Raw genomic sequence first — 71,080 nt, forward strand, 5'->3', positions numbered from 1 at the left:
CTTGTAAAGGGAGGAGGGGCAGCCTCTGATGAGGTCCAGGAGGCCTTTCCTGCCTTAAGATGACCTGGTCCTTACCTGCCCCTTCTCACCTGTAGGAGGAGAACAACCCCAGATACTTAGTATGTTGAACAACTTTATAGGTTGAACAACCCTATACTTATGGTGTAGGGTTGGGGCTCAGTGGTGATATCAGCATTGCCATCTGTTCCAGAATTAAGGATGCCGATCAGAAGGCTCTGTACATAAGAGGCGACCAGATCCTGGTGGGAGACCCTGATGCGGACAACTGTTGTGCAGGTGAGCCCTGAGCCTCCGCCGCCGGGACCTGCCACATGCTCTCCCCTTCCCTCCTGCATCTGGGGACAGTGAGAAGAGACAGGGAACACCTGAGACCCCCTCCTAGTAAGAGAGCATGACCCTAAAGGCATCCTAGTTCATCCTGCTGTGCCCTGGCCCAGTTCCTGCCTAAACGCAGCTCATCCAGAGCTTGTGATATGGGTCCCCTCATGCCCTGGTGCTCTTCTCTCTTCCTTCCCAGAGAAGATCTGCATACTTCCCAACAGAGACCTGGACCGCACCCAACTTCCCATCTTCCTGGGGATCCAGGGAGGCAGGCGCTGCCTGGCCTGTGTGGAGACAGGAGAGGGGCCTGCCCTGAAGCTGGAGGTGAGACGTGTTCTGTTCTAGGGGACCCTGTAGAGCTGCCTGTCCTCCAGGGCACTCTGGCATCTCTGCTCCCACCTGTGGGTGCCCTGCCAGGTCCACACGTCCCTCTCCTGCAGGTTTCCGCCATCTCCCTCTGCACCCAGGGCCAAGACCCTTGTCCCCCACAGCCCTCAGGAGGCCGTTCCTGGTAAAGACCCTCCCTGCCCAGTCCCTCACTGGCTAAGCCCTGCGGCCTCCAGGGCTGACAGCCTCCTCCGCAGCCTCACCCTGCAGCCGGCCGCTTGCCCCCACAGGATGTGAGCATCGAGGACCTGTACAAGGGCGGCGAGCAGGCCACACGCTTCACCTTCTTCCAGAGAAGCGTGGGCTCCGCCTTCAGGCTCGAGGCTGCAGCCTGGCCCGGCTGGTTTCTCTGTGGCCCGGCTGAGCCCCAGCAGCCGGTTCGACTCGCCGAGGACACTGAACCCTCCGTCCGCACTGAGTTCTACTTTGAACAGAGTCGGTAGGGAGGCAGCAGGCAGAGTTCCAGCCTGGTGCCCCCAAAGCAGGCTCATGTGCTCGGTGCCAGTGGTAGGCAGAGCGATGTCCACATCCTGACCCCCAGCACCTGGGGATATGTCACCTTACAAGGCAAAGGGGACATTGAGTAAGTTAAAGGTCTTGAGATGGGGAGACCATCTTGGCTTATGGGGTAGAGGGGGAATGAACAATGTCTCATGGGGTCCTCATAAGAGGGAGGCAGGAGGGCAAGAGTCAGAGAGAGGTGGGAAGATGCTGTGCTGCTAACTTTAAAGGTGGAAAGGGGCTGTGGCATGAGTGCAGGTGGTCCAGAAGCTGGATGAGGCAAGGGAATGATTCTCCCCTAAAACCTCCAGGAGGAAACAGCGCTGTGACTACTTGGTTTTAATCCTATGATGCCGTTTCAGGCACCTGCCATCCAGAGCTGTCAAATATTAAATGTGTGTTGTTTTCAGCACTACACTTATGGGGTTTGTTACAGCAGCCACAGGGAACTGATATAGGGCCTCAGGCCCCGCGTGCTGTGTCCAATGCCAGGGAACCTTGAGGTCCCCAGAAGGCCGGCCACAGCTGCTCCTCTAGTCCATCTGCTCCAGAGCTTCCAGAACAGCCAAGACACTCCAGGAAGAACCCAGCTGTCCTCCTCTGTTCACGGGCAACGCCTTGGACAGCTAACCGTTTCAGCTTTAGTTCAAGTCTTACAACTTTTATATGAGATACTTCACAATGTGTCAGTCATTCAACTGATGATCTGTGCCTTTATCGTCTGCTGGTTCTGATGAGTCAGAAGCAAGGAGGGGCAGCGAGGGACGGGCAGGGGGTTTCTACAGGACGGGGTGAGTTTAAGGTTCCAGTGGAACCAATACGTTGAGGTGACTGTTAGAGCTGGAAAACAGGCTGGAGACTTTGTAGCCAAACTGACACTTATCCTCAGGGCTCAGTCTCTCTCCATTCACAGAGGATGTGTGGTAGGGCGTCAGCCAGAGCCCATGGCGCCGGGCTCTGAGGGGGTGGGCTGCTGGCTGGCACCATTCCTCTCGTAAAATCGCTCCACATCAGTGCGACAGGTGCCATGGGCCAAGGAGTTTCAGAGCACTATGATTTCACCTGGAGTGACCCACAGGGGAAGCTCCTGACCTCTTCGACAGGCGAGAAGCCTGTACCGAGAGGCATGAAATAATGTGCTGCACGTGGTGGAGCATCTGACGCCAATGGCAGTCCTCAGTATATTCCCCGTTTATTCCAGGGGCTGGGATAGAATGGGGAACAGAGCCAAGCTCCTTTGGAGCTGAGAATTGAGTGTGAGAAACACTAAACAAGCAAACAAACAAACAAGAAAACAAACACGGACAGTTGACCTGATAGAGGATGGTAACAGCGCGGTGGACAGGGAGGTGACTCTGACATTTTGAGGAGGTGACACATGAGCTGAGACTGAGGGACAGGAGGAGTGGGGCGAGGAGTGGCCCTGGGGAGGAGTAGCCAATACAGAGGCCCTGGGACACCGGAGGCGTGGTGTTCATTTAGCAGCAGAAGGCCTGGTGGGTGAAGCATGGAGAGCGATGCAGAAGGTCAGGAGGTGAGCAGACCACAGGGCTGATCAGAGGGCCTCGAAGGCAGAGTAAGAGCTTTGGTCCATTTTTAGATGCGAAGGGAAGCCAGAGAACAGTCATGCTGGGCTTCATAGCTCTGACCAGTCTAGCTTCTCCCCTTGCCTCTCCATGGCCTGGTGTTTATGTGTTGGGACTGCCCTGTGGCTCTTTAGGGCTTATTCTGTTTAAGTTTGGTTCACCAGGGCCCAGAGCAGCGGCTGGTACACTGGGAGGTGCTGAGCAAATACAAAATCTCCAACAACTTGGTGGGTGATCACTTGGTTCCTGTCAGGTCAGCCTGAGGAACTGGAGCAGCAGGGGGACGGCGCCACCGCAGCCGGAGCTGGAGCTGGAGCGAGCGGCGGGGCGGGCAGGCTTCGGGAGGGCAGGGCCTTTAACTTGGGCCTCTAAGAAAAAGGACTTTTCCAGACAGCAAGTGTGGGGAGGGACCCTGCCGGCAAAGAGGACGACTCAGGGAGGTGATGACGGAGCGCCCACCCCATGTGCGGTGTCACCCGTGGGCTGGGGCCCATGGCTTGTGGCTGAGGAGCTGCTGAAAACTTAGGTGAGAAGACAGGTGGGGGCCGACTGTGAGAGCATTGGAGGGAAGTTAGACTTCATCTAGGAGGCCTGGAGGAGTCATCCCAGGATTTCAAGTCAGACCTGGGCCTTAAGCCTGGGCCCTGGAGGTCCACACCAAACCCACCTGTGGCTGCCAGCGCTTCAGCTTGGCTCGGTTCCCTGCTCTCTCCTCCACACCCACAGGCCTTCTGCTGGGCATTGCCTTGGGTCAGTGTGGCACTCTGGCTTGACCCATCTCTGGCCACAGTCCCTCATCTCCTTCATTCCTGGTAACTCACCTGACCCATCCTGAGCATAGCCCACACGTGGCAGGGGACATAGGTCTGCCTGGTGGCTGTGAGCACAGCTCAGAAGAGAAGGGTCAGCCAAGTGAACTGGATCAAGTTCTCTACTCACGTAAAATACCATTTGCGCACCTAACGTCTGCTGGTTCTGTGTTCATGCTCTTGATAGTGAGAGGCTCTGTGAGACCAAGAAGACACAGTGCCACGGGAGCCTGCCAGGCTCTGGGGAAAGTGATGTGTGCTCTAGTCCTAGGGATTCTGGTCCTGGGGATTTCAGAGAGAGACCTGAAGTGCCTTCTGACAGGTGCAGATCAGAGATGCCACCTCCCGAGCTGTCCCTTAGACGCCTTCTCCTCCCTGGAGACCACACCAGAGGCTTCATCCCACCACCAGCCCCTCAGCACTATCCTCACATACATTCTGAGAGAGGCTCACTGTGTGTCTTACCCACAATTCACATCTCCGAGTGAACCAGAGAGTCAGAGCCAGAGACAGTAAGCTGGTGCTCAGAGCGCATGGTGACTGCTCCTGCGGGTCTGGGGGGCGTGGGCAGGGCAGGAGGTCCAGGCAGAGGAGATGGCCCAAAATGGGCCTGAAGGAGGTGCTGTGTGTGGCTGTGTGTGTGTGTTAGTGCATGCATGTTTGTGCACACATATGTGTATAGGGTGTGTGTGTATATATGCATAAACTTAACTGTGTGTATGTGTACTATGTGTATGCATGAGTGTCTGGGTGTGTGTATGTGCTGTGTGTGCGCATGAGTATCTGGGTGTGCGTATATGTGTTCATGAACTTGTGTCCACCTGTGTGCACATGGACTGTGTGTGTGTGCTTGAGTGTCTGGGTGTGCGTGCATGTTGTGTGTATGCATGAGTGTCTGGTGTGTGTGTGTGTGTATTGTGGGTTCCACACATGGGCAGTGGTTGATACATAAAAACCCATGTTTTTATTCCAGAAAGCTCTGGAGCAATGTCATACAAAGGGTGATGTGTTCAGGGTCTCCTGTAACTCGGGTGTCACTCCAACCAGAATGCAGTTACATTCCCTTTGAGCACATTTGTATCTTGTGATGCCCTACAAACAACTGCTCAAAACGTTGGCCACTAAGCCCCACTGTCTTCACAGCTCAGGGCAGTGCTAGGCAGGTCCAAACTCAGATTTAGGGAGGAAAAGTGAAAGTGAGAAAGAAAACTTAATGGGACACAACTTTTCCTGGGTACCGTTCTGTGAAAACATACAACCATTTCCGAAATGAACATGACAGAAATGAGCAAAATGACACCAACAGAGAAGTTTGTCCTGGTCAGAAGCACTGGTATTTGAGTTCACTTTCTGTTGGAGTTTACATTTGTGTAACTACTGGTAAATAAAGGGTTTGCTAGTATTTTACCAAAACAGAGTCTATTTACCCCCAAACAAATTCCAGTCTCTGCCCCTAAAAGACTATTCTGAAGCCAGGAACCTGCAGCTCAGCTTTCTGTCTGCAGGTGGCGACGAAGATCAACTTCTGTGGCAAGAGGGGGAGCAATTTAGATGAAGTCTGTGTCATGGAGTCAGCTCAGTACTCCACATTTCCACCTCACTTACAGTAGATGCATCTATTTCAGACGATGTGCAGATCTGAATCACATGACTACTCCTTCCTTCCCACAGCAGCAGATTCCTAGCAATCCCTCACAGGAGAAGCAGACCTCCGAGCCTGGGAGGAAAGAGAAATGTAAGCACACTCTCTTACGTTTGTGCCTGTATGTGGAGAAGCAAACATGCCTGACCCCCCCCTCCTTGACTGAGTCTGCAGTAAGTCCTCTGCTGTGAGTCCTCCCACCTTTGTCCCCTCTCACACGTTTGGGACACCAGTCCAGGGCCTGTGATAGCAGGTGAAGGCAAGGAGGCTACATCCTGGAGTCTTAGCCAGGCTCTGCCCTGGAACCCTCCCATGACGTTTTCTGGAGCTCCAGAGAGCAGTACTGGTTACATGACCCGTGTGCTTGGAGGACCGCAGACTCAGATTCTCCTAATCAAGTACTTCCCACACTGATGCCAGGGAACAGAGTTCCAGGGAATGCTCATGGTTTATGGAGAAAATGGGTCATTGTGGTGGTTAATTTTATGCAGCAACTTGATGGCTAAGTGATGCCCAGATGGCTGGCAGACACTGTCTCTGGGTGTGTCTGTCAGGACGTCTCCGGAAGAGCATACATTTGAATCAGTGACTGAGGGAAGCAGACATCTTCCCAGTGTGGGTGGGCACCATCCAGTCCACCGAGGGCCCCAACAAAACAAAAAGCCAGAGAAAGAGTGAGTTTGGTCTCTTCTTGAGCTGGGATGTCCATCTTTTTCCATCCTCATACTTCAAAGTCTCTGGTTCCAGGGCATTCAGACTCAGACTCTACCACTGCTTTCCCGGCCCCTCAGCCTTCAGGCAGCAGACCATGTAACTTCTGGCTTCCATAACCTCGTATCAGTGAGCACCCTCTTACACTCTATCTACCCATCATCTATCTATCCATATCTATCTATCTATCTATCTATCTATCTATCTATCTATCTATCTAGCATGTGCACGCGCGCGCGCGCGCGCACACACACACACACACACCTATTTCTGTTTCTTGGGGAACCCTCATACCTGTTTACTTTGCTTCAGCCACACCAGGCTCCTAACTGTTCCCCAGAGATTGCAGGCATGGTGCTACCCAGGGCCTTTACATCAGCCTTCTGTCTGGAAGTCTCACTTCCTCCATGAGGCCACTCCGATCACTTGACATTATCCCACACCCCCTTCTCCGCATGTCTGCGCCCCTGGGTGCCCGATGGCACGATCACATGCTAACACACTCTGAACCCAGTGTGGGCTGAACTCCACCTCTCCCAGGTCAGCTGACGGCAATGAGAGCCCAGTCAATGTATGTGACGTTGGGATGCGGGTTTCCATGACACAAAGGGAATCACTAAAATAGGAAGCTGACAATCAAAACATAACTCTCCTACAAAAAGCATGTGCTGCAAATGTGACCAACGTGTCAGCCCTGCTGGGCCTGTTAGTCACCGAAGATCATGGAACATCTCCCTCATTCACAGGCTGCTCGTCAGCAATACCTCCCGACACTCTGAGGTGGCGCAGCGGTCACTGCATGGAAATCCAGGGGTGCCAATTCTGGGAGGTCCCTGGAGCAGACTCCAGTGGGCAGGAGGGCTTCTCCGGGGCTGGCTGGTGGGCAGCGGGGACATGGCGTGGGTGACGTGACCTCTGTCCTGTTCTCGAGGTTGGGTGTCTCTTTATGGTGTTGTCCTTGTTGCGGTGGCACTTCCCGGGCTGGCCAGTCACTCAACCAAAGGGATGGGAGCTCCTGCTCTAAAGGGACCCTTAGGAGAGATCATGGGGTGGCAAAGCAGAGAAGGCGCTGGCCTTTCATCAGCGTCTCGTTCATGGCACTGACCTGCGCGCTATGAAGGGCAGACCGGCTGCTCACACGTGAGCACAGCGCTTCCAGGATCCACGTGTGAACGTGCAGGTCCCACTGCCTGGTTCTGGGGCTGCTCATGTCTTGATTCAGACCTGAATGTTTATTATGGCAATATGTAACAGACAGCGGGCAACAAAGGGTCCTGTGCTAAAAAAGCCAGTATGTCTAATGACGTTCTAGCCGATGAAAATAAAATTAGAAAAGGAAGCTTTTTGTGATTCCCTTCCAGGGGCCACAGGTGGCTGGAGCAAAGCAAAGAAGGAAAGGGGCTGAGGGAGAGACATGGCTCTGAGGAATATGAGGGCATGTTAGAGGCCTGGTCCTTAGCAGGAGGGCAATGTGGGGACCCCTGGGTGATTTCAAGCAGGGCAGTGACAGGTCCAACAAGCCTCCTACCAGCGGCGCCAGGTGCTGCCCAGAGAAGGTGTGTCAGCACGGCCGCTGGTAGCTCCCTGTCCTCCCCACTCCCCCTCCCCACTCCCGTCTGCTTGCCTCCAACGCAGATGAGAACCGAGTGTCTACCGGCCATTGTGGGGGAGCTGGGAGAGGTGAGTGGATGCGAGGCACAGTACGAAGGTAGGGTTTGGCAGATCTGGGTGATTATACGCAGAATGGGGTTGATGACCAGTGTTGTAGTTTTCAGCATTGAGCTTGTGGGGTGGATGAAATGGGGAGACTGAGTCGTTTGAAAGAGCAGATGGCCCAGGATGGAGAGGTATTTGAGAGTCGGGCAGAGGATGCCGGGCCTTCAGTGGAGGCTTAAAGGCTAGGGCTTCAAGTGAGTCAGTGAGCCAACACCACAGTGCCAGTCTGGCCAAGTTCAGAGTGTCCATGGAATCCAGGAGCTGAGAGGCCCTGGAACGCTTCCAGGAGCGCGGCTGGGCCAGATGAAGGGTGTTCAGGAGTGATTGGAAGGTGAGGACATGGAACAGTGAGCAGAGATAATTTTCCAATAAATTTGGTTGTGACGTGGGGGGAGAGACATGTGTGTAGCTAGAGGGAGACACAAGGCTAGGGAAGAAATTTTCAACACATAATAGGTTTAAACATGTGTAAGGTTGGGATAAAGGGGGGGATGCACTAGGGGTTCGAGGTTAAGTGTATGGACTGTGGAAAAAAGTTATCTGAGCTTAAATTTCCACTCTGCCATTTCTTATCTGAGTAAATAGAATGAAATAGACACACTCTAGTTACCTTTAGAATTCTAGCTGGTTTGCTCAGTGGATAGAGCGTCTGCCTGTGGACTGAAGGGTCTTGGGTTTGATTCCAGTCAAGGGCACATGCCTAGGTTGTGGGCTTGATACCCATTGTGGGGAGTGCAGGAGGCAACCAATCAATGGTTCCCTCTCATCATCATTGATGTTTCTCTCTCTTCCTCTCTGAAATCAATATATATTAAAGGCCCGGTGCATGAAATTTGTGCACGGTGTGTGTGTGTGTGTGTGTGTGTGTGTGTGTGTGTGTGCACGCGTGTGTGTGTCCCTCAGCCCAGCCTGCACCCTCTCCAATCTGAGAGCCCACTCACAATCCTGGACTGCTGGCTCCAACCACTCACCTGCCTGCTGGCCTGATTGCCCCTAACCGCTTCTGCCTGCCAGCCTGCCTGATTGCCCCTAACTGCTTCTGCCTGCCAGCCTGGTCACCCCCTATCGACTCCCTGCCAGCATGACCAATGCTTAACTGCTCCCCTGCTGGCCTGGTTGCCCCCAACTGCCCTCCCCTGCAGGCATGGTTCCCCCCAACTGCCCTCCCCTGCTGGCCTGGTTGCCCTTAACTGCCCTCCTCTGCCAGCCTGATCACCCACAACTGCCCTCCCCTGCTGGCCATCTTGTGGTGGCCATCTTGTGTCCACATGGGGGTGGCCATCTTTGACCACATGGGAGTGGCCATCTTGTGTGTTGGAGTAATGATCAGTTTGCATATTACATATCTTATCTAATAAAGGTAATATGCAAATTGACCATCACTCCAACACACAAGATGGCCGCCCCCATGTGGGCTCAAGATGGCCACCACAAGGTGGCCAGCAGGGGAGGGCAGTTAGGGGTGACCAGGATGGCAGGGGAGGGCAGTTGGGGGCAATCGGGCCAGCAGGGGAGCAGTTTGGCATTGATCAGGCTGGCAGGGGAGTGGTTAGGGGGTGATCAGGCTGGCAGGCAGAAGCGGTTAGGGGCAATCAGGCAGGCACGCAGGCGAGCGGTTGGGAGCCAGCAGTCCTGGATTGTGAGAGAGATGTCCCAGATTGGAGAGGGTGCAGGCTGGGCTGAGGGACAGACACACACACACACACACACACACACACACACACACACCTAGTGCAGGAATTTTGTGCACCGGGCCTCATATATATATATTCAGCCAGGGTGGCTGAGTGGCTGATGTTTCTCTCTCTCTCCCCCTTCCTCTTTGAAATCAATAATAATAATAATAATCCTACCTAATAAAAGAGTAATATACAAATTGGCCCTAACTCGGCTACACCCACAAGCCATGCCCACAAGCCACACCCACAAGCCAATCAGGAGCAGATATGCAAATAAACCCAACCAAGATGGCTACAGCTACAGAGAGCAAGATTTCCCAGGCAACGGAGGAAGCCAAGCTTTCTTCCTGCCCTTGCAGGCCTAAGCCTCCACTCAAGGCTACAAAGTTTCAATTATAGAAGGTAAACAAATCCAAACAGAAATGGCGGCAGCCACGGAGCTGGAGAGAGCAGGCCAGGGTTGCCCCCCACAATGGAGGAAGCCAAGCTTTCCACCTGCCCTGACTGGCCTAGGCCTCCACTCCAGGCTACAAAGTTTCAATTATAGAAGGTGAATTAACCCCAACAGAAATGGCTGCCGGCCACTGAGCAAGCAGGAGGCTTAGCTCCGCTCCAGGCTACAAAGTTTCAATTGTAGAAGGTAAATAAATTCCAGTTACCAGGGCCTCCACTTGGGTCACCAGGGGGTGTGGCTGGCCTGAAAACCACCACAGGCCCCTTGCTCAGGCCGCCCCATGCCCCAAGGGAACCCCATCCTAATCCGGGACACCCCTCAGGGCAAACCAGCTGGCCCCCACCCCTGCACCAGGCCTCTATCCTATCTAATAAAAGAGTAATATGCAGATTGACCATCACTCCAACACACAATATGGCTGCTCCCATGTGGTCAAAGATCCTGCCCCCATGTGGACACAAGATGGCCACCACAAGATCGCCAGCAGGGGAGGGCAGTTGGAGGCGATCAACCCTGCAGGGGAGGGCAGTTAGGGATGACCTGGCAGGCAGAGGAGGGAAGTTGGGGGCAAACAGACTGGCAGCAGAGCAGTTAGGCATCAATCAGGCTGGCAGTGGAGTGGTTAGGGGGTGATCAGGCTGGCAGGCAGAAGCAGTTAGGGGCAATCAGGAAGGCAGGCAGGCAAGCAGTTGGGAGCCAGCAGTCCTGGATTGTCGGACATCCCTTGAGGGGTCCCAGATTGGAGAGGGTACAGGCTGGACTGAAGGTCACCCCCCCTGTGCATGAATTTCATGCACCAGGCCTCTAGTAGTAGTAATAATAATAATAATAATAATAATAATAATAATAATAAAGAATTCTAGATGTAGCAGAGTCTTAAGTTTTTACCTTTTCATAATGCACCTGGGAAAAAAGAGCCAATGACCTTCTTTAGAATTAGTGCCAGTACCATTTAAGGATATGAAAATGCTGTCTCAGTATTATTTTCAAGGAAACTGTTTCATTCATCTATTATTGTGAAATAAACCATCCTGAAACCTTTTGGTTTTAAAAAGAAGACTATATTCTGTTTGTGAATCTGCAGTTGACCAGGGCTCGGTGGGGTCACCTTGTTTCTTAGCTACCCATGTCTCACAGATTTGCAGGTGACACTGCCTCTGCACTGGGACCTCACGGGGACTATTGGTCCCAATACCATCTCTCGTCCTCTCCAGGAAGCTAGGGCTTCCCCACAGCACAGGGCTGGGTTCCCAGAGTGCGCGTCTGCAGGGAGAGAGCCAGTAGGATTTTGAGGACCTGACTTGGGAAGTGATTCAGCATTGCCTTCTCCTGACTCTGTTCATTAGAAGTACGTCATTAATGTCAATCATCTTTAAAGGGGAAAAATCAGACTCCACCTCACAGTGAGAAAGCCTCAGAAAATGTGTGGGCTTGTTTTAAAACCACAATAGCAATATAGTGCCAATGTAGACAAAAAAAATTACAATGACAGACTTTCTCAGGCTGTTCTCCCGAAGCCGTCAGTGTTCTATGACTTTCTTGTTGAAGCAATACTTGCAAGGGCATATTTATTTTATCTAAGAGCAGAAAAGCTGGTGATAGAAATGAATAATCCATACAGATTTTCATAACAGAAAGGGGGAAAATAGTCTTGTGGTCATTCTGAATTTATTGCTCCTCAAAACAACTGTGTGAACGAGTGTCCGATCCAGTTTGTGAGGCAGGCCTGTATCTCGCCCACTGGAGCGGAGAGGGGAGGGAACGGTTCCTGCATCACTGAGGCTATCTGTCATTATAGATAGAAGACTAGCACTACAGGCAGTGACATTCCTATGATAAGCAAATGGCTGGCCTTTACACATAATGTTGCCCGCAGGAATGGGAAAAGGATGAAATCAAATTTTATCTCATGGGAGTGGATAAGGCACATAGAGTGTGTTTCTCCCACCAAGTGTAAACTTTCGCCAGTGGAGTGGGTGGGCTGACGGCTATCAGCACATCACAGCGTTATGGGGAGGACAGAGAAAGCCGAAGCTGGCAGAGCCCTGAGTGGGGCCCGGCCCAAAGGATGCTCACTAAGAACTGAGAATGGCCCATGATGTGCGAACCTCGAGGAGGCTGAACAAGATGGGACCTTGGATAAGAGTATGCTACTGCTTCTGCTGGGTGAGAGGGAAGAAGGAAAAGGTTTAGGAGGTTTCAGTGCACGTTGATGGGGACTTGAGGATGTGTCCTTCTACTAATTATATTATTTTTCTATAAGTGAGGAGAGAGGAGGGGGGGCAGGAGACTGAACAAAGTTGAGAACATTTGAAATATTTTCTATGAAGATGGGACAGCCAGCAAATCAAAGATACATGGAAGGGCCCAGCCGGTGTTGCTCAGTGGGTGAGCATCAACCTATGAACCAAGAGGTCATGGTTGGATTCCTGGTCAGGGCACATGCCCTGGTTTCAGACGCCATACCCAATGTGGAGTGTGCAGGAGGCATTGATGTTTCTATTTCTCTCTCCCTCTCCTTTCCTCCCTGAAATCAATAAAAATATATTTTTAAAAAAGATACATGAAAGGGTTGCTAAGCAATAGAAAGGCTGGTAGGACATTGGGAGAGTGGAGGGGCCAGGCAGTGGAATATTGACAAAAGGATGGACAAGTGAGGGGATGGAAGGAAGTGAGACAACAGGAGATGGTAGAGCAAAGTTGACAAAGTCAAAGGACTGGGTCCCTGGTGGTGAAGGACACAGCCACAATGGGGAAATGCAGAAAGAGTGAGTAACAGAGGGAGGGAAGAGAGAAGGAATCCAGGCCATAAAGATGGGCTGTTATGATCAGAGGGTAGGATTTTGAACTTCTAAAAATTTTTTTCTTTCAATTCTCACCCAAGGATTTATTTATTATTGAATTTTTTTTTGAGAGAGAGATACATCCATGTGAGAGAGAAACATGGGTCAGTTGCCTCCTGCACATGCTCCAACCTCCTGACCAGGGATAGAACCTGCAACCTGGGTATGTTCCCTGACCTGGAATCAAACCCACCACTTTTTGGTGTATGGGATGCTCCAATCAACTGAGCCACATGGACCAGGGCTAGGATTTTGAACTTTTTAGAGCAAAAGAAGTTCTGAGTGGTAACCAAGCACAGGATGTGGCTGTGGAGTGGACAGAAAAAGAGGATAGGAGTAGAAGTCACTGGAAGTGAGAAAGACAAGTGACTGAGAGGTCCTTCGGGGATTTGGACAAAGCAGAAGCTGTGGTTCCGGGTATCAAATATTAATTCATGGAGGGGGCGACAGGAAGCTGGGAGATGAAAGCTTCAAAGAGAGGTGTAAACTTCAAAGGGTTGGACTTCTGTTTGTTTTAACGGGCTGCTCATTTTTATGGAGGTCACAGTCTGATGCCAGTGGGCAGGTGACCCACTGTTGGTCCCAGCTTCCTGTCCTGAAATGTCTGGGCGGGAGGTCTTTGCCCCTGAGGAAGCTGTAGGGAAAACATGTCCCCAGAGGAGACCCAGGAGTCAGCCAGGGCAAGAACCCAAGAATCAGGGAAATATTTCGAAAAGAGAATGGAAAGATAGATTCATTCATTTATGAAATAACCATTGTGCACTGCTGCGTGTATGATATTGTTTTAGGCTTTGGGTATATTTGTAAATAAGAGTAAAGAAATTGATATTCTAGTGCAAGAGACAGAGCATAAACAACCAGGTAGCCCTAACAGGTTTGGCTCAGTGGATAGAGCGTCAGCCTATGGACTGAAAGGTCCCAGGTTCGATTCCAGTCAAGGGCATGTACCTTGGTCGTGGGCACATCCCCAACAGGAGGTGTGCAGGAGGCAGCTGATTAATGTTTCTCTCTCATCAATGTTTCTAACTCTCTATCCCTCTCCCTTATTCTCTGTAAAAAATCAATAAAATATATTTAAACAAACAAACAAAACAACCAGGTCAATACACACACAAGGTAATTTCTGATAGTGATACAGACTGGGAAGGAAAATAAATGGGGCTATCAGATGGAGAACGATGGGTGTGAGAAGGAAGTGAGGATTCGTTTGTCACAAATGATGTCCCAATAAGAATGGGGGCACAGTGGGACTTTTGTCCATGGTAAACCTAGATCAACTTCGTTGGATGAACATTTGCTGGAACAGACAGTTCTGCTTAAAGCAGACGGAAGATAGCATGTTGAGGTTGCGAACCATTGCTGTGGGACAAGTGATTTTGCAAAATAATGGCCAGGGTTTTTACAACAGCTCTTGCCCATCATGGTCTCCAGGGGAGCTGCCCATGTATGACCCTGTTTGACCTCAAGGGCAGTGACAGACGTTGGTCACCTCAGCCACCACTGTCCTGCACTGGAAAGCAGAGGAGATGCTGCTGCCTTGAGTGGGCAGCTTGCATGCAGTGCAGGAAGCAGTGGTTCTCGAAGTTGAGCAAAGGGAAGTAGCTAGCACTTCAGACATGACACTCTTTGAGGCTTAGAGGAAACCTTTTTAGGGCAAAAAAAAAAAAAAAAAGGAAGTTTTATTTACCAGAGGTTGGTAAGCATAGGAAATTTACTTTCTTAGTAGAACTCGAGCTAAGGTTAGTGGGAGACCAGCAACAATATTGGGGACAGAGCTATAACTGTCTGGTAATGAAAACTGGGGACTTTGGAGGGGTCCTCACTCTGGGTGACCCTGAGAACAGCAGCTTGGGCTCCTGTGATGCTGCCTGGCGCCGTGATGGCCAGGGCATTGGAGACACCACTAGGGTGGGACCCATGGCCCCAGCCCAATCCTCCTGCATCTTGCATCCTGCAGTCCCATTCCCTCATTCTCTCCTCATCTGGGCTACTCCCAGAGATCATGAGGAAGATACAGTTTTTTGGCTGCAGTGAAATCCCTTTCCTTTTAAAATGACTAAACTAATTCATTACTGATTGATTTACTCCAACTTTCTGAGCTCTTACCTTTATTCATGCTACTGTTGTACAAAATAAACTCAATGATTAAAATGTGACAGTACATAGTCCAGCGGGGAGAACTGATGGTTTTTATAAAGGACACTAGAAGCCCAGTGCACAAAATTCATGCCCTTGTGGAGGAGGTCTCAGCCCGTCCTGCGCTCTCTCACAGTCTAGAAGCCCTTGGGAGATGTCCAACTGACAGCGTAGGCCCGTCTTCCACCACCGCTGCATTCACCAGCTGTGAGCCTGTCTCAGAGCTTCTGGCTGAGTGGCGCTCCCCTTGTGGGAGTGCACTGACCACCAGGGGGCAGCTCCTGTGTTGCATATCTACCCCCTGGTCAGTGAGTGTCATAGTGACTAGTCATTCTGCAGCTTGGTCAATTTGCATATTAGCCTTCTATTATATAGGACTAGAGGCCCGGTGCACGAAATTCGTGCATGGAGGGGGGTTGTCCCTCAGCCCAGCCTGTACCCTCTCCAATATGGGACCGCTTGAGGGATGTCCGACTGCCCATTTAGGCCCGATCCCGGTGGGCAGTCAGACATCCCTCTCACAATCCAGGACTGCTGGCTCCCAACTGCTTGCCTGCCTGCCTTCCTGATTGCCCCTAACCACTTCTGCCTGCCAGCCTGATCACCCCCTAACCACTCTGCTGCCACCCTGTTTGCCCCCAACTTCCCTCCTCTGCCGGCCTGGTCACCCCTAACTGCCCTCTCCTGCAGGGTTGATCACCTCCAACTGCCCTCCCTTGCAGGCTTGGTCCCTCTCAACTGCCCTCCCTTGCAGGCAGGGTGCCTCCCAACTGCCCTCTCCTGCTGGCCATCTTGTGGTGGCCATCTTGTGTCCACATGGGGGCAGGATCTTTGACCACATGGGGGCAGCCATATTGTGTGTTGCAGTGATGATCAATCTGCATATTACTCTTTTATTAGATAGGATAGAGGCCTGGTACAGGGGTGGGGGCCAGCTGGTTTGCCCTGAAGGGCATCCCGGATCATGTGGGGGTTCCCTCTGGGTGTGGTGCGGCCTGAGCGAGGGGCCTGTGGTGGTTTGCCCCCTGACAACCCAAGTGGAGGCCCTGGTATCTGGAATTTAAACTTCTACAATTGAAACTTTGTAGCCTGGAGTGGAGCCAAGCCTGGGGCTCCCTCTGAGGCTGGCAGCCATTTGTGTTGGGGTTATAATTGAAACTTTGTTGCCTTAAGCAGGTGGGCCTGGCCAGGATGTGTGGAAAGCTTTGATTCCCCTGTTGCCGGCGGCAACCCTGGCCTGCTCTCTCAAGCTCCATTCTGCCGCCATTTGTTTGAATTTGTGTACCTTCTATAATTGAAACTTTGTAGCTTGAGTGGAGGCTTAGGCCTGGAAAGGGCTGGCGGAAAGCTTGGCTTCCTCTGTTACCTAGGAAACCTTGCTCTCTGTGGCTGTAGCCATCTTGGTTTGGGTTAATTTGCATACTCACTCTGATTGGATGGTGGGCATGGCTTGTGGGTGTGTCAGAGGTATGGTCAATTTGCATATTCGTCTATTATTAGATAGGATTACAAAAAAGCACAAACTAAAATGCCACCTGTGCTCTCTCTCCCTCAGGCCTCACCCGTCAGTCACGTACAGAGCTTTCATCTTCTGCACTGTGTTCTCTTCTAGATTCCAGGTGTGTAGGTTCAGCAGCCACCTGGACTGGGTGCCCCATCTGCACCTCAAATAACACGTGACTTGAATTGAATGAACTGTCTTCCTCCACTGCCCTCAGAACAACCTCGTCCTTCTCCTGTGTCTTCTTTCTGAATAAATGCTGCCATCCCTCATTTATCTAAGCCATAAACAAGAATACCCTTGATCTCCACCTTCAGTCCTCCCTAAGTCCTGTTGAATTTACCTCCTAAATACTTGTAGGGCCTTCTGTCCATCCTGATGGTCATCTCCATAGTTCAGACCTTTTCTTCTCATCTGTGGGTTACGTAGGCAACCCGCAACTGGCCTCCTTACCGCATTTGCCTTGTTCAAAACCTTGGTGCACTGCTATCAGGGTGGTCCTCTGCCTTTTCTTCTTCCATGGTTCCCACGTGCTTTTGGCAGGCAAGATCCCTCATATTCTGGACCCCGTGGCTTCCTGTACCCACAACATGTCACAGCCACTGCCAGTCTCCTCTGGGTGCTCCAGGACGCTGTGCTCTCACCCAAGCTCAGTGATGGCATGTGCTGCTCCTGGCGAGAAAACATTCTTCGGGGCTCAGCTCAGGACTCAGCCCCTCTGGGAAACAACATGTATCTGATTTTCATAGGAAAGTCACCCAGGTAAATGGCCAGGGGTTAGGAGATGTGCTCAAGCTTACTCAGCTAACAACAGACAGAAGCGAGGTTCACATCTCGTCCAATCTGATTTTAGACGGTGATTTTTTTTTTTTATCATTTCATGATGTCATTGTCCCACTGTAGTTCTGAGGAAGGAAGTCAAGGCAGTTCCTGACAGTCAATCAGTCCTGATTCTTCTCAGTAACACAGATGAGGTCCCCCTGACACAGTTAATGTCAGGGTTAAGGGGTCACTTTGAGAGTTAGAGGTGAGTAAAGCTCAGAGCAATGGCCGTAGGAGAGGAGACTAATGTTTGGCAATCCAGAGGAGATGCTTCTCAGATGGAAAGTTTCTTCATGTTATGAGGTCACAGGTTCCCAGACCAGTGGGTGTCAGAGTGATGATCGCAGTGACTCACCCACCATCTGCTGTTCCAGAAGAGGGAGGGAGTGAGAGGTTGGGCAGTGATTAGGGGACCTGACTTCTACCCCTGCAATGGTCTATTCCTGGACCTCCTCAACGTGGGCACAGGAGGAAGTGTGTGAAGGGGTTTCCCCAATGTCTGAGGGCTCCAAGGGGACAGGAAAAACAACTGCTAATTTCCAGACTCAAAGTTGGACACTTGTTGTCAGGGAGCTGGGGTGTTCTGTGCTTCATACGCCTCCCCCAACCCACTTGGTGTGGCACTGAGCTGGGAGCAAAGAACCTGGTCTTGGTCCCCTCCCCTGCCCCATAGCCTGCGTGCATAGCTAACATTTATTGGGCACTTAGCATATGCTAATAGCTTTCTGAAACAGGTTTCATTTGACCCTTCTTGAATTAATAAAGAAACAGAAGTTCAAGAAAGCTCAATAACTTGTCCAAGGTCACAAAGAGAGTCAGTGGTGTGGCCCAAATTTTAAAAAACAGGCTTATCCAACTTGAGATCTCAGAAAGAGAGGGAGGTCTCTGAGGTATCCGGTTCTATTTGATTCATTTTTCTATGGATTAAACAAGGCTCTGATTTCAAGAAACTTGAGGTAGCAATGAGGAAACAGATGAAGTCTCAAATGTGTCCTAGCGCATTCAGCCATGTAGAAAGAAGGGGAAGAGCATGGAAGCCCTGCGGAAACGCTAACACTGATGGGGAATGCATGGACCTAACTCTCAGAGGAGGTGGCCTCAGAGTTCAGGGTGAATGAGTTTTTGGCCTCTCAAGATCTTCTGAGTAAGGAGAAATGTGCAAAGGCATGAAGATAGCGGGCATGTTTGGGAAGAGTGAGTAGATTAGTGACCATCATGATGAGTCAAGAACTCATGACATCAGGGGACACTATTGGCATGATGATGACTGAAGATCCCATTAAAAGGAAATCCTTAACTCTTCCAGATGAGCCCTCCTCAGAACCAAGAAGGTGAACATTTGGGCATTCTGCTCTGTGATCATTATGTTGCTCATTCAGTATATGTCAGGGTAGCATTTTTGGTGGGATTTGTTTGCTCAGAACTGTAAAGTCTATGCATGTAGCCACAGGCTTCTTGGTTTGTTACTCATACAATGTGGTTGTCAATGATGAGGCACAAGCATCTGCTCAAAGTTTTTTAAGTGGAGGAAAGTTTGCATCCTCATTCCATCTCCTCTGAGAACCGTGCACCTCAGCAACCTCTCTCTCCTTCTGAGGGCCAGTGGATGACATGGCACAGTGCGTAATAAGCACTTCTCAAGTTGGCTACCCAGTCTTCAAAATTAAACATTTCAAATAGCTGCATAGTATTCTAATACAACATTATTAATTAATATTCCTTTTCTTGAATGCTGAGGTTTCTCTTGGTATTTTGTTGTTTTCATCTTTGCTGAAACAATGGTGTGGCTTTTATACGTTGTGTTACTTTTTGTTAAAAGGTTCCCTAAAGTGGGATGAATGGGTCAAAGATTCATTATATTTTTATGGGTTTGGATACAGGTCACATAATCACCTTCTGAAAAGCTGGAACTGTAGCCTGTGGCTGGCATCAACTTTCACTGCAGCCTCACCAATGTTGGGAAATGTGCTTTTCCTAATTTTTGCTAATTTATTAGGTGTAAATGCCTATTCTAACTGTGATTTCCTTGTTAATTACAGAAGTTAAGCATTTTCTATATTTGTTTTCCATTTGATTTAAACTTTTTGCAAATTTCCCTTTGCTCACTTACCTAATAGAATTTTAATATTTTTCTTTTCAAATTGTATGAGTTCAAAATCACATGTGGGGAAAATAGGCCAAAGGCTCTCATAGAAGCTATATAAAGATGGACCAGGAGCCAGAATAGCAAAGGGGTAGTAAAGAAATATACAAAGTAATAGCTTAGAGTTTATCTTCATTTTTGAAGTAGCTCCAGAGTAGTGATTCTTAACCTTTTATGAGTCTACACATCCTTTTGAGATATGGCTCCTTATCCCCAAAATGAACCTAACCTATAGAATTTAAGTGAGTTCATGGACCACCTGAGGCCTGTCCACAGATCCCTCTCAGTCAAGGTCCTTTGTTCTATAAAAACTGCTTTAACTAAAATGTTCATTTAATTATGCTTATTTAAAAATATTTTTATTGATTTTAGAGAGGAAGGGAGAGGGAGAGAGAGATAGAAACATCAACAATGAGAGAGAATCATTGATGGGCTGCCTCCTGCATGCTGCTGACTGGGGATTGAACCCACAATCCAGGCATGTGCCCTGACGGAATGAAACCATGACCTACTGGTTCATGAGTTGATGCTCAACTTCTGAGCAACACCAGCCAGGTTAATTATGCTTATTTTTTACCAGTCTGAACAAAGGGCTAAGTTGTTATGTTTTGTTTGAAGGTTAATGTTATAAATAATTCAATGTAGTCTTCATATCTTTATATATGTGTGTGTGTGTGTGTTTGTTGTTGTTGTTGTTGTTGTTGTTGTTTTTTAATTTTAGAGAGGAAGGGATAGAAAGAGACAAATAGAAACATCAGTGATGAGAGAGAATCATTGATTGGCTGCCTTCTGCAGTCCCCACACTGGAGGTTGAACCCAAAACCCAGGCATGTACCCTTCACTGAATTGAACCTGGAACCTTTTAGTCTACAGGCTGATGCTCTATCCACTGAACAAAACTGGCCAGGGCTAGTCTTTATTTCTTTTTCTTTTTCTTTCTTTATTTTTTTTTCCTGAGAGTTTTGAGGTTATTGCTGGGTAGACTTCAATTTCCCAGATAAAAACTTGGCCTCACGATTCAGACCTTCAACTCCAGATGTGACAAAATCTCAATGATGTGGAATCCAGGTCCCTCCAACTCTGATGGGGCAAGGGCTCAGTGATATGGGAAACTCTGAGTTTGAAACAAAAATAACATATTGAGGCTCCAAAGACCTAAGATTTACCAGATTCAAAATTTTAAATTACTATGTTTGAAAACTTAAAGTGAAAAAAAAAAAAAGAATCAAAAAGTAAGCAAGAGAAAAGTATAACAAATGATCTGGCAGTTTTGAGGAAGTATTTAAATTGAGCTTTTAGAAATAATAAATATGGCTTTTGAAATAAAAAACTCAGTGGTTGGGTTTCAACAGCAGAAGGAATGCATTGTTAAAAATGGAATTATTGCCCTGCAAGAGTCCAAAAACATTACTCAGCATGCAGAACAAAGAAACAGGGCAAGTCAGTGTGGGACAGACGTGTTCAGACACTGTGAGGACAGAGTGAGAAGGTCTAGCTTAATCTAGTCACAGCCTCCTAAGGTGGAAGCAGAGAGCAAAGAGAAAACAAAGTTCGAAGAGTTAACATCTTAGAATATTCCAGAACTGGTAAATAAATGAATCCATAGATCCATAGTTCATCCCCAGAAAGATAAAGATAAGCTTGTATGCAGATGGACTGCAATGAATCTGTAAATGAAGTTGAAGAGATTATTTTAGAAGTGCCTGATGGCTGACGTCACAATAGAAATGGAAGCCACCTTCTAAGTGCTGAGAGAATTAACCATTGTTACAGAATTGTGTACCTACCAAAACTAATCTGTTAAGAGAAGGGACATAATAAAGATGTTTCCAGATAAATAATAAATAACTTTACTATCAACAAGCCCTCCTTAAAAGAATGTCTAAAGGGTTTTATAAAAATAAGAGAATTTTCCTAGAATGAAAGTATATTCCTTTTTTATTAGCTTCTATAACACATTGTCACAAACTTAGTGGCTCAGAACAAGACAAAATTATCATCTTCCCTTTTCGCAGATCAGACTCTGACACAAGGCTCACAGGCTGGAATGGGGTGTCAACGGGGCTGCCGGAGGCTCTGGGGAGAAGCGCTTCCTGGCTTTTCTACCATTTGTCAGTTTCTTCCGTCATCGCTGGGCCTCCCTCCTCCTTCAGAGTTAGCAGCTGGGGTAGGTCCTCCTCCCAGAACATCACTCTGACTCCTCTCCTGTCCTCCTTCACTTTGAAGGGCCCTGTGATTCCACTGGGCCCATCTGGATGACGCAGAACAACACCCTTGTTTAAAGTCATCTCATTAGCAAAGTCATTCCATCTGTAACCTTAATTCTCCCTTTCCCATGTAACCTGACACATTCACAGGTCTGGGGATTAGGATGTAGATAGCTTTGGGGGTCATTCTTCGGCCTATCATACAAGATTGGGATGAAAGCAAGAATGGTGAGCCAAGAAACCAGTAAACACGTAGGAAAATCTAAACAAACCTTGTAAAAAAAAATCTAAATGTGGAATTAGAAAAAGGACAGACCTAAAATGCCATCAACAATGCCTTATAGGTTGAGCTGGAGATGACTGAGGTTAAAAATGCAAATAGAGCCATGAATTTTGGAGGAAAGAAGGTTAACTATTTATTACCTTTAGTAATATGAAAAGTAAAATATTCCTGGTAAAATTTCAATAGTAACCACTAAAAAAGCAGAAACAGATTATGTAACTTCTAAACCAGTAGGGGAAATAAAAAAATAATAACATCGGCCCCCCCCCCCCCCCCGCCGCCCAATAAGGCAAGAAAGGAGAAATAGAAACATTGAAAAGGGTTTAAAAAATGTGAGTAGTAAAGCAAGTCCAAATATAGTAAAGATTATAACAGGTGAACATGAACTAAGCTTCCTAGTTGGGGGACAGAGTATCAGGTTGGATTTTAAAATCCAGCTCAATGCTGTTAACAAGAGACATGCCCAAAATATTAAACAGGAAAGTTGAAAGTGTAAGAATGAAAGAACACAGTCAGGCACTAATTAGCAGGGTGCGTGGCCAGTCCATTCATTCAGAGCAGAATTTCTTTGAGAACAGGAAGGAGATGGCCACCCTATAGTGACCAAGTATTTAATTCACCACAAGTAGATGACACTGAACTTGTATGACTGAAAACAAAACAACACGTCCCAAAATTTCAACATATATAGACTTTGTAAGAGCCATAGCCACCAGGGGACACATGCTTACTATGTTCATGTGACTCTACTAAAAGCTTTGCAGGTTCATCAAAGTGCTAGCATTATTCCCTCTTTACAGATGGGAAGTCTTCCCCACAGAGGACGGGGTTGGACCTGGGCCATGGTTTCTTCTGGGCTCTGCTCCCTCCTCACTGGGCCCACACTTCCCTTGAAGAAATTAGCATCGTCCATAGGGCCACAGTCACCATTGAACAGGTTTAGACAGATCTGGGTGGACCTTCCCTAGTTGCAAATGAATAAAGTGGCCCCAGGGTACATCTACCCAGGTCAGTCATAGCTCGCACATGGGCAGACACAGCCCTCTCCAGGCCTGACGGTGGTCCTTCTCAGAATCTCTTTAAGGAGCCACTGCCATGCTGGGTCCGTAGGAAAGCCTCCTCTCTGTGCCCTTGCCCTCGCCCAGCGTTTTCTTCCTGAGCGGGGGGCTCGAGTCCTGACCTCAGCAGCCTGCTACTACTCACCCACATCAGGCTCCTGCATATTAACCCCAGAACAGGCCTCAGACCAATCCCCAAATTAAAGAACAGGTCTTCCTGTAAGAGCTGGAGGTTCTCCCTCTATCCCACAGCTTGAACTTCTATAGAAACAGTTCACATGCTGGCCAGCCCATGAAGCTCCCAACATCCCCTCAACTGCAACACTGAAGTTAGTGTCTCGTCTGGCAGGTGGCAGCCAGGGGTGTAGGAGAAGGCCAAGGTCCTGCCCCTTCCTGGCTCTGCGCTCTTAGTAAGTCACCTCCCACTTTCAAACTTCTGATTTGCTGGTCGACAAGTGCCTTTGGCTATTGAAGAGATGCAAACATTAGACACATAAAGCACGTGGCAGGGTGCCAAGCACAGGTAGGCATTAATAAATGCTGCCTCCTTCCCACGTTGCTCAGGAGGTCCGCATGCTCTTGGATGGACTAGCCCTTATTTCCGTAGTGGCTTCAGAGCCATACCAAAGCCATGTTGGACATGGAATCTGGAAACGGATTCTTAACCTAAGTTCTGTCCACAGATTTCCCTGTCACTTGCCTCTATTTCTCCATTTGCCAAATGGAAGCATTTGCAATTGGCCTCTGCCACTTGGCGTTTCCAAAAGGCTTAGGCCCAGGGTCATCCTCAGAGGCTTGCGGTGGGCTTATGCTGCCACGTCTTAGGTCATGTGTTGCCCTTCTTGTGGAATAAGAATTCCATCTTATACGTGTATTGGGTTAGCAGTTCACCAAGCACTCCCACCTCATGGCCCTGTGTTTATTGGTCTTGGCAATGATGCTGCAAGGGAGATAAAAGGCAGGTCAGGTGTTCTGATCCCCATTTCAGAGCTTGGGAGTTTGACTGTCAGAAAGGAATAAGGGATTGTCTGGGACACCGTCATTGGGTAACTGGAAAAGCTAGGTGTCCTGACTGCTAGTGCTTCCTTCTGAAGGAGGCATCATGATGGTGACAAGGGCTCTGAGTCAAACAGTCCCGTGCCTCAGTTTCCCCAACTGTAAAATAGAGATAATAAAAATACATCTGACGACTATTGTGAGAGTCATGGAGAGTGTGTGTGTGACAGCATGACGGCTGCTGTGGTCGTTGTTACTATGGATGCTGAGTGTGTTGCCCGGACCTCCTCCCTGCCCATGGGAACAGGCCACTGCTGAGAGGTCACAGCTCGTCTCCAAGGGAAGCCTGCATTCAATGACCAGTCAGTGTGGGGATGGAAAGGCCTGACTCCCTCACCAGGGACACCCTCCCTCCAGATGGGCGGAGGCCTATGTCTGGGCTGCATCACAGCTCAACCTCACTTTCTGCTCTGTCCTTCCTTCTTCACATCCCAAACTAGCTTCTGAGTATATGCCTCGTATGCTAATATCCACGGCATGGTAGGCTTGTGCACATATTGAAAGCATCCTCTGCCAGTCAGACATGAACCACAAAGTGGGTGACTTTGCATGGAACCATCACACAGAGTCCTGTCCCACGGAAAGCATCTATGTTCTTGCAACAGACCAAGATGGGAAGGCCCTCCCCCATCTAAGTCCATGACCTGGCACCGTGCTGGGACCCAGCAGCTGGGGCAGCCTCCTGGCCTGGGCAAGCCCGACCCTGGGCTGTTCTGTTCCTGACACAGCCTCCTATCCCCAGTGATGCAACCCTGCCACCCAGCACAGAGTGTTCCTGTCACCCAGCACAGAGAGGCTTGCAGTTAGCCGTCTGCCCAGGAGTCTGAAGCACCGCAAGACCCTGTGGTGGGAACGCTTCTACTTTCCCCTTGAAAGCCCCTGGCCTCAGAAAAGGAAGCATTCCCAGGTGACCGACATTTGGGGCAAGGCTTCCCACGCTCAAACCCCTGTGACACGAAACAACCAACAGAGACACCTGATGGCTCCAGCTGCTCCTTGGGGGATAAGACGCCATAATTATGACCAGCTCCCCAGGGAAGCGTACAATGTAAGAAGGAAAACGCAAACTAAAGAGTTACTAAACTTGTTTCCACACCTTTCCTGTGGGAAGTCCTGGTGCCCCTATTCTGCCCCAAGTCCAGGGTCTTTGAAGGGGTAACCGGATAAGGGTGTACAGGCCTGGCCCCTCACCCTGTGGGCTCCTCGAGTTGCCTTCCACCCTGACCACTGCACTTGGTGCTGAGCACTCAGGCCTGCCTGCACCCCAGCCATGCTCCCTCTCACTTCCTCTTGCCAGGCTGTCCCATCTCCCTCTGAGACCCCACCCCAAGCCCTGTGGGTTGGGTGTTCCTACTCTGTGCTCCCTGTATCTACGTCCATAGCACCCTGTGATGCAGTTTCTGGAGGTGTGGACACTGAGCCCCAGAGGACAAGGACACGCCCACCATGCTCACCTCTGTCCCCTCAGGGTCTCAGGTCGCACCTGGCAGGTGCGTGGGGACCAGCGCACATTCAGTTTTGTTGTGATTGCTGGCTATCCATGCAGCTGACAGCTCTGCCATTGGCTGCTGCGAAAGCAAGAGGCACCACAACTTTTCCTTCAGCCTCAGCTACCAGGACACTGGGAGAGTCGATTGCTCTGACCTAGCTCTGTCTTCTGTTCTGCACTGTCTGAGGATGGGGGGATGGGGAGGGGTGAGATGGTCTCCAGCACAAGGCAGGTGCTGGCAGACCGATGGGGTCCTGTGGGGAGCTGGGAGTGGCCTGTGCTCTCAGATGGGGGAGCTACTGTGCCCGCCTGGAACCCATCCTCTGCATTTTCATTTTCATTTGCCAGACTTCTCAGTCCCCCTTGCATCACTTGTTGGGTTTTACAGGATTATCTCATGCCTGGCTCTGGTTGCAGGAAACAGACTTGCTTGAGCTTCTACTGTAAAGGAGAGTCTATGAAACAGGACATGGTGACAGGAAACACAGCCGGATCTCAGGAGAGACTATAACTGGGAACAGGAAGCTCATGGGCCACAAAGCAGTCATGATGGTCTGCCCACCACCCCCTCTGTCTGTATCTGGGCTTCATTCTGAACCAGTCTGTGTGACCCTGAGGACATCTGTGAAACTGGGGTCAGGCAGTGCCCACCTCGTGGGGTGGCTTAGGATGGAGATGGCCAACGTAAGGTGCTTGGAAGACAGGAGACAATAAGTGTGAACCTCTGGGCACCAGAACCACCTCCTGGAGTGGCCCTCCAATGTGATAACAGATACAGACACCATGGTGTCTCGCTGGCAGGTGCCCTGGCTTCCCCAATGCCCAACTTTCCAGGTTTAAAAAATCTGGTTCCTGATTGGAACAGGCGTTTCTCTACAGAAGCTGCCTCAGAAGTCCCCCGCCTGGCTCAGAGTCCTTCGTGCTGCTGTGAGCCCAGCTGAAGAGCAGGAAGTAAAGGTGTGGGAAGTCCCTGCGGTCAGTCGGAGCACCCATGATGGGGTTTCACCCGCCCCCTGCACCTCCCAGCCAGACCTCAGGCCTGTGGGCTGAGTGAAGGGACTCTGAGCGCGAGTCCAGGCCCCAGAGACAGGGTTAGGGGACCGAGAAGGGCTCAGCAGACCCCTCCGGAAATGTTTAAGGATAAGGAGTGAGCGTGCCCATCCTTCCCCACGGGAGAAACAGGCTTGATGGCCGCCTTCGGAGGCAGCATTAGGCGTGCCTGCCTCTCCCTTCGCTTCCCTAAGCCCTAAGGCAGTGCCCACGCAAGGCCCTCTTTCTATGCACTCCGGATATGAAGCACTTTACAGTCTGTCCGTCATTCCTTGTTAGCCTGCCTCTAATCTAAGGTGGGGCGGGGAGTGCCGGCCGTTTTACAGCTATTGGACTGAGGCCTAGAGAGCAGAGGGGATGTGTCAAGAGTGCAGACCTGGGGACAGCAGCCAGGACTTTCATTCTCTCAAAAGAGCCCTTGCCTCTGTTTTCCCAGGTGTCAACCCAGATGGCTTTAAGGGTTCTGAGTTGTCTTCCCTTGATGGCAGGGTCCAGGGGCATGAAACCAGAGAGCAGGTTCTGGATGGCCATGAGGAGAAGATTCAGAACACAGGGTCTTCCAGCGGAGGCGGGGAGAGTATCTGGCCTTGAGGTCAACGTCACACAGGCACCGGGAATGTGGAGCCTGAGGTAACTGGAAAAGGCATGGACGCCCTTTGCTCCCTAAGCCATACCCCAACCATGTGATCCTCACACCACGAAGAACCGCACACACCCAGGAGCCTTCGCGATTGCTGTTCCCTCCACCTGGAACATGTTCCTTTTCTTCACCTCACTTCAGGTCTCAGCTCAACATCACCTTCTCTGAGAGGCCTCCCTGACCATTTTCCCTACAACTCGCACCCACCTGGATGTCCCTCAGAAACATCATGTTTTGATTTCCCTCGTAGCACTTAGCGTCATATAAAGTTGGTTTATTTATTTCTTTCCTGTCTGCCTTCCTCCATTAGAATATCAGTGAACTTGCCCAGCTAGCATGGATCAGTGGTTGAGCATCCACCTATGAACCAGGAGGTCATGGTTTGATTCCTGATCAGGACACATACTTGGGTTACGGACTCGATCCCCAGTAGGGGGTGTGCAGGAGGCAGCCGATTTGTTTCTATTTCTCCCTCCCTCTCCTTCTTCTCTCAAATCAATAAAAATATATTAAAATGTAAAAATTAAAAAAAAAAGAATATCAGAGACCTTGTCTGGTTGGAGGAGTGGCTGGCACACGGTCCATATTGTCTTCATGTATGGACCCATGCATGAACTGGTGGCAGTCGGGTGGGGTGGGCACACAGGTCCAGCCCCACTGGTCCAGCTCAGTTCCTCACGTGACCTCCAGTCTTACGCAGATAAGAACCAGTTTGGCTTCTGTTAGCCTGAGTCACTGTTCTGGCAGTAGGGCCTGGCCAGCCTGCGTGGGTGTGTGGAAGGCAGCTGCGCTCTCCTGCCTCTCCCCAGGTCTCAGGAAGAAGCAGCAGCTCACAGGAGTCAGTGGTGCACAGGTACCGCCTCGCGTCCTTTCTACACAGAAGCCCGGGCTGGAGTCAGCGGCTGGAAGACCTCAGAAGACCTCGTATTCTCTCAGGTCCAACCATGGCTTCAGGTAAGCTCCTTCCACTCTTGTATTTCTGGAAAATGTCCACCACTGGTGTTTGCCAAATGCTTTCAGGTTCTGAGAAGCAAGCTTCCAGGGAAATGGCAGGGGCGTGGAGCTCCAGGTCTGCCTGGGCAACCTGGCCACCGCGGAGGCCACAGCGCCACAGGGAGACCACGCGGTTGTGGTGCCACCAGCAGGTGAACAAGAAGCTGGCCTGATGGGAGGAACACCTTGGCACTCCTAGAGTCTATTGCTCATTTCCCCCTGTTGATAGAGATATAGGAATTGGGGAGGTATTTCTTTAAAATGAGAGGAAAGACAGTATAAGCTTAGAGGAACACTGAGAGAAGAGGGAATTGGCCACAAGATCTGAGGGGTAACAGGGAGGGTGTCAGCTGTCATGAGTTAATTCCAGCAGATGCTTGTCCCATGAGAATGCGGGCCCAGGTAGACAGAACTTCTTATTTTTCAAGAGTCAGAGATCATGATTTTGGTATGTGTAGTATTTTGATTAAACAAAGTGATCAAATAAAATAGTCTATGGGCTACCAGTTTGCAAGCTCTGGTTAAGATCTGTGTGGGAAAAGAAGTGCTGACTTCAAACTGAAGTATGGGTGATAGAAACAAAACCACTTACAATTTGTTTTATATTATAATAAATATTGATTAAATGATGGTTTCATTAAAGGCAAGTATTATAGGTTCCTGTATTTCATTTTATTTCTGTTTTTTTCTATGTCATGTTAGTCTTTTAAGCTATTTATTCTGTTAATAATAACTCATAAGCTAGAAGAACAATAATAAAACAGCTAAAATCCTAATATATAAAAACCCTGGGCTGTAATGACCCATAAGGACCGAGGCTTGACCAACTGGAAGTCAGTCCTGCAGTCAGTCCTGACTGCTTCTGCTGCAGGTGCAGTGCCCCAGCACTGATTGCTGAGCAGGCTGCACATCAGAGCCAGAGAGAGGCCTGAAGAGAGAAGCAGGGACTGATCCATTACCTCTGTGGCAGCTTTTGATTAAGCACTTCTCTCTCTCTTTCTCTTCCAGTCTGGCCAGCAGCAGGGCCTCCATTTCTCTCCAGGCCTCCACTGGGGCTGCTGATCAGCCCCATCTTTCTGATCAGGCTCTGTTGATAGGCCCAGAGATGCTGACTGGCATAGAAACTGCCCAATCAGAACCAAATCTGGGTGAAGTGTGAGAAACCAATGGCTGCCTAGGAGGCGGAGCTTTTGATGCTGACTGGCATAGAAAATGACAAATCAGAACCAAATTGGCTGGCTGAGGAGGGCAGTTGGGGGCAAGATCAGGCTGGCAGGGGAGGGCAGTTGGGGGCAACCAGGCCGGCAGGGGAGGGCCATTGGGGGCAACCAGGTCAGCAGGGGAGGGAAGTTGAGGGCAAGATCAGGCCAGCAGGGGAGGGCAGTTGGGGACGAGATCAGGCTGGCAGGCAGAGGGGTTAGGGGCAATCAGGCAGGCATGCAGGTGAGCAGTTAGGGGCCAGTGGTTCCAGATTGTGAGAGGGATGTCCGACTGCCAGACATCCCCCACGGGGTCCCTGATTGGAGAGGGTGCAGGCTGGGCTGAGGGAACCCCTCCTTCATCACAAATTTCATGTACTGGGCCGCTAGTATATATAAAGGTCTGTGTGGGGCACAGAAAATATCTTAGGATTGGTGTCTGAGGACACAGTTTCCAATTCTAAGTTGGCCTCTAATGGGTAAACTATTTTTCCTTCTGGGTCTCACTTGCCTCAATATCAAGAGGAGGTTGGCCAACCCCCAGGGTTTCATGAACCCAATGCAGGTATACCTCAGTTTATGGTGCTTCATTTTGTTTCACTTTGCAGATACTGCATTTTTGACAAATTGATCGTTTGTGGCAATTCTTCGTCCAGCCGGTCTGTCAGTGCCATTTTTCCAACAGCTTTGTTCGCCTTATGTATCCACGTCATGTTTGGCATTGTAATATTTCAGACTCTTTATTTTCATATGTGTTATGGTGATCTGTGACTGGCGATGTTTGATGTCACCATGGTCATTGCTTTTGGCACCACATATAAGACATCAAAATTGATAAATGTTGTGAGTGTTCCCACTGCTCCACCGACTGGCAGTTTCCCTGTCTCTCTCCCTCTCCTCGGGCCTTTCTAGTCCCTGAGACACATCAATATTGTAATCAGGCCAATTAATAACCTTACAATTGTCTACAAATTCAAGTGGAAGGAAGCATCGCACACCTCCCCCTGGTGACGATGCTGTGAAGATTATTGAAATGATACTAAAGGATTTAGAATATCACATATGCTCATTGGTAAATCAGCAGCAGGGTTTGAAGCACTAACTCCAATTCTGAAAGAAGCTCTACGTGGGTCACATGCTATCAGACAGCTCTGCATGCTACCGAAAAGCTTTTGTGAAAGGTGGAGTTGGTTGATGTGGTGAACCTCATTGTCTTATTTTAAGAAACTGGATAGCCACCCACCTTCAGTAAACACCACTGATCTGTCAGTGGCCATCAGCATCGAAGCAAGACTCTCCACCAGCAAAAAAACTTTGACTTGCTGAAGACTCAGATGGTGGTTAGCGTTTTTAGCAGTAAAGTATTTTTAATTGAGGTATGTACATTGTTTTTTAGACATAATGTTATTGTACCCTCAATAGACTAGAGTAGATACATAACGTTCATATGCACACAAAAAAGAGGAAAGTTTGTGTGCCTCACTTATTTGTGGCGTGTGCTTTATCGCCGTGGTCTGGGACCAAACCTGCAAGATCTCTGAGATGTGTCTGTTGTAGCAAAAGTGTCCATTGGGCTCACTGCAAACCAGGTGCTCTGCTGAGCTCTTCACATGGTTTATCTTATTTAATCCTCATAACAACCATGTGGGAAGGACTATCATTGTTCACATTCCATAAGAGGAAACTGGGGCATAGAGAAGTTAAAAGCAATTTGCTCAAGACCAGGCATTGCTGTAAGGGAAGGAGTCTGGCCTGACTGCAGACAGTCTGTCTCCCCACTGTGCTATGCTGCAGGGGCCTGAGACCGAAGGAGACCATGGAAGGAGAAGTGCTTGGTGAGCCACAAGGGACTATTCCAAGGGAAGCAAACCCCCACCTTCCTCCAGGGAGTGGAGCAGTCTCTAGAGTGATGTGTTACTATATTAGGCCATGGGCCTGTGCATTTTTCCAATGTGTAAAGAAGGATGCTGAGACCCTCCAGACTGTGAAAAAATTACTATACTGTGAAAACATCACTGCACCTAAAAATGATTCCTTACAAAATACTTTAAGACACATGGATGCTAACTAAATGCATTTGCACTTGAATTGAATTGAATTCAGGAGACAGTGCATGTAAGCCCAGTGAGGACTCCATTTCCTGGGAGGAGGAATCCCTTCTCCATCTCAGGCCAGGGGCTTGGGTGGCACCTTTGTGGCCATGCAGAGGACAGGGCTCTGAGGAGAGAGGGCATGGACAGTTGCTTGGTTTGACTAAAGATGCGGGAGAGCACGGACAAGGAGCAGATTGTAGATGGGCCACCCAGTGCACAACTTGGGCAAGTCACCTACCTTACTGGGCCTCCGGGCCTCCCTGTACCACTGACTCAGGATAAGTCCTTTTTAGGACCCAAGTTTGAAAACAATTTTAAGCTGCTAGATATTGACTATATAGTGATTACATAGTTGGAGGCAATTAAATATGAATTGATTAATTTAAAATTAATTGTTCACTACTGTATCTACTATGGTCTCTTTTCTTGAGTGGAAAACTCAAATTTGGGGGGCACTCTTGTGTGCTTTATCTATATATCTATTTATCTAATAAAATGGACCACATCTCTGCTGCTCAAAACAAGTTGAACAGCCCTAGACGGTGTGGCTTAGTTGGTTGGAATGTTGTTCAGTGCCCCAAAGAGTTGCAGGTTCAATTTCTGATCAGGGCACATACCCAGGCTGGGGGTTTGATCCCTAGTCAGGTGCATAAGGGAGGCAACTAATCTATGTTTCTCTCTCACATCAATGTTTCTCTCTCTCTTTTTCTCCCTTCCCCTCTCTATAAAAAATAAATAAAAACATATCATCTGGTGAGGATTAAAACAAAAACAAAACAAAACAAAAAACTCACTCTGAACAGGCGAGATACAATGCTTGTGAATTGTACCTGCAATTTGGGGCATCAGCCACCAGATGGCGATAGCACTTTTTAAGGGCTCATGTAGTATGGTGACCATATCAGTTTTCCAAGGACTGAGGAGTTCCCAAGATGTGGGACTTTCAGTACCAATAGTGGGGAAGTCCTGGAAAGACCAGGGCAAGTGGCCACCCTAGTCTGTAAGCAGGGAAAGAGCTTTCTCCTTAGCACATGTAAGGTTTTAGAACCATCCTTTCCTTATACCAACACAAAACAAAACAAAACATTAACATTTCAAAGCAATTATGGAGTAAGCTGTTGGTCTGTAAAATATGAGTTGAAACTGAAATGAACACCGTAAGAACAAATGTAATTCTTGCTTCTGTGAACTGTGAAATGAAGCAGAGAAGAAAAGCCAGCTGCCGCACTGGCAGGGCAGCAGTGTGGGGAGGAGTATAGGAACTGGTTCAAATCCTGCCTCAGCCAGAATCTGGGCAAGTGATTTAATCGTTCTGAGCATTGATTTCTTATTCTACAGAGTGAGTATATGTATTTGCCACTCTCAAAGGTGTATGTAAACGTGCCAGCCCCGCACAGCTTGTTATTGTCATGTTTTGAGGACCACGTGAGATCTGTTTGAGAAAGGAGAACACAGAGCCTAAGCATAGCAGGCAGAGACGGCTCTCCCAGCTCCAAGAGCCCATCCCTCTCTTTCTGCCTGGGAGAAGCTGCCTTATAAAGCTTATCATCAGAGCCAAGACGGCAAGAGCAAACATGTCCCTCTGGAAACCCGAGATAACTAGAATTAAAAAAGAGTGGTGTTCAGTGCAGATCCACATCAAACCCAGAAGCTGCTGGACCAAACCCATCTTGGAAGAAGCTGAGCAAGGACTCACTGTCGGTTGACCACTTAGACCTGGAAGGAGAGAGGGTTCAATAGCAGCGATTGTAACAGTCGGCTTTACACACACACACACACACACACACACACACACACACACACACACTCCCGATTGCCCTTCACCGGCTGGACAGCAGATATGGTCACCCTGATGCTGCAGCTTGGTGGGCAGAGATGCCCAGGAGAATCTGACCAGCTACTGTAGGGAGCTTCTAATAAACTGCTGATTTGGTGAAAATGGACTTGGCTACACGGCAGGACTGGGGAGTTGACTGATGCAGGAATACCTCTCCCACCTGGCAACTGTCAAAATGTTCTCTGTATCTATTAAGTCTGTTTCTGCTTGTTCGTTTATTTTTATTTTTCAGATTCAATTGTTGATAGATATGCATTTATTGCCATTTTATTGTTCATCTTTTTAAATCTTTTTTTCTTCTTCTTCTTAAAAAAGACACTTTAATATTTCATGTAATATTGGTTTGGTGACGATGAACTAACTACTTTAGTTATTTCCTGTCTGGGAAGCTCTTTATCTGTCCTTAGATTCTAAATGATAGCTTTGCTGTGTGGAGTAATCTTGGTTGTAGATCTATGCTTTTCATCATTTTGAATAATTTCTTGCCAATCCCTCTGGTCTGCAAAATTTCTCTGATAGTTTTATGAGAGCTCTTTTGTAGATCAGTGGTTGCCAACATTTTGGACTTCACTGAACACCAATGGTCCCCGGACCAACGGTTGGGGACCTCTGTCGTAGATAACTGTTTTTCTCTTGCAGCTTTTAAGATTTTCTCTTTGGCATCAGCCCTCACACTGAAGGGTCTCAGGTTAGATTCCCAGTTAAGGGCACATACCTAGGTTGCAGGTTTGATCCCTGACCCTTGTTGGGGTGTGTGCAGGAAGCAACCAATTGATGTGTCTCTCTCACATTGATTTTTTTTTCTCTCCCTTTCTCTCTCTCTCTCTCTCCCCATCCTTCCCTCTCTTCTACTCTCTCTGAAAATCAATGAAAAAATATCCTTGGGTGAAGATTAACAACAACAACAAAAAAATTCTCTTTTTGTCTTTAACTTTTTGCACTTTAATTATGATGTGTCTTGGTGTGGACCTCTTTGGGTTTGTCTTTTTTAGGACTTTCTGTGCTTCCTGGACTTGTGTGTCTTTTTCCTTCATCAGGTTAGGGGTGTTTTCTGTCATTATTTTTTTCAAATAGGCTTTCAATTTCTTGCTCTCTCTTTTTTCCTTCTGGTACCCCCATAATGCAAATGTTGGTACACTTGAAGTTGTCCTAGATGCTCTTTACACTATCTTCATTTTTTTAGTATTCTTTTCTCTTTTTGCTGTTCTGATTGGGTATTTTTTGCTTTTTTATATTTCAAGTAGTTGATTTGATCTTGACTTCATATACTCTACTGTTGATTCCCTGTAAATTAGTCCTCATTTCAGTTAGTGTATCCTTAATTTCTGACTGGATCTCTTTTATAGTCTCTATGCCCTTTTCATACGATTAAAATTCTCACTAAGTTTCTTAAAGTTCTCACTAAGTTCCTTGAGCATCCTTATAGCCATTGTTTTGAACTCTGTATCTGGTGGCTTGTTTGCCTCCATTTCATTTAGTTCTTTTTCTAGAGATTTCTCCTGTTCTTTCATTTGGGAACTGTTTCTTTGTCTCTGCATTTTGTCTACTTCCCTATGCTTGTTTCTATGCATTAGGTAGAGCCGCTGTGTCTCCCAGATTTGGTAGAGTGGCCTTGTAAGGTAGATTCCCTGTAAGGCCCAGTGGCATAGCCTTCCCAGTCACCTGAGCTGGGTGCTCCAGGTGTGTCCCTGTGTGAGCGGTGTGCACTGTCCTGTAATAGTTGAGCCTTGATTACTGTTTGAGACACTTGGAGGGATTGATCCCCAGGCCAACTGTCTGCAAGAATTAGCTGTGATGATAGCAGAGTTGCTCCTGTGCAAGAGTTGACTCTATGAAACAGGACTTGCTTCAGTGAGGCTTTGGTGTCCACCAAGTATACTCCTTGATGAGTCACTCATAGAGGTGAAAGGGTTATAATCCAGTGTGGTTAGAAGTTGTCCACTAGATGCTCTGGCTTTGGGGCTTCCTGGGAGGTGCAAGGTTAGCCAGCACTTGTGCACTACCCAGGCCACCCAGCACGAGCTACAGAGCAATCTGTAAATGGCTACCATTTGTGCTGGGCTTGGAGGTACCCAGACAGGTCAAGTTACAAATCAAGGCTACTACCGCTAGTGCCAGGCCTGGGGCCACTTAGCAAGAGGTACGGGGCATGCCAAGGCCAGAAGCTGCTTATTAGAAAGATGTTAGGAGAGTCCGAAGCATGAGGCAGGAGCAGCCATTTGTACGAAAAAGCCACTGGAAACAGCTTCAGTGGGCCCACAGTTTAGGTGGAGCAAACAGTCTGAGTCAGGTAGGTGAAACTCAGATATTGTGCCTGCCTGTTGACTCTGTCTGGGGTGGTGGTGGGATCCAAAAAAAGAGAAATGGCCTCCTCTAGCACTTTTGTCTGGCAGAAAACTGACCCGCGCCCCCTCCCTCCCCTCCACCCCCAACTTTCACCCTGATGCCAGACAATTGAGTTTCTCCTGTATGTCCCTGGTTTCATTCAAATTGCTCCTCCAGTGCTGGAGCTCAGAGGGAGTGGGTCCAAGTAAATCCATATATGGGCCCTTTGAGAGGAATTGCCTGGGACTCCAGCAACCTCCATCTCAGCCACAATCCCCACTGGTTTTTACAGCCAGAAGTTATGGGGACTTCTCTTCCTGGCCCTGGAACCCTGGGTTGGTAGGCCTGGTGTGAGGTTGGGACCCCTTACTTCTCAGGAGGGACCTTCGCAGCCAAGACATTGCTTCCTATTTTATTTTATTTTTCTCTTTTATTTTTTAAAAAATATTTTTATTGATTTCAGAGAAGAAGGAAGAGAGAGAGAGAGAGAGAGAGAGAGAGAGAGAGAGAGAGAGAGAAGCATCAATGATGAGAGAGAATCATTGATCGGCTGCCTCCTGCATGCCCCACACTGGGTATCGAGCACACAACTTGGGCATGTGCCCTGATCAGGAATTGTACTGTGACCTCCTGGTTCATAGTTTGATATTCGACCAAAGAATCATACCAGCCAGGCTGTGGCTTCTTTAAATCCCTAGTTGTATGACATCTATTCAGCTAGATTTCAGGCGATTCTGAATGATGGTTGTTCTGTAGTTCAGTGACAATTTTGATGTGGATGTGGGAGGATTGGAGGACTGCATCTACCTAAACCACCATCTTGACAAGAAATGTTCTGGCCAAGGCTTTGAGGAACTGCAAAGGCCCAGCGTGTTGGAGCTCAGCATTGGGGCCTTTACCCCATTTGCTGCGCTGAACACATTTGCTGGTTTCAAAAGCTGTGGCTGGTCTTTGAACAGACTTGTGGGGCTTGGGGATGAGGAAGATAACATTTGCCTTTATCTCCCACTGAGGAGGAGGGGCCTGGATAAACGCTGCAGGTTTGGGCTGGGACCCTGGAGAATGAGTAGTGGACAGAAGTGGAGCAGTCTACACAGTGACTGCATCATCTCCAGCCCTGCCTGGGGGAAGGGCACCTGGGCTGCAGCGCCCTGGCCTCACTGCCCAGTGGAAGCCAAAGTGAATCATCTCTGAATAAAGACAACTTCATCCAGAGCCTCGTGTGATCCCAACAGTGTTTGCTATACGGTGTCCAGCAGTCAGCAACCTGTTGTCAGGCACAGACAAGGCAACCTGCACAGGAACAAAACAGACAATAGGAGGAGGCCCAGCGGAGCTCCAACGAGGAAGTTATCAGGAGCAGCCTTTACATGAACCACAAATAAAATGTTGAAAATGTCAAAGACAAGATGGAAACTTTTGGCAGACAACTAGAAACTACAAGAAAGGAACCAAATGTAAACTGCAGAATGGAAAGACACAATGAACTGAAACAGAGAGCGTGATGGCGTTCATGTGAATGTCGCTGTGCTGAACGCTGTATGGGCATTCCCTGCAGGGGTCCCCCTGGAGACCTGCCTACTGCCCCTCCTGGGACGTGGACAGTCTGGTGTTCCTGTCTCTCTGTAAGTGGGACTTGGTCGTTCCTGCTGTCACAAGTGTCCTGTCAGGGAGGGCTCAGCATGGAAGGCACTTGACATACCTGTGATGCCTGCAGCTCAGAGGGAGGGACAAGAGGCAGCTGGGAGGGCCAAGCCCACTGTGTAATGTAGTCATTGGACTTAATTCAGGAAGCAACGTGAGGGACTGAGCTCTAGAACTGAGAATAAGTTTAGTCAGAGGTTTCCTGTGGGCAGAAATTGTAGGGACATCAACTGTCTTAAGACGGAACCAAGAGTGGAACTGTGGCCAGAAGCGTGAGTAGAGGAGGGAGCTGCCCCTCCTTCTGCTTCCTCCCACACCAGGGAGTGAGGGCTGGAGTGAAGGGCAGTGTAGATGGTCAGGGCATTGTGATTGCCCTCACCCACTTTACCTGGGATGAAAAGCACACTCAATAACAATCCATTGTTTGAGTATTTCCTCCGTGACCAGGTCAGGGCTAAGTACACCATGTGCAGCACCTCAGTCCTCATAGCGACCCATTGCAAGGCATCTGTTAATAGCCCAGCTAATGGATAATGAAACTTGGACCAGGAGAGCTTGGGCACATACATGTCCCGATGATCCAGTTGAGGAATGATGAAGGAGGACGAAGCCTAGGTTGCCTGACTTCAAGCCAGGCCCGAGGAATGCCCACCCAGACCCAGAAAGGCCTGTGGGCCACTTCTCAGGTGCAGTGGGCAAAGGGCACACAGGTGGGAAAGTTGGGAACCCAGGCTTTGGCTCTCCAGGAAATATCTGTCTCTGAACTTGGGTTGGGGGCCAAGGAACATACCCGGGAGCCAAACTGTGGGCAGGCCCTTGACTGTGGGTTCATACACATCACCTCCCTAAAACTAACAAAAAACAAATCGCCCCCTGGCCCTCAAAGGCAGATACCATTTCTCAAACATGCTTCAGAGAGTCAATGACTCCCACCAACTCAAAGGCTGTGGCAACAGAGCAGGGCAACTAGGAGCCATCTGCCGCTCCAAGCAAATGCTCAGGGAGGTGATACGGTTATTGCAGAAATATTCCATTTGTTCTCATGAGGAGCTCTTTAAAGATTTGGGAAATTCTTTTGTAGCCTTCCTCTTTATTTTTTTATTGATGTGTATTGACATATATTGATTTCGGGTGTAAGACACAATGATTTGCCTGTCACCACACATGGTTATATAATTTTTTTCTTGTGATAAGAACTTTTAAGATCTACTCTCTTAGCAACTTTCAGAGTGACCTCCCCTTGGAAGGGTTTACCCTCATTTGGACATAGACTCTGATTTGTTGATTAAAAATAAAGTCAGACTCATCACATCGACGGCTTCAGGAGGCTGGCCCTGGCTGGGAGTCCTATCTGTGCCATTAATGAGCTATGTGACTTAGGCAGGTCCCTTTCTTTCCTGGGCCTTCTGGGTCTTCTTCCAAACAGTGACCGGGTAATGGGGGGACTGCCGAGCTCTCCCCAATCCTGAGACGCTGAAACCTGTTTTTACACTGACATCTACTCCCATCACTCAGGCCATGGAGAACCCTTCCTGCCTTTGTTCTTTCCATAAATACCAGTGTGCTTACCTTAGAGTTCCCCTAAGTCTCTAGGATGCAGTAAGGAAGGACATTTATGTTTATTACTGCCCACTCTGGACCGGAACTCTCCCTTCCCTTTCCCTCTCCTCCCCTCCCCTCCCCTCCCCTTTCCTTCCTTTCCCTTCTTTTCCTTCCTTCCCCTCCCCTCCTCTCCCCTTCCTTTCCCTTCCTTCCTCTTCCATTCCTTCCTTCCCTCCCTCTTCACACTGTGGGGAAGACATGATAGGCCTCATTCTGCATGTGAGGAGGCAGAGCTGAAATCAGTGAAGTGACTTGTTCAAGGCCACACAGGTGGCTATGGGCGAGGGGCAGAGGGGGATTTGGACCCACTTCTGACCTGGTGCTGAGTTCACCCAGGGTCCCAGAACCATAACCTCAGAGACGTGAGGGCAGGAGCAGAGCTGGTGTCAAAGCCCCTCCCAGGCAGCTGGCTCTGGAGCAGGAGTGGCAACCTTCAGCAAAACCGCCACATGTTTCTGTAAATAAAGTCACACGGAACTCACCCAGCTTATTCAGTGACCGACTGTTGACTGCCTTTGAACTACAACTCTGAGTTGAGAAATCACAAGACTGTGTGGCCCACAAATTCTAAAGTGTTTACTATTTGGTCCTTTTTACAGGATGTTCACAGCCCTGGTCCAGAGTCCAGCTAGGTCGTCCCTCCTTCTGTGGACACCACGTGACAGGAGATGGTCCCTGTGCTCGGCCCTGGCACTCAGCATTAGGAAAGGGGACATTTTTACTTGGATTCATGGTTTTTTTAAAATTGAATTGATTGGGGGGACATTGGTTTGCAAAACTATACAGGTTTCAAGTGTACAACTCAACAAAACCTCCTCTGTACACTGTATCGTGCACACATCCCCCCAGGGCAAAGTTTCTTTCCCTCCCCATCCCACCTCCTTTGCCCATCTCCTCCCACCTCCACACCCCCCTTCCCTCCTCCTCCCAGCCTCCACACCCATTTTGCCCACCTCCTCCCAGCCTCTACACCCCCCTTCCCTCTGTCCATCAACACTGTTGTGTGTGTGTGTCCTTGGGCTACGTATATATGCTCTTTGGCTAATCCCCATCATCCAGTCCCGCCTCCTCTCCCCTCTGACAGCTGTCCGTAGGTCTGTTCCATGTATCCATGCCTCAGGTTCTTCACATTTGTTTTAGTTTAGCCAATAGTCCCTGGTCACCTGTCAGGCAGATCACAGTGTTTGGTTATGGTTGTGCTTTTCTTTTCTTTTTCTTTTTTTAATATAATTTATTGATTTTTTTTTACAGAGAGGAAGGGAGAGACATAGAGAGCTAGAAACATCAATGAGAGAGAAATATCGACCAGCTGCCTCCTGCACACCCCCTACCGGTGATGTGCCCGCAACCAAGGTACATGCCCTTGACCGGAATCGAACCTGGGACCTTTCAGTCTGCAGATTGACGCTCTATCCACTGAGCCAAACTGGTTTCGGCATGGTTGTGCTTTTCTTCCCAGGAACTCAGTGAAGGGAAATGGAGATCTCCATTTTGGGGAAATTACACCGGGGAAAAGGGGAGGGTTGGTTACAACACTGTGTTGCGACACCCAGCAGGCCTGACCGTGACAACAGCAAGTGTTTCTCTTTTTGGAATTGTGAAGGCATTTCCGTTTCTCCTGGTTTGGTGAGTGGCTACCTTCTTTATAAGCAGCTCCTCTGGCCCAGAATGGCAGTCCTTGTTGCACGAGGCACCCCAGGATGGAAATCTGCAGGTGCCCCCTCAGTCACCTAATCTCTCTCCTCCTCTTCCTGTTCCCTTCAGAGACAGCCTGCCGCCCCTCAGGCAGGAGGCCCGGCAAGATGCAAGCCTTCAGGTAAGGCCAACGGAGGAGGTGGGGGACGTGCCACAGCCCCTGCCCCCCATCTCTGTTGGGTGGGAAAGGGAAGTCCATTATTGCAAAAAGGGGCGGCCATGTGCGGAGCCTGCAGGGCTTGTGTTTGAAAATGTCCCAGATGTGCAAGCGTGGCTGGCTTTGAGGCCTGCCTGACTTTTCCAGAGACTCTGGCAACTCAGCAGGTGACAGACACGTGCCCAAGAGCCTGGCTAGGGTTTGGGCTGAGTGTGCTGGGCAGAGAAGCAGAGAGGGTGCCAGGGGCAGGGTGGCCCGGGTTCTAGATGATGGTTAGCAGTGTCTGTGCTCATGGTGGAAGATCCTGCCCCCTGGAGCCTCAGTTTCCCCACCTGTGACAGGGGGTTTCCAATGACTCCCTGCCTGCCTAACAGAGAGGCTGTGAAGGTCACAGTGTGACTGTGCTCTGTGAACTATAAAGTGCCCCAAAGGGTTGTGATTTTCAGCGATTGGGTCAGGAGCTTTGTGAGACGTCACTGACCATCACTGCTATGAAGATGACAGGCTGCGACATGTCTGCACACCCCCCCTGCCCTGCTACCCAGGATTGAGCTGGTCTGGGTGACTTCACCCCCAGCACTGGGTGTCTCTGGCTGTGGCTGCAGGACAGACTGTGTGCGTGTGTATCCAGAGGTGGGAGGTTTGCTCTGCCTTCTCCTGTGGGCGGGGAGCTCCAGGAGATGCTCCAGGAGGCTCCAGTCAGGGCTGTTCGTCCCTTCAGATGGACACTCCTCTGGAACTAGAATAATTACAAAAGGTCAGTTGCGTCCACATGCAAAGAACTTTAGTTTGCCTGACCACCCACCCAGCTCGTGGGCTCCTCAAAGCCCCCTGGAGAGGCGGGGCTGTCAGCCGCCCTTCATAGGACAGGAGACGAGGCACAGGCCAGGGTCGGGCTGGTGGGCAGCAGGGAGTGGACGGGCCCTTCACCAAGAAGAATGGACCAGGAGCCAGAAACAGGCTCCTGGGAGAGCTGGACGGGAAGCTGACCGCTTCCAGGGATGCTGCCCCTGCCAGACCCAGCACAGGCCCTGGTGGTAGAGGACAGGCTCTGGGACAGACCCCCGGGTCACTACCAGGTCCTCTGTGCCTTGAAACACAGCGTTCTGCAGTGGCCACTGGTGTCAGATGACTCTAAGTGTACATTTAAATTAATAGCTAATAAACTTAAATTAATAAAAGTAAAATAAAATTTAAAAATGCAGATCCTCAGGCGACCACCTTCCAGGAGCTCAGTAGCCATGGTGGCCGGTGGCCCATGTGGGGCAGTGGACAGACTCTGTGTCCCCGGCAGTTCTACTGAAGGTCCAGGCCCTGGTCCCGGGAACTTGCGGAGGGGAGCAGGGCCAGGAGTGGGCCTGTCTCCTGACGGGGGCCACCACAGTTGCCTCCTCATGCTGTGGGTGGGAGAAACACCCCTCCCCGGCAGAAAGTTGGGTGCAGACTCAGTGAGCTCAGTGAACTCTGGTGAGCTCTCTCCACCAGCACCTCCTCTTATCTACAAACTGACCTTGCCTTCAGTGCGTTGGGTGCAGACTCAGTGAGCTCAGGGCCGGGCACAACCTTGTCCAGTACAGCGGCCCCTTTCGCTTTTCAGAATCTGGGATGTTAACCAGAAGACCTTCTACCTGAGGAACAACCAACTAGTTGCTGGATACTTGCAAGGACCAAATACGAAACTAGAAGGTGAGTGGCTGCCAGGAACACTGATGTGTCGCAGCCTGGGTCTGCAGCACTGTGGCTCCTGATCCGCTGGGGAGGCCGGGCCACTGGAGGGCACAATTGAGGGCAGGGAGGGGGAGATATAGCTGGGGAGCCTCCACCTGCAGGCACCATGGTCGCAGGGCCACAGCTCTGGGGGTAGGGGTGCGGGGGCGGGGGTAGAAGGCTAGGTCGAGCCTTGCCTTCCTCCTGCGCCCAGTCAGCCCCCACGTACCTGTGGTTTAAACTCTCACTTACTTCCACAGTGAACACAGCACACACAGCTGGGCTGGGTCCCTTCCTCGTGCACACAATCAGCAAGTTCAGGGCCAGGTCCCAAATAAGCCAGATGGACTCGGGCAGCCGCCCCAGTCTATGCCTCAGTTTCCCTTTAATACCATGAGGGCGGGCAGATGACATGGTGGGAGAGGGTCAGCACTGGCCTTCTGGGATGCTTCCACATGCTGTTGGCGGGCTTGGCATCCCCTCCATCTCCTCCTGCTGCCTCTCCTGCTCTCCACGCTCCCCGCCCCCCGCATTGCCTCGAGGGCAAGACCCGCCTTTCCAGTTCTGGTATTGCTCCTAATAAACACGCTGAAGTGAGGCCCAGAGACACTGAGGGGAGAGGTGGGTTCAGAGCTGCCAAGCCCTGGGGTCCCTCTCAGGACCTCATGTGCACTTTTCCCTGCCCATGAGCAGCACACCTTGACCTGGCGTGCAGGTCTCTGGGGATCGAGGGAAGATAGACATCAGGTGGAGCAGAACCTAAGTCACTTGGTCCGGAAGAGCAGCTAGGTGGTTGCTCTTGGTTGGATCTTCTGCTTGGATGCAGACCAGAAAGATGGGCCCCACAGTCCTTAAGACCTTGGGTTTAGTTAGGAGGACAGAGGAGCCCTGGGAAGCATCCAGGCTCTCTCCACCAGGACCTCCTCTTATCTACAAACTGACCTTGCCCTCTGCTCTTCCTCAGAGAAGATAGATGTGGTGCCTGTCGAGCCCCACGCTGTGCTCCTGGGCATCCATGGCGGGAAGCTGTGCCTGGCCTGCGTCAAGGCTGGTGATGAGATCCGGCTCCAGCTGGAGGCAAGTACCTGCCTGGTAACAGCCACCCCAACCAGGGCCTGCAAGCGACGGCATGTGCTCTTTCTGTGGGCTGTCTGGGGTCCGCCGGGCTGTTCTGTTTCACATGGGGTGGCTGGGCTGGTCCTGCAGGTGCATCTGGCAGGGAGCTCGGTTGCTGGCTTCTAACAGGGATTATTCCCAAATCACACACTTATTAAATGTCTGCTTGCATCACACTGCTCATGTGCCCTTGGCCAAAGCCTGTCACGTGGCTGAGTCTGCCTCAGTGGGGGAGGGAGCTCACAGGGGTGGGCACTGGGAGGAGGCTCATTTGGGGACCTTGATCTCTGGGTGCTGTTGCCTTGTCCAAGGGCCTCCAATCCACGAAGACTAGGCCTCTTTCAGTAAAGCCCCATGCAGACCTCTCTCTCCCAGTCCTTGTCTACTCAGACCCATGGGCTGGCATGCCATCCGGGCCTTATACTCCTTAGTTCCATGCAGTGTTCACAGGCTGCCCTCAGAACAGACGGCTCTGTCTTGGGAGAGTGCTGGAACACATCTTAACCCAAATGTAACCTTAGCCCAATGGCCATACTGTGGCACTGTCCCATTGCTCCACTCGTGGCAGGGCAACTGCCTGCTGTGTGGAGTCGGGATGGCAACGTCGGTTGGGCTACGATGCTCTGCCCACCTTCTGTACTGCCTCCTCCTTGGCACAGATCCAACAGAGCTCAGCCTCCACAGGCCTGGGCCTCTGCTGACGGGGCCGTGTGTTCATTAAACTTTCTGAGCCCTGGCCAGAGTGGCCAGATTTTCCCAAGCCAAGGTGTGTCCGTGGGCCGTGTGGTCTCCCGCAGGCATGCCAGTCAGCATCCCCCTGGCATGTCCTGGGCGGCCTGAGGCCCCTGTGGTGGGTAGAGGGGCAGGCGGCACAGGAGCGCTCACCTGTTCACCTCTTGGCTTCCAGGAGGTCAACATCACTGACCTGAGCAAGACCACAGAGCAGAACAAGCGCTACACCTTCATCCGCTCGGACAGTGGCCCCACCACCACCTTTGAGTCGGTCGCCTGCCCTGGCTGGTTCCTCTGCACGGCCCTGGAGGCCGACCAGCCCGTCAGCCTCACCAACGCGCCCCGGGAGGCCGTCAGGGTCACCAAGTTCTACTTCCAGCAGGACTAGCAGTGCTGTCACCCCGCCCTCAGCCAGCACATCCGGGCTCCTGACGCCCCTCCGCCCTGCCTGGGGTCCCGACTTGGTGGGGTCCGGGGAGCAGCTGTGGCAGGTGGGCCCCCCGAAGGAATTGAGGAGCCTGGTGTCCAACTCTGTCTGCAGCCCCTCAGCTGCCACAACCTTCATGCCACCCTGAGTGGTCTCTCTAAAGAGCAACTGGAACACCAGTGCGGCTCCACGCCCTTCCTGTAGTGTCACCTGTGCCTCCGACAGCACCGGGCCACCTGCCAGCCTGGACACCCTCTGCTCCCCCTCCCAGCTCCCCGCCTGCCCACTGTCCATGCCCAGGTCCCAGAAGCCACCCACTCACTTCCCACCAAGTGGCTCCCAAACCTTGTTTGCAAACCTTGGGATAGCAGCGCTTTTAGGGTCTGTGGCCAAATGAAAAATAAGGATTTCATGGTGTCTTCAAAGCCCACTGTATCCAATTTTAAGAGGACTTTCTTTGGGGATTGTGCCCTTCCTGGAAGGGGGTGGGAGAGCAAAACATCTGTATGTTTGTGAAAAATTTTGATGAAAACAAGTCTCCTTTTTGTGTTTCTTTCTTATTGTTGTAAGGCCCTAACCGGTAAAATGAGAAGTTAATGTACCAGGGTCCCTAATTTTTTCTTTCTGAAACGTTCCTGTAAGTCTGGACCCCACTGCCTGGGCCCGAGCACCATCTGCACTCCAGGCCTCCCCCAGCGGCTGGCAGTGCTCCCAGCACAACTGGCCCTGGTCCTCCTCCCTCCCGAGGCAAGAGCATTTCCACAGGGAGGCTGGTCGGAGATGCCTGGCGTCTGGGTGCTGCCAGGCTGGAGCAGGGACGGGGACTTGAGAGTGTGTCTCAGGTACTTGCAGGGCTGAGTGTGTGCCGGCCCTTAAGTGCTGCCTGTGTCCAGTGGGAAGTTCCCTGTTCCCCGTCACTTAAGCTCTGTTTTACAATAAAACCTTAAAAACGCATCGACTTTGCTGGCTGTTTCCATGGCCCCTGACTTGGAGCAGAGAGTGCTGGGAAACAGGATCTCCAAGGGGAACATTGCATTTGGCTCATGAGGTGGGTGCACTAGACCCTAGGAATGACTGCTCACCAGATGTTCCTCAGCTAATAGTCAGACGAGCAGGGAGTGCATCCCACTCCTGCCCAGGGTCCTGGACTTAGGCCCCAGCTGGCCTGGCTGTTTACTTGGTCCAGGAGAGTGGTGGCTTAGATCCGGTTCCAAAGACGGCTCCTTGGGTCCCTCTCCCAGGTGCCTGGGAAGGAGCCCCACCTCACCCTGCTCATAAACTCAACTTCCCGCCCAGCTTTATTTGAGGAGGAACTCTCGTTGCTAAGAACAAACTACATTCAGCAGGTTAAAAGGCAACCGATTGGAGAAAATCGTCACGATATTGTCTAGGTCTCAGATCCTGTGTGTGACGACAATGAGGCCAAGGAGGTTGGCCATCTCAGTTTCTCTTCCTTGTGTGAGAAGAGGACTCTACAAGGATGAACCGAGATGATGCGGGTGAAATGCTGTGTGTGATAAAAGGGCGTGGGGGGTTGATATGTCTTCAGTCCTGGTGAAAGGGGGAAGTTCAAGACAGAAACCTTTAAGACTGAACGGTCACAGCAGCAGCGAACACGTGACTCTGCAGCCATCCTGCCTTTCCGAGGCTTATGCGATAAGGTTAGTTCAAGGCGAGACAGGGAGCAGCCACGCACGCGTGCCCTGAGACCCTGGAGCCAATTGCTATCTGCATGTGTGCCCCTGGATGAGATAAGGTCTTGGAGCCTCAGTCTCCTCATTGCCAAATGCAGATAACCTATAGCGAATGCAAAGGGCTGCATGACCTCATTTAACCACCTTCTGTGGTAGGCACTAACACGATTTTGCAATCACCTTCTGTGGTAGGCGCTAACACGATTTTTACTAGTATTGATGCTGGAAGAGTCAGCTCGCAAAGCAATCCACTTTAAAGCCTTGTTGCTCAAAGTGTGGTCTTCAGACCAGTAGCAGCAGCATTTGGAGAGTTAAAATGCAGCACCCCAGACCTCATACCAGACTCACTGACAGGATCTAATCCTAACAAGTTTCCAGGTGATTCTACATGGGTTAAAGTGTGAGAAGCTCAGCTCTAAAGCGCAGCACCTCCCACTAGCTCACTGCCGACACCAAGACCTCCCACTTAGCACCTCCTAGCCCAGATGCAGTGTTCTTCGGGGCAAGCTGTGAGCTGTTGTCATCCTCAGACATCGGTCCACACAGGCAGGCGTTTCCATGTTTTCTTCTGTGATGCACCTCAGGTACCCAGATGAGTGTGCGGTATGGCCTGGGTGCTCAGTAAATATTTGGTGAATAAATAAATTGGCCACTGATAAGTCCATAGAAATGAATGTACTACTTGGGTCAGAAAATTTGAGAAGACAGGGGACTTGGGCTAGCAGAGTTTTGCAGGAAAACTGGCAAAGGGGAAAAGCCCAGATGTAGGAGGTTCCCAGGACTTGGGGCTGTCAAGGAATGAAGTGTGAGCATAAGGGGGCAGTGGCACACTGAAGCTTGCTGGGTGATGCTTTCACAGGCTACTTTGCGGGGGGGAGGGCTCACAGTAGGAATCTGGCCACTCCACTCGGTGGTGGTTGCTGCTTAGAGGAGAGGAGAGCACAGGGCTGGGGAGGGGAAAGGGGGCCCGTGTGTCTGGGTGATGTACTTAGCAGCACAGTGGGAATCTCAGGGACATGGGGTGCCAAAGGACGGCAGAGCTTGGGGGCTTTGTGGCCTGGGTTATCCTTGACTGGCAGATGTTGGGTACAATTTCGTGGGGAATGTAAAGCAGGCAGGCTCTAAATGGCTAAAAATCTGCTTGTTTGGGTGATGTTTAAAACAATTGGATGTGGATAGATTTGAGTTTGGCATCAGGTAGACTACTGAGCCTGAATTAACCACCCAGGGTTGGTACGCAGGGCCATCTATTTGCTCATTGGCGTGACTCAGGGCCTGGGACATGGCCAGGATCCCAGGCCTGGGCAGCATGCTATAGCGGGGTTTCTGTATAATTAGGAGGGGGTGTGCAAGGGTGACAGGAGGTGGGGGTCTCAGGTGAGAGAGAAAGCACAGAGAGGTAAGGTGGACAAGCATTTCAGAGGAAGGTGGCCTTCCTGTCACTTCAAGGCCTGACCACACAATAAGGCCACAGAATCAGAGAACAGCCCAAACAACAGTTCGAAACTGGATATACAGCACTTCAGTCTTCAAGGCGTTCCAGCCCAGTCAGGGTTTCCCCACTAACCAGCGAGGTGACCTTGGTCAGGCACCTTGGTCTAGACCTCTACTGTCCCACTCAAAAAGTAGGGGATTCGACTAGATCTGTGTTCTCATTAAGCTCACCTGCAAGTTTTAAAAAAATGATGCCAGTGCCCAAGCCCCCACCCCAGGACTGGCTTGTGGGTGTCTGGGGGATAAAGACAGGATATCAGCATGCCAGGGCCCATACCCTGAGACCAGGTGGCTCCAGACTCAAGGACCCTCAGGTCAAGTCCTCCCAGCTGTTCCGTCAGGCCTCCGCCTGGAGCTTCTGCAAATGCAAAGGAGGGAGACAGTCCTTTATTATATAGAAAGGTTCCTACAAGTCACGGTGTATTCTGACTACCCTTTAATTTGGGCTGAAGGCAGAAGAAGATTTTCCACTTTCTCAGTTACAAGGCTGGTTAAGATGCACTTTGAGCTTCACTTTTTTTTTTTTTTTTTGCATAAATCGTGCTATAATAACAGGTATTTAAGTTGTGGTTAAAATCTTGCAAATCTTGGGAAAACCAAATAATTTTGTGTTTTCTCTTCACATAACAATGAAATTTCTAAGTCCTGGTGGCAAATCGCAGCATGCTTGATAATAAGCCCAGTGCTCAGAAAAGATTGAAGAGATAGTGAAAGACATGTGGGGGGTTTTTAGCCTCAAACTAAAAAAGCTTGACTAGAAGGATGGTCAACTTCCAGAGGAATGTGTGGCCTCTGGGTCTTCTGCAGCATCAAGTGTGGGGGTAAAAGGCAGTTCAAGAATTGGCCAGAGTGGGCCAGATGGCAGCAGAGCAGGTGAAGTTACACTAGCTTCCTCTCAGGGCCAATCAACTTGAGTAACCATCTGAAGACTAGCTGAACAGAGGCCTTATAAGTAAGGATTTACAGAGGAACCTGCGTGGAGACTGGCCCTGCACCCATAGGCGGCAGGTAAGAGTCCAGAGGGCTATCTCAGCTGAAGAGGATTCTGCTGAAAGAGCAAAGGGCCTCGGCCTCATGCCAGGGTCCCTAATCGAGAGCACTAGAGCTGGGGAGAGGCGCCCACACAATATCTGGCTGTGAAAATCAGAGGCGAGTCCACCAGTCCTGGTGAGAAAGGGGTGGATCTCTTGAAGGGCCAGTGCACAGAATCTTAGTTGAGACACTCACCCTGGGTTCTAGCAGGTGATGGCCACTCAGAGTGAACTCATGTCATAAAGAGAGAAGTTGAGGCCTTGGTGGGGCACAGTGGTTAGAGCGTCAGCCTGTGTACCAAAGGGTGTCAGGTTCGATTCCTAGTCAAGGGCACATGCCTAGGTTGCAGGTTCAATTCCCAGCCCCTGGTCGAGGCACCTGTGGGAGGCAACTAGACAATGTGTCTCTCTTACATCGGTCTCTCTCTCTCTCTCTCTCTCTCTCTCTCTCTCTCTCTCTCTCTCTCTCTCTCTTCCACTGTTTCTAAAAAAAGAAAAAAAAAGGAATTGGATGAGGATTAACCAAAGAACAAAAACAAACAAAAAGGGAGAAAGTGAGTGGTGTGGCTGTGGGGAGAAGGCTGGTGTGAGAGCAGCAAGTGTCCCTGTGCTGGGTCTCTCTCCCACACCACTCACAGATGTCATCTTTCCTGGGTCAAGCATTCCCTCCTTACAGCATCAGCCTGGGGAGTGGCAATAGCCCTTCCGTGCTGACTCCTGGCGGACTTACCCTGCAGGAATCACTCCCAGTGGAAAGTTCTTTGGAGGACTCCAGCATGAGCCTGCATGCAGATCTTGCTGAGGAACTCTCAAGGAGGATTGGACAGGCTTGAACAGTGTCAGAATCACATGAAAAGAGATTGAAGGTGGGTGAGGGCCATTTTTTTTTTTTCACTGTGCCTGAGCGTGCCTCCATTCCTGTAAGAAGCTCTTGTCTAATTTAGCCTATTGAACTCTGTTGGCCTCATCCTGATGACTCCCAGAGACCCTGCCCCATCACAAAGGTCTGCAGGTCCCTTTGATGGGGTCTGGCTTTGGTGTACACTGAGTCTTTTGCTGAGTGGCCTCAGACCCAGCACTGGCACTGGGTTTGAATCTTTATCAACCTGGTGAACACAACTCACCCACACCTGATGACTCACTGAGATCCTATCTCATGCAACTCACACACCATCAGAGGCTCTTCCAGTGACAGGCAGCAGACAGGCAAAGGTGGATCTCTGTGTGCCTTCAGCCTTTTGCTGGCCTGCTCTTGAGCTTGGAGCTGGTGGAAACCAATATTGGTATGCAGATTGGTCCTCCCATGTGCATCCAGCTCCAGCAGAGACAGCCACAAAGTGTGGATTGTTTGATAGCCCAAGGCAGGTTACAGGCAGTATCTGTCATTGACCTGCACTGGAGTCCCTTTCAAGAGGCCCCTAAACCAACATACATGGTGGTGAACTTCAGACCACACCAGACCCAATTAGGTCCACAAGTGGCATAGCCAAAGGGAAACTGGGGCAAGTTCTGCCTCATAGAATCAGCCCCACACAGCAGCTCATACACTATGGTTGGAATCAATTTTCATAGTCAACCAGACTGAGGGTCAACACCATCCATAGACAGGGCAACAGTAATCAAGACTCATCTATAACAGTAGGGCTCACATAACCCACACAAGAGACTTTCCTGGATCACCTAGCTCAGGTGATCAGGGAGATTGCACCAACAAGTCATAGCAATATAGGCCTACCTCAAGAAATTAAAAAAAGTCAAATTAACAATCTATCTTAAAGGAACTAGAAAAACAAACAAACAAACAAAACAAACAAAGCCCAAAGTGAATTGAAGGAAGGAAATAAGATCAGAGCAGAAAGAAAAGAAATTGAGTATAATAAAACAAAACAAAACAAAACAAAATAAAACAAAGCAAAAGACTGATAAACTTTTAATCAGACTAATCAAAAAAAGAGAGGACCAAATAAAATTAGAAATGAAAGAGAAATAACTGACACCAAAGAAATACAAAGAATTATAAGAAAATTCAAGATGTCCAAGGAAGAGGTAAAACTGTCATTATTTGCTAATGACATGATCCTACATATAGGGAATCCTGAAGATTCCACCAAAAAACCACAACTAGAACTGGCATCTGAATTCAGTAAAGTAGCAGGATACAAGATAAATATTCAGAAATCAGTTGGATTTTTATACACCAATAATGAACTATTGGAAAGAGAAACTAAGAAAACAATCCCATTTTCAATTACATAAAAAAAACCTAGAAATAAATTTAATCAAGGAGGTAAAAGACCTATACTCAAAATATTACAACACATTGAAGAAAGAAATCAAAGAAGATACTAGTAATTGGAAGCATTACTGTGCTCATAGATAGAAAGCATGAGCAAATGTCCATACTACCCAAAGCAATCTATAGATTTAACACAATTCCTATCAAAATACCAATAGAATTTTACATAGAACTAGACAAATAGTCCAAAAATTTATATGGAAACACAAAAGACCCAATAGCGACAGCAATCTTTAAAAAGAAGAAAGCAGGAGGTATCACACTACATGATAATAAACTATACTATAAGGCTACAGTAATCAAAACTGGTACTGGCATAAAAACAGACACATAGATCAATAGAACAGAATAGAAAGCCCAGCCTTAGCAGGTTTTGCTCAGTGGATAGAGCATTGGCCTGTGGACTGAAGGGTCCTGGGTTTAATTCCAGTCAAGGGCATATGTCTGGGGTTGCAGACTCGATCCCCAGTAGGGGGCATGTAGGAGACAACCGATTAATGATTCTCTCTCATCATTGTTTTTATCTCTCTCTCTCCTTTTCCCTTCCTATTTAATATCAATACAAATATATTTTTTTAAAAAAGAATAGAAAGCTCAGAAGTAAACACACACCTATATGGTCAATTAAGTTATGACAAAGGAGGCAAGAACATACAATGGGGTTAAGATAGTCTATTCAAGAAATGGTGTCGGGAAAATTGGACAGATACATGCAAAGAAATGAAACTAGACCACCTTCTTACACCTTCTGCAAGAATAAACTCAAAATGGATTAAAGACTTAAATGTAAGAACCAAAACCATAAAACTTCTAGAAGAAAATATAGTCAGTAAAATCTCAGACATTTCTCATAGCAATATTTTTTTCTAACATATCTCCTCAGTCAAGGAAAACAAAAGAAAAAATAAACTAATGGACTACATCAAACGAAAAAGTTTTTGCACAGCAAGGAAAACCATCAACAAAAGGAAAAGACAGCGTACTAAATGGGAAAACATATTCACCTATGATATATTGGATAGGGGATTAATATCTAAAATTGATAAAGAAATCTGAAAACTCGGCACCAGAGAAACAAACAACCTAATTAAAAAGTGGGCAGAAGACCTGAATTGACACTTCTTCAAAGAGGACATACAGCTTGCCAGTGGACATATGAAAAGATTCTCACTAAGAGAAATGCTCACTAATCATAAGGGAAATGCTAATCAAAGTCACAATGAGATACCACCTCACACCTGTCAGAAAAACTATCACTAATAAATCAACACACAACAAGTATTGGTGAGGATGTGGAGAAAAGGGAATCCTGGTGCATTGTTGGTGGGAATGGTGACTGGTGTGGCCACTATGGAATAGTGTGGAGGTTCCTTAAAAAATTAAAAATAGAACTACCATAGAAATTTCTACTTCTGGGTATATATCTGAAAAAAACCTAAAACAGTAATTCAAAAGTATATATATATATATATATATATATATATATATATATATATATCCCTCGTGTTCATTTTAACCTTATTTACAATAGCCAAGATGTGGAGAGAGGAAGGGGGAGAGAAACATCAATAAGAGAGCAAAATATCAATTGGTTGCTCCAGCATGCCTCGACAGGGAATCAAGCCTACAACTCAGGCATGTGCCCCGAATGGGAATCGAACCAGCAACCTTTTGATGACCCAACCAACTGAGCCAAGATATGGAAGCAACCCAAGTGCCCATCAGTAGAGGAGTGGATAAAGAAGATGTGGTACATATATACAATGGAATATTATTCATCATTAAAAAAAGAATGAAATCTTACCATTTGCAGCAGCATGAATGGCAAGTGAAATAAGCCAGAAAAAGACAAATACAATATTATTTCACTTATATGTGGAATACCAAGAACAAAATAAATGGACAAACAAAATAGAAACAGACTTATAGATATAGAGAATAAACTGATAGGGCCAGAGGGGAGGCGCTTGGGGAAACAGGATAAAAAAAACCAAAACAGTGATAAGATTAAGAAGTACTAATTGGAATTGTAAATTAAAGCATAGGGAATACAGTTAACAATATTATAATAGCTATGTATGGTGCCAGTTGGGAACTTCAATTATCTGAGGAAACACTTTGTAACCTACACAATTGTTTAACTGCTGTATTGTACACCTCAAACTAATTCAAAAAAGTGTTGAGTGCAAACCATAATCCAAACATAAAATTAAAAAATAATGTCCACCAGGGGTCAGCATTTTCTTTATGATAATCCACTTGCAGGCTTTTCCTCTCCTCTCCATGGAACCTCCTGCCTGGATGATTGAAATGTGGAATTACCACACACACACACACACACACACCTGGGAGAATACATGCCCACCTCTCCCGAACTCAGCACAGGAACCCTGGGACCTCGCCTGCACAGGAAACACGCACCTTGTCCTGCTGGCTGTTGGTGGATGGAGCTCACAAAAGACAAACAGGTTCATTGGTTGATCTCTTCACACCCACCCTCCCCTGCCTTCCCTCTGAGGTTCAACAGTCTGTTCCACGCTTCTATGTCTCTTGATCTATTTTGTTCGTCAGTTTATTTTGTTCATTAGATTCCACATATGAGTTAGATCATGTGATACTTGTCTTTCTCTGACTGGTTATATGCATAACCCATGGACGCAGACAATGGGATGGAGAGGTCCTGGGGGCGGGCTGGAAGAAGTCAAAGAGGGGGAGGGGGATTTATGTAATACTTTCAACAGTAAAGATTAAAAAAAAAAAAAGTCAAATAAAAAGGCCAAGACACTCAACGCAGTGAGGACTGGATCTAAGGGAACAGCCATGCCCGGCCTTTCCCGTGGAGTCGGAGCAGAGGACGGACCTGGATGGCAGTGACCTCAAGCTGCAGTCCCTTGTTGTTTCACCTCCCCTCTGAGGGTCTCCCTGTCAGGGGACGGGACTATCCATGTCCAATGTCAGGCACCCCTTCCTGACCTGTGAGGGGGGTCACTCTGGCGCCTTCTCTTTCTGCTTGGCAGTGTTCCTGGTTAGTCGTGAACATTTCTGTTCCTCCTGGCCTGTGGCTGGAGCACAGGAACAGGTCGAAATCAGCAGGAGCAAACCTGCTGGGCCCGGGGTGATGGTCGGGGTTATAGTCTGTGCATGGAGTGTGGACAGGCCTCCGACACTGAAGCTTGAACCATCACTGCCCCCGCCTCACTGCGGAGTGCATGCTCTCCTCGGCACCACCTTTCCCTACTCAACCTTCAAACTCAGGCTCTTGGGAAACGCTCCCCCTTGGAGACTCTGAGACGGTCCCATCCCAGCCCTTAGCGACCCCACCTGGAAACCTCCACCAGTACCGTAGCCCAGGCCCTGGTTTGCATGACACAGTGAGGCCTTACCAGGGCTTCATATTTGAACCCTTAAGGTAGGAACTAAGCCTTTTGCATTTTGCAACCTCCAGAGCAGCTGGCCACTTACATGAACCTGATTAAAACTCATTCCTGCACATTCTGAAGTATGTTGACTCCGTGAACATTTCCCATTCTCTTCCCTCTGCTTAGAATTCTCCCAACTCTGGAGACCCAGGGGACTCACTTCCTCCCCTTCACGGAGTTGCTGCACATAAGGGGCCTCATCAGGGACGCATTTTTTGACCACATCATCTAAGATAGCATCTACCCCCAAAGCCACCCGCACCTCCTTTACTTGCTGTCTCTTTATCTTGCTTTATTTTTATCCCTCGCAATACTACCTCTGATATGTTATGTATTTGCTTGTTTGCTTATTGACGTCTATTAGGGCAGGAACGCTCCCCCACATCAGCGCCCATCACTAATTCAGCTGCCTTCCTCATGGAGCACCGGCCCTGTGTCAGGTCCAGCAGTGGAGTCAATACACAGAGAGCCCCTGAGCAGCTTAGCCAGGAGTGGAACCGGTTCAAATTCACAGCGTACTTTCTGTTTGTTTGTTTTTGGTCTTCTTTTTTGTATGTTGTGGGTTGAATTGGGAAAACGATGATTTCTTCTCCAGGGGTGAACATGGGGGCCCAAGGGAAATAATGGAGTGTTTCTGTCTCCTTGTCCTGAAAGCCACATACATCTCGTAGAGGAGGTGTGGAGGACTGAGTGAAAAGGAAAGGAAAGGAAAGGTTGGTCATGGCAAAAACACCACGAGCTCCAATTAGAACGGAGTAGGAGGCTCCACTGCCCTAAACATTGGCGGCCTTGCCACCCACAGGGCTGAGTCCCAAGGCCTGGCCTAGTTCCTCCTTCTCAGCCCCTGTTTCCCTGAAGACCAGCCGCTGCTCTTCAGCTGCCAGCCCCCAAAGCCCACATTTCTGTTGTGTCTCCAGGAAGGAGCTCCCCTCTCCGACTTTCCCCACCGGGCAGGTCCAGGCCCACCTCTGCAAATGCAAAGGGACAAGGGCCTGTGAGCTTCTGGAGGGAGGAGTTCTCAAGTTCACGGTCGTCCTTAACATCACATTCTTGGGCTCTCCCTGCAAACCAGACCAAACCCCCTGGAAAAAGTACATTTTTACACCCATCAGAGGTGTGTGCTGCCCGAAGCAGGGATGACAGGAGTCAGCAGCAGAGACAGCTGCTATCCAGATGGGCCAGCTTCAGGTAGAGGGGATAGCATAAAAAAAAACAAGTCTCTGGCCTGACCAGTGTTGTACAGTGGTTAGAGCATTGGCCCACCCACCAAAGGGTCTCGGTTTGACTCCCAGCCAAAGGCAGGTACCTGGATTGCAGGTTCAATCCCTGTCCCCAGTTGGGGCACATGCGGGTCTCTCTCACAGTGATGTTTCTCTCTCTCTCTCTCTCTCTCTCTCTCTCTCTCTCTCTCTCTCTCTTTCTCTCTCTCTTGCTTGTTCCCACCCTCCCTTCCACTTTCTCTAAAATCAATGGGAAAAATATCCTCGGATGAGGACTAACAACAACAAAAAAACCAAGTCTCTGATTTGAAATCAGAAAGGCCAGAAATAAGGGCCAGCTCCACCATTAGTAGTTGGATAATTTTGAATGAGATGCTCAAACTTCCTGAAGCTCATTTGGAAAATCAAGATCATCGTACTTTTGGGTTGTTTTGACAGCTAACACATGAACGTGCTCTGTACACAAGCACTCTATAAAACTGTCTCAGCAATGTTCCCCCCCCCCCCACCCCCTCTGTCTTCAGGTGCCTCCACCTTCGAAGCAAAGCTGATCACACCATCCCAGCGAGCCTCCTGGTCCTGACACGATGCCATCCCTACCTGGTATTTGGGGTGACCCGGTGACAGGCCCTCACTCATGTCTGTCAGAACCTTCACCCCAGACCTTCCACCACTTCCCTCCTTTCCTTATTGATCAGTATCTGTATCAAGGGTGGTCTCTCCAGATAATCCAGAGCCTCCAGTTCTCAAGGTGCCCAAGTGGGTTCCAAGAAAGGGGAAAATATCTCTCCAGCTCTGTACCACTAGGTGGCACTAGTATCCCCAAATAGCACTCCATGCTGCCCCCAGACCCCGATTTAGAGAAGAAGCTGTGTGTGGAGATCTGGCCCCTCACCTCCTGTCCACACTGTCCAAACTGCACAGAGAACTACTCTCTGAAGCCTATTGTTTGGGATGATGGTTTTTGTTTTGCAAATGCATAATCAAAGGTCCCCATTCTGTGCCCAGAACTAGGGACCCACCTGCTTCAGATGCCTTTCCACACAGTATAGCTTGCTGCTTTGAATTTTCCACTCAACCATCCACACAAGTTTATGATGAGATTAGGACCCAGGGTTAGTCCAGGGTCTGACTTCTAGCCTTGGAGCAGGGCCTTGTCCTCCTGGCCATCTCTGTGAGAAGGGAAGTTTCCCAGGTCCTTCCTAGCTGTCCAGGCTGGGAGCTGTTTCACCTCCTCCATCCCCATCACACTTCTCAACCCTCTTTCCCCAGTTAACTCAGGAGCAAGAGAATAAAATTATATTTATGACCTTCCCACTGTATGGTTTCAGATGCAGCCTGCAGCATTAAAATCAGGCGTAGTTCTTTTTTATTTCTTTTAACATAAACTCATTTAGTTATCACCATCAAGTTATCACCATCAAATCACGAATGGCCTCATCAGTATCAGAGTGAGTTAGATTCTGAACCATCAAAAGCCTTTAAAGGATTTTAAGCTAAAAGATTTGATTAGCACTTTCAATTGAGGTATACACTGAGTGGCCAGATTATTATGATCTCTGAACGAATAATAATCTGGCCACTCAGTGTATATCCTATATAATAAAAGGCTAATATGCAAATTGTCCCCTCGACCAGTAGTTTGACCAGCAGGCAGGCTGGCCACCATCCATGTCCCCTTCCCCTGGCCAGGCTGGCCGGACCCCACCCATACACGAATTCATGCACCAGGCCTCATATATACATATACATATATATATATATATATATATATATATATATATATATATATACTGAGTGGCCAAATTATTATGCATTCAGAGATCATAATAATCTGACCACTCAGTGTAATTCACAAAGAATACCATACATGACTTAAATATTCAGCCCATGAATTTTGGCAAATACAGACATTTGTGTAGCTACTACCTCACCAAAAATTCGGAATGTTTCCATAACTTCCGAAAATCTGTTATGTCTCTTTCTAATCATGCCCCCTCCCCAGAGGTAACCACTGCTCTGATTTCTATCCCCACAGCTTGGCTGTGCCCGCTCTACAACTTCCTGTAGGAGGACTCATTGAGCACATGCTCCTTTCATTTGGCTTCTTCCTCTCAATATAATGTTGGTGGGAGTCACGCATGTTGTTGTGGGAAGTCAGATTGCTTCTTTCTCTTGCTGAGCAGTGTTCCCGTTTCTGAATGCATCATAACCGTATCCGTGGACGTGTGGGTTCTTTCAGTTTTCGTACATGATAAATAAAGCAGCTTTGAATACATATCCCTTAGGGCAGGCCTGCTCAGGGACATTTATTTCCAATTCTCCCGAGTAAATAGCAAGGAAAGGGACGTCTGAGCTAAATGGTAGATGTATGGTTAATGTTACAAGAAAGTGCCAAATTACTTTCCCAAGTGGTCACACAGCTTTACTTCAGCAAAGTGTGAGAGTTACGGTTGTTCCATTTCCTTGTCAATATTGAGTCTCTGCAGTGTTTGAATTTTAGCCTTCCTGTGGCATCGCACTGCTATTTTATTTTGCACTGGTGACATTGAGCATCTGTCACATGCTTACCGGCCATTTGTTTATACGTTTTTGTAAAGGGTCTATTCAGATCTTGGGGCCATTATTTTAACTGAATGATTTGTTCTTTATTTTGATTTCTAGTGGTTGCATACAAGTCTTCTGTCAGATATGTGTGTTGTGACTATTTTCTCCGGATCTGGGCTTGCCTATTCATTTCCTAATGGGATATTTTGATGGACATAATTAAAAGTTTTAAATAAAACCCAGTTTATCAGTTGTTTTTATCAAGTTGTATGAAATCTTTGCCTCCCTCAAAGCTGTAAAGATTTCGTTCTGTTTTCTTCTAGGTATTTTATAGTTTTCATTTATATTTAGGTCAATTTTTAAGTGTGACACAAGGCTTATTTTCTTTTGTAACAGCTTTATTGAGATACTAGTGGCCTGGTGCACAAAATTCGTGCATATAAAAAGGGAATTAATTAGAGGAAATATTTTAATATTGCTATTTGCCATTTCTCTATAATAGAAGTATTGGAGATGAAAGAAAATTAGTAAAATGTATATAAAAATCTTCCTCCTGTCAGAATCTGGGGTGTACTGTGGGACTCAGAGTCAAGTCTCCACCCACCTGCACACTCCTCGAAATTGCACGAGACCCAGACCTGGCTGGCCCCACCCCCGTCAAGCCCCGCCAGGCTGGGTGGGGGCGGGAGGGAGGCACAGCTTCAGGTCCCCTGGCCTGGCGCCAGGCAAGGGGTGCAGCCTTAGGTTCCCTGGCCCAGTTCGGGGCGGGGGGTGCAGCCTCAGGGCCCCTGTCAAGCCCCACTGGGTGGGGGGTGCAGCCTCAGGTCCCCTGGCCTGGTGCAGGGCTGGGGGCACAGCCTCAGGGCTGCCATCAAGCCCTGCCAGGTAGGGGGCATGACCTGAGGTTCCCTGGCCCAGTGCTGGGGTCCAGGGAGCTCCTTGAGGTCCCCTGTCAAGCTCTGCTGGGTGGGGGACATGGCTTGAGATTCCCTGTCAAGCCCTGCCTACTGGGGGCCCCAGCCTCAGGTCCCTGCTGATTGCTCCTTAAGTCTCATTATGGGAACTCAGCCTCTGCTTGGGTGCAGCCATCTTGTGTTATGAAACCCTGCCTCTTCTGTGGACGCCACCATCTTTATGATGATCAATTTGCATATTATCTCTTTATTAAATAAGATTAGTCTCATGCCACACAGATCACCCATTTAAAGTGTACCAGCCCATGACTTTAGTATTGTGATGGTTAATTTCAAGTGTTAATCAACTGGGCTAAGGGACACCCAGAGAGCTGACAAACACTATTCTGGGTGTGTCTATGAGGGTGTTTCTGGAAGAGCTTACACTTGAGTCGGTGATTGAATAAGGTAAACCCCCTCCCCCAATGCAGGTGGGCATTGTCCAATCCACAGAGGCTGGAATGGAACTAAAGGGGGAAGAAGGGTACATTTGCTTCTTTGCTGGAGTCATCAAAAGCCATGAAACATTCTCCTGCTGTTGGCCATCAGCTTCTCTGGTTCTCAGGCCTTTGGACTCAGTCTGGGACTTACACCACCAGCCCTTCTGGTTCTCCAGCATGAAGATGGCATATCGTGAACCTGTGCCTATAATAAATCTCCTTTTGTATATTTCTCCATATATTCTCTTGGTTCTAATCCTCTGGAGAACCCTGACCAACACAAGCATATTCATAGACTTGTGCAACACTAACCACAATCAATTTCATAATTTTTATCACCCAAAAAAGAAACCCCATATCTTTTAGCCATCACTCTGTTTCCCCTTTGCCCCAGCCCTAGGCAACCATTTATCTACTTTCTGTCTCTATAGATTTGCCTATTCCAGACAGCCTATATAATAAAAGCCTAACCTGCAAATTGTCCCCTTGACCAGGAGTTTGATCACTCACTATGATGTGTGCTGATCACCAGGGGCGGCGCGGAACATGGTGGGCATCAGTGACCAGGTGCTGGCAGTGGGCGGCAGTGGAGGTGCTGCCAGCCCCAATGGGCTTCCAGGTGAGCCGGGCCACAGCCTTCAGAACCAAAGGGGCTGTTTGGGGTCCCCATGAGTTTTCACAGGAGCCAGTCTATAAGGCCAGCTGGGAGAGAGAGTGCTGCCCGCCGGCTTCAGTGTGGCGCTGCTGGGTGGCCCAGAGGCCCACACTGCTCCCCGGCCTGTGGCATCTGGCTACATTCACCGCATCTCCGCATGGGGACTTGGGCACCATGACTCAGGAGGAGGGGTGTGCAGGGGGGCCTGGGGGCCCAGGTGCTGCCCAGGGCCCAGAGGTCAGCTGGGACCTGCCCTTCCATGCCAGATGCTCGTGCTTCAGTCACCTGCCAGGCCTAGGGCCCGCACTTGTGCACGAATTTCGTGCACCCAGCCTCTAGTTTTATATAAATGGACACATGCAACATGTGATCTTTTGTGACTGAGTCCTTTCACTTAGCATAATGTTTTTGAAGTTAATCCATATTGTAATATCATCTTGGTATGGTGGAGTAACATTTCATTGTATGGATGTGCCACATGTTTATTCATTCACCAAGTAATGAACATTTGGGTTGTATCCATTTTGGGCTATGAAAATTCATGTACAAATTTTATGTGGATATGTATTTTTTAAAATATATTTTATTAATTATTTACAGAGAGGAATAGAGAGTTAGAAACATTGATGAGAGAGAAACATCGATTAGGTGCCTCCTGCACACTCCCTACTAGGTATGTGCCCGCAACCAAGGTATATACCCTTGACTGGAATCAAACCTGGGAACTTTGAGTTCACAGGCCAATGCTCTATCCACTGAGCAAAACTGGCTAGGGCTGGGTATGTATTTTTATTTCTCTTAGGTACACATCAAAAAGTGGACTGCTGGGTCATATACTTTTATGCTTAGCCCTTGAAGAACTGCCAAACTGTATTCTAAAGCTGCTAGATAATTTTATAATCCCACTGGCAATGTATGAGGGTTTCAATTTCTCCATACTCTTCCCAACACTTGCTATTAGCTTTTTATTATGGCCAGGCTAAGGCATTTCTCTGATGGCTAATGATGTTGAGTATCTTTTCATATGTTTATTGGTCATTTGTGTCTCTTGTTTGGAGAAATATCTATTAAGATCCTTTGCCCATTTTTACTTGGGTTGTCTTTTGTTATTGCATTGAAACATTTCTTTATATATCTAGATAAAAGTCCCAGATTCATTTTTTTACCATACAACTTTCTAGATGTTCCAGAACCATTCATGGAAAAACTTCCTTTTCTCCACTGAATTACCTTGATACCTTTATCAAAAGACACCAATTGACCATAGATGTGTGAATCTACACTTGGACACTAATTCTGTTACACTGATCTGTTTACCTATCAGATTGAAATATTTCCTAATTTTCCCTGTGATTTTTTTTGACCCATGGGTTATTTAGAAATGTATTGCTTAATTTCCAAATATCTGTCATTTCTAGATAATATTCTATTGTTGACTTCTAATTTAATTTCATTATGTCAAGAAGATATGATCTACATGATTTCAACACTAACATTTACTGATTGTTTTCAGTCAGTCTGTATGGATGGTCTTGGTTAATGTTCCGTGTGCACTTGAAAAGAATATATATTCTGATAATGAAAGAAGAGGGAGTACTTTCAGCTCATTCTATAAGATCAGCATTACCTTACTTAAAACCAGAAAAAAATGTTACAAAATAATTAAAAGTATAGATCCAGAACAAATATGGAGACGAAACCAAGATGGCGGCATAGGTTAAACACCTAACCTGCAGCCGGGCACAACAATTTCAAAAATACAACTAGAGGTCAGAACGGACATCGTCCAGAACCACAGGAGAGCTGGCGGACTGAAATACCCACAGCTGGGGGGAAGGAGAAGGCCACGGGAACAGTCGGGGAAGCCGTAAAAGCCTGAGGTATGGAGAAACGGGCGGAGACACGAGCACACGCGCCTGCGGGGAGGATGGAACCGGAGAGGAGGGGGCGGCTGATGACCTGGTCGGAGTTCACTGGCAGGAAGGAGATAAAGGCTCCGGAGTGCACTGAGCACCGGCTCCGATTCCACTGAACCCCATTCCGGGCGAAACCCTGGGAAACTCACTCACTTTCGCAACTCCGCCGCCCCCGCAGGCTGCCCGGCCCGGGACGCTGGGGACGCCGGCGCAGCGGCGGCGCCCGGAGCCCGGCGGCCTCCCAGCACCCGTCCCCGCCGCGCAGCCCCCGCGCACCGGACGGAGGCCCGGGCGCCCTCTCCGTGCACCTCCCGGCGGCGCTAGACTTCAGTAGAGTTGACTGAATTCAAGGGATTAAGAAGTATAAATTGGGGGGACGCCGCGGCGGCGACGTCCGGAACGCGGCGATGGCGGTGCCTGGAGCTAGGCGGCCGCCCAGCGCCCGTCCCAGCCGCGCGACCCTCGCGCGCCTGGTTCCGCGGGACGCGCGCACCGCGCACCGGACGGAAGCCCGGGCGCCCTCTCCGTGCACCTCCCTGTGGCGCTAGACTTCAGTAGAGTTGACTGATTTCAAGGGATTAAGAAGTATAAACTGGGGGGAAGCCGCGGCGGCGACGTCCGGAACGCGGCGATGGCGGTGCCTGGAGCTCGGCGGCCGCCCAGCGCCCGTCCCAGCCGCGCGACCCTCGCGCGCCTGGTTCCGCGGGACGCGCGCACCGCGCACTGGATGGAGGCCCGGGCGCCCTTTCCGTGCACCTCCCAGCGGCGCTAGACTTCAGTAGAGTTGACTGAAATGAAGGGATTAAGAGGTACAGATTGGGAAGTATGAAAAAGATGGCGGCGGAGGTTAGGGGCTGTTCTGTTGCCTCGCACCCAGCGAAATCGGAGGGGATGAGGTGTGGAGGTGCGTGGGTCAGGCTGGTGGCGGGGGAGAGGGGCTTTTGTTCCAAACCTAGGGGAGATTGGCTCTCCATCACCCTGAAACCCATCTTCTGGCGAACCCCGGGAGACCCAGATGCCTGCGGGGAGAGGCGGGACTCTTGCGGAGGTGCGCCCAGCAATCAGTGTTTGCTGCGCTGGAGTGCGGAACGAGGGGACTTAGATACGTGGAAGGCAGAAGGACCAGACTCACAGCCATCTTGGCTCGCCGCACCATGGCCTGTGGGCGCCCTGAGACCCCGCCCCGCCCTGGGACCCGCCCCGCACGTTTTGAAGACCTGCCCCGCAAATCTTGCAGGCACACCTGCGCCCCAAGCAACGGCTTATGCATGTGGGTGGCCTGCCCTCTGGCAGCGGACCAGATGATCTGCTGTTCTAGTCGGACTGCTCCAGGGCCACTCAGACAGGAGGAAGAAACTACAGTTTTTGCTGTAACCCTTGCTGAGTGCCTAAGGCAGTAGCTGATCTACACCCCATTGGAGACCCAGAAACGAGGGCATCTGGTGGTCTGTGGGAGATGACACCAGATTTCAACCACGTGCATAAGGGACACATTCAACGGGAATATTCAGTGAGCGCCAAAGCTTTGCTGCACCAAGACCCGGCCCATAAACGTGTCTCCTACACAGCAACTCTTCCTTTATAGACAAAGAGAGCCCCCCCAGTGACACCAACAACAATCAAGACTTAACTATACAAAGGAGGACCAAGATGGAGGCATAGGGCGGAAGCCTGATTGTTGCCTACCACAACAACTTTGAGACTACGACAAGAGAGCAGAGCAGACACCATCCAAGACCACCATAGGGCTGGCTGAGTAGATGCTCTACAACTAGAATAAAAGAGGGGTATGTGGGATGATGCTGATGCTGGTGACCCAAAGACCACACTTTAAGAACTACGGCTCAGGCGACACAAAAGAACTAAGGCTCAGGCGATACAACAGCGGCCTGGAACGTGCTCGGCGCAGATCCCCCGGCGGTCTCCGGCTGAGGGGACGGCTCCACTGGCAGCCAAGCACGGACAGACGAACCCCTATGAGACATGGGGTGGGAGACTCCGCGCTTGCTGACCTCTGAGTCCGTCAAGAATCTCAACGCCCCGGAAGCGGCCAGGTGCGCATGCTCGGCGACCAGCCACCGATGCAGACCCAAGGGCCGACGCAGCGACGCCAGACTGGCCCACCGCCATGCACCGGGTGCACCGGAGCTTCGCCGAGCCGCCGCCCGACGAGTTCTGAAGCAGCCATACTGGAGCTCTGGAAGGATGGCCAGGGGAATTGCTGAGGGGGGATTGACCGGCAGGAATTGGGATCGGGAAGACGGGGCCCCGCTGAGACCCGGGTGCGGGCGGGGTTGCGCGCCTCTGGGCTCGGGTGTGGTCACACGCCTCTGGGTATAAGTGAGGCCTCACGTCCCTGAGTCTAGGTGAGGCCACATGCCCCTGGGTCCAGGTGAGGCCGGACTCCGGGTCCGGGTGAGGCCAAGTGCCCCTGGACCCGGATGACGCTGGATCCCGTGCCCGGGCGAGGCCAAGCGCCCCTGGGTCAGGGAGAGCCCACACACCCCTGGGTCCAGGCGAGACCATGTGTCCCTGGATCCGGGTGAGGCCGCGTGCACCTAGGCCCGGGTGACCCCAAGTGGCCCTGGGTCTGGGAGAGGCTAAGCGTCCCTGGGTCCGGGTGAGACCATGAGTCCCTGGATCTGGGTGAGGCCTCGTGCACCTAGGCCCGGGTGAGCCCAAGTGGCCCTGGGTCTGGGGGAGGCCAAGCGCCCCTGGGTCCGGGTGAGACCATGTGTCCCTGGATCTGGGTGAGGCCTCGTGCACCTAGGCCCGGGTGAGCCCAAGTGGCCCTGGGTCTGGGGGAGGCCAAGCGCCCCTGGGTCCGGGTGAGACCATGCGTCCCTGGATCCGGATGAGGCCTTGTGCACCTAGGCCCGGGTGAGCCCAAGTGGCCCTGGGTCTGGGAGAGGCCACGCGTCCCTGGGTCCGGGTGAGACCAGGTGTCCCAGGATCCGGGTGAGGCCTCGTGCACCTGGGCCCGGGTGAGCCCAAGTGGCCCTGGGTCTGGGAGAGGCCAAGCGTCCCTGGGTCCAGGTGAGACCATGCGTCCCTGGATCCGGATGAGGCCTTGTGCACCTAGGCCCGGGTGAGCCCAAGTGGCCCTGGGTCTGGGAGAGGCCAAGCGTCCCTGGGTCCGGGTGAGACCATGTGTCCCTGGATCCGGATGAGGCCTCGTGCACCTAGGCCCGGGTGAGGCCACGTGCCCCTGGGTCTGGGAGAGGCTAAGCGTCCCTGGGTCCGGGTGAAACCATGTGTCCCTGGATCTGGGTGAGGCCTCGTGCACCTAGGCCCGGGTGAGCCCAAGTGGCCCTGGGTCTGGGAGTGGCCAAACGTTCCTGGGTCTGGGTGAGACCGTGTGTCCCTGGATCCGGGTGAGGCCTCGTGCACCTAGGCCCGGGTGAGCCCAAGTGGCCCTGGGTCGGGGAGAGGCCAAGCATCCCTGGGTCCTGGTGAGACCATGCGTCCCTGGATCCGGGTGAGGCCTCGTGCACCTAGGCACGGGTGAGCCCAAGTGGCCCTGGGTCTGGGAGAGGCCAAGCATCCCTGGGTCCGGGTGAGACCTTGTGTCCCAGGATCCGGGTGAGGCCTCGTGCACCTAGGCCCGGGTGAGCCCAAGTGGCCCTGGGTCTGGGAGAGGCCAAGCGTCCCTGGGTCCGGGTGAGACCATGCGTCCCTGGATCCGGATGAGGCCTCGTGCACCTAGGCCCGGGTGAGCCCAAGTGGCCCTGGGTCTGGGAGAGGCCAAGCGTCCCTGGGTCCGGGTGAGACCATGTGTCCCTGGATCCGGATGAGGCCTCGTGCACCTAGGCCCGGGTGAGGCCACGTGCCCCTGGGTCTGGGAGAGGCTAAGCGTCCCTGGGTCCGGGTGAGACCATGTGTCCCTGGATCTGGGTGAGGCCTCGTGCACCTAGGCACGGGTGAGCCCAAGTGGCCCTGGGTCTGGGAGTGGCCAAACGTTCCTGGGTCTGGGTGAGACCGTGTGTCCCTGGATCCGGGTGAGGCCTCGTGCACCTAGGCCCGGGTGAGCCCAAGTGGCCCTGGGTCGGGGAGAGGCCAAGCGTCCCTGGGTCCGGGTGAGACCTTGCGTCCCTGGATCCGGGTGAGGCCTCGTGCACCTAGGCCCGGGTGAGCCCAAGTGGCCCTGGGTCTGGGAGAGGCCAAGCATCCCTGGGTCCGGGTGAGACCAGGTGTCCCAGGATCCGGGTGAGGCCTCGTGCACCTAGGCCCGGGTGAGCCCAAGTGGCCCTGGGTCTGGGAGAGGCCAAGCGTCCCTGGGTCCGGGTGAGACCATGCGTCCCTGGATCCGGATGAGGCCTCGTGCACCTAGGCCCGGGTGAGCCCAAGTGGCCCTGGGTCTGGGAGAGGCCAAGCGTCCCTGGGTCCGGGTGAGACCATGTGTCCCTGGATCCGGATGAGGCCTCGTGCACCTAGGCCCGGGTGAGGCCACGTGCCCCTGGGTCTGGGAGAGGCTAAGCGTCCCTGGGTCCGGGTGAGACCATGTGTCCCTGGATCTGGGTGAGGCCTCGTGCACCTAGGCCCGGGTGAGCCCAAGTGGCCCTGGGTCGGGGAGAGGCCAAGCGTCCCTGGGTACGGGTGAAGCCAGATCCTGGGTCCGGGTGAGGCCGTGCGCCCCTGGATCCATCCGGGTGAGGCTGGGTCCCAGGCCCGGGTGAGAACACGCGCCCCTTGGGTATGGGTGAGGCCACGTGCCCCTTAGTCCGGGTGACGCCGTGCCCCTGGGTTCGGCCGAGACCAAACCAGAGGGAGTCGGACCTCCGTTACCACCATTTGTCCACCATCCAGAGCTGAGGGGTCAGTGCTGACATGTACACATAAGGAACTACTGGACATCGAAATTGGGTCTCAAAAGAACTGTTGGTCCAGGGGGAAGCTCACTACAGATTGATTCATTTGCCTGTCAGCATAAATATTATTGCTCGTCTCACATTCAGTTCTTATTAGTATATATCTAGTGACATATGATCTCGTTCATCTAGAGGAAATGATGAACAACATAGACTGAGGAACAAGAACAGAACCAGAAGCAAGGAGGCATCGATCGGACTATCGGGCCTCAGAGGGAGGATAGAAGAGGGTAGGGGGAGGGAGGGGGAGGGGGAGAGTTCAACCAAAGGACCTGTATGCATGCATATAAGCCTATCCAACGGTTAAGTTCAACAGGGGATTGGGGCATGCGTGGGGAGAGGGGTGGGATGGGAATGGGGGGATGAGGACAAATATGTGACACCTTAATCAATAAAGAAATTAAAAAAAAAAAAAAGTATAGATCCATCATAAATATAAATGCAAAAATTATAAATAAAATTTAACAACTTGAATCCAAAAACATATTGAAAGTATATTGAGTCATGACCAACTTGGTGGTGTTTATTCCAAAAATGCAGAGTTGGCTTAATATTTGAATGTCAATCAATATAATTATTTACATTAACAAAGTAAATTATCTCAATAGGGGGAAATCATTTAACAAAATTCTAACAACCATTACTGATAAAAGCTCTCAACAAACTAAGAAAAGAAAGGAGATTTTTCAACCTTGTAATGGACATCTATGAAAAACCCCACAGGTAATATACTTGATGGTGAATGACACATTTCACTAAGAGCAGGAACAAGACAAGACAGGGATCTGCTCTCATTACTTATTAAACACTAGAGGCCCAGTGCATGACATTTGTGCACTGGTGGAGGATTGGGGGGGGAGGCGTCCCTCAGCCCGGCCTGCACCCTCTCGCAGTCTGGGACCCCTCAGGGGATGTCCGCCTGATGGCTGAGGCCTGGGGAGTGGGCCTAAGCCAGCAGGCAGACATCCTCTGAGGGGTCCTTAGCGCTGACTCGGAGGTGGGAGAGGCTCCCGCCACTGCTGCTGTGTTCGCCAGCTGTGAACCCACCAGCTGTGGTGAGGGCATGGGCGGTGGCGAGAGCCTCTCCCGCTTCTGAGGCAGTGCTAAAGAGCAGCAAGCCCAGCTTCTGGCTGAGTGGTGCTCCCCCTGTGGGAGTGCACTGACCACCAGGGGACAACTCCTGTGTTGAGCGTCTGCCCCCTGGTGGTAAGTGCATGTCATAGTGACTGGTCGTTCCAATATTCGGTCGATTTGCACATTACCCTTTTATTATATAGGATAGCACAGTACTTGAAACTCTGGTCATTGCACTTAGGCAAGAAAAAGCATTAGAAGGCAATCAGATTGAAAAAGAAGTGATGTATAGATGACACAATTGTCTATGTGGAAAATCCAATGGAACTCACTGAAAAAATACTAGAATTAGGGAATTTAGCAAGGTTAAAAGACACAATATCAATAAGCAAATGGCATTTGTATGTCTATATGCTAGCAACTAACATTTGAAAATTTAAACTTAAGCCTGGCCTGAGTGGCTCAGTATTTGAGAGTTGACGTATGAACCAGGAGGTCATGGTTTGATTCCTGGTCAAGGCAAATGCCTGGGTTGCAGGCTCAGTCCCCAGTATGGGGTGTGCAGGAGACAGCCGATCAATGATTCTCTCTCATCATTGATGTTTCTATCTCATTCTCCCTTTCTCTCTGAGATAAATAAAAATATATTTAAAAAAAAATTAAACTTAAAAACAGTGCCATTGACAATTGCATAAAAATTTGACTGAAATATGTGCAAAACTCAAACATGATAGCAATAAACACTGTAAAGAGAGATTAAAGAAAAATGAGAGATATACCTTGTTTATGTTTTAAAAGACATAATATTGTCAAAATGTTATTTTTCTCTAAATTAATAAATTTAATCTATCTAAGTCCCAGTACACTTTCTATAGAAACTGGAAAGTTGACTTTAACTTTAATTTTAAAATTCACATGTAAATTTGAAATACCTAGTATAGTCAAAACAACTTAGAAAGATTCTAAAATTAGTATAAAACTAAACAAATAAATATAGTATGGTGTTGGTAAATTTATCAGTAGAACAGAATAAAGACTTAAGAAATAAACCCACACCTGTATAAACCACTGATTTTTGACAGAGCTGTAAAGGCAATAATAGCTTTCTCAACAAATGATGCTGAAAAAATTGGAGAGATATAAATATATATCTGAAATTTGAGATGTTCTCCTTAATATATAAAAAGAAATGAGTTCTTTTCACTCACTAGGAAAGAAAGGTGTGGCCAGTGAAAGTATAAATTTTAATAAATACACCAATATGCAAATCTACTCTATAACTACTCTATAAAAGGTATTAGTTATTTTTTAACATGTCTTAATAAAATTGTATATATATATATATATTTATTCAATATATATATATATTTGCTACTGGTGATGTAGTATTCTATAAAGTCTTTTTGGTAAAGATGAGTGACAATGTTTAAATCTTCTAATCTTTTACACCCTTATTGATTTTGTATGCACTTGTCATTAATTATGGAGAGAGAGGTGTTAAAATATTCAGCTAAGATTGTGAATTTTAATTTCTCCCTTTGGTGCTTTTAATTTCTGCTTGATGTATTTGGAAGTTCTATTGTTAGATTTATACATATTTAGAAATTTGGTGTCTCTTTAAAAATTGATTTGAGAGAGAGAGAGAGAAATAGAGAGAGAGAAACATTCACTTGTTGTTCCACTTATTTATGCATTTATTGGTTGATTCTTCTAAGTGATCCCTGACCAGGGATCAAACCCGTAACCTTGGTGTATCAGGATGACTTTGCCCAACTGAGCTATCAGGCCAGGGCAAGAATTTTATGGTTTCTTGATGAACTGATCTATCTTACCTAATAATAGAGAAACATGTAAATTGACCGTACCTTCGCTACACCCACAGCCAATCAGAGTGAGTATGTAAATTAACCCAACAAAGATGGCAGTTAATTTGCATACATACCTGGGTCCGGGGAACCTCCTGGGCACCCAGGTCACTCCCAACCGGCCATCAGGCAGAGGCTTTAGGCTTGGGAAGGGGCCTAGCCTGGGACCGGAGGTTCCGGGTGGGGTGGGGGGGGAACGACCCCTTCCCAAGCCTAAAGCCTGGGTTAGAGGCTTTAGGCTTAGGAAGGGGCTGAGCCGTCTATCAGAGGTACGGGTGGGGAACCCCTTCCCAAGCCTAAAGCCTGGGGCGGAGGCTTTAGGCTTGGGAAGGGGGCCGAGCCTGTGATCGGAGGTTCTGGGGGGCGGGGACCCCTTCCCAAGCCTAAAACCTGGGGTGGAGGCTTTAGGCTTGGGAAGGGGCCGAGCCTGCAATCAGAGGTGCGGGGGGGGGGGACCCCTTCCCAAGCCTAAACCTGGGGCGGAGGCTTTTGGCTTGGGAAGGGGCTGAGCTTGGGACCGGAGGGAAGGGGAAAATATCAATGGAAACATATCCTCAGGTGAGGATTAAGAGAAAAATAAAGAAAGAAATGTCATATCCTATGAAAGACACATCTTGAAAATCCTTAAAGAAAGTTATCATTTTTTTCATGGTGAAGGGACTGGAGTCTGTGTTGATGAAAATACCTTGGTGGCTGCAGTGACTGGCAGTGGCTGCAGCAGTGGGGTGATGGGGCTGGTGCCTTCCCCTAATCAGCCCGGTTGCCTCAAGCAAAGGGAGGCCAGACTGCGGCTTAGGTCTGCTCCCAATGGAGAGCGGGCTTAAGCCATCCATAGGACATCCCCTGAGGGCTCCCAGTATGTGAGAGGGGGCAGGTTGGGCTGAGGGACCCCTCCCCAGTGCACGAATTTCGTGCACCGGACCCCTGTTTGTTTTATATAATGAAGCTTTTTATTTTTTGGAATACTCCTCATAATGAAGTCTACTTTGTCCAAAATTAATGTAACCACAAACAGGCTCGCTGTTT

The 71,080-nt window shown here is 49.5% G+C and overlaps 2 protein-coding genes across 3 annotated transcripts in view; both read left to right on the forward strand.

Moving 5' to 3' along the window:
- Positions 1–1,172, forward strand: part of IL1F10 (interleukin 1 family member 10) — a 2,757-nt gene extending 1,585 nt beyond the window's left edge. Inside the window, exons 2-4 of the mRNA XM_008160253.3 lie at positions 212–297; positions 539–666; positions 960–1,172. Coding sequence (XP_008158475.2) covers positions 212–297; positions 539–666; positions 960–1,172 — 427 coding nt within the window. The remainder of the gene's footprint in view (positions 1–211; positions 298–538; positions 667–959) is intronic.
- Positions 1,173–27,843: 26,671 nt separating this feature from the next.
- On the forward strand, positions 27,844–45,536 carry IL1RN (interleukin 1 receptor antagonist). Of its 2 annotated transcripts, XM_028137392.2 has the most exons (5): positions 27,844–28,009; positions 40,513–40,564; positions 42,198–42,286; positions 43,272–43,384; positions 44,331–45,536. In XM_028137392.2, the coding sequence occupies exons 1-5, from the start codon at positions 28,000–28,002 to the stop codon at positions 44,541–44,543; spliced, it is 477 nt and encodes a 158-aa protein (XP_027993193.2). In that variant the 5' UTR covers positions 27,844–27,999; the 3' UTR covers positions 44,544–45,536. The 2 variants fall into 2 exon arrangements, with proteins under 2 accessions (XP_027993193.2, XP_008158476.2); XM_008160254.3 differs by lacking the exon at positions 27,844–28,009 and having other exon boundaries at positions 40,382–40,564.
- Positions 45,537–71,080: the final 25,544 nt, after the last annotated feature.

The sequence above is a fragment of the Eptesicus fuscus genome, chromosome 16, assembly GCF_027574615.1.
Source record: "Eptesicus fuscus isolate TK198812 chromosome 16, DD_ASM_mEF_20220401, whole genome shotgun sequence".
In the NCBI taxonomy this organism is placed as follows: domain Eukaryota; kingdom Metazoa; phylum Chordata; class Mammalia; order Chiroptera; family Vespertilionidae; genus Eptesicus; species Eptesicus fuscus.

What these genes read in the sequence shown, in the direction of transcription:
- IL1RN (XM_008160254.3), top strand. Translation starts at nt 40,449, where the DNA reads ATGGAAATCTGCAGGTGCCCCCTCAGTCACCTAATCTCTCTCCTCCTC. An exon ending in GGCAAGATGCAAGCCTTCAG is followed by an intron (nt 40,565 to 42,197) that starts GTAAGGCCAACG and finishes TTCGCTTTTCAG; the next exon opens with AATCTGGGATGTTAACCAGA. An exon ending in ACCAAATACGAAACTAGAAG is followed by an intron (nt 42,287 to 43,271) that starts GTGAGTGGCTGC and finishes GCTCTTCCTCAG; the next exon opens with AGAAGATAGATGTGGTGCCT.